Raw genomic sequence first — 72,089 nt, 5'->3', positions numbered from 1 at the left:
GGACTCCACCATGGAAAACTCATCCTCCTGTTTTTGTAGAGGAGGAATGGGGCAGATGAATGCGGGGCTGACCTAAAGTTGCCAAATTATCTTCCAAAGGAAGGTCTACGGACACAGTCCTATGGCAACATGCTCGTCTTCTCCCTAAGAATCAGGATAAATGCTTATGGGTTTGAGCAATTAAATTAATACACGTCCTTTCTGGCCTCTGCATGCCTCTTGGTGGCTTTGCTTGGAGGATATAACAAATGCAGTTAGCTTGTGACGTAACATTCTTACAGCAAAACATGTGACCTCATCTCAGTAGCACCCTGAAAGGGATGCTGTTACACCGAGTGACTTACAGTTTGCCCCATTTCACTTTAAAGATTTTATTTATTTATTTATTTATTTATTTATTTATTTATTTATCTGAGACAGAGAGCAGGGGGAGGGGCAGAGGGAGCAGGAGAGAATCTTAAGCGGACTTACCACTGAGTGCAGAGCCCAACATGGGGCTCCATCTCATGGTCCCGAAATCATGACTTGAGTCGAAATAAAGAGTCTGACACTTAACCAACAGAGCCACCCCGGCATCTCTGCATTTCACTTTAAACATGCAATGATTTGTCAGAAATACAGGCAATAACTTCTAGTCCTGCTCCCACCACTTCCTTCTTATTTAGAGATAATGTGGCAGTTAAGGCCCTACTTATTTTGTACCGTCCTACTATGTCTCTGGGACTCCTGGCCTGCAGGAGTTTCAGGAGTAAGACCTGAGTTTCTCAAGTACCCTTATATCCTCTGAGGCTACTGTGATTACTCATCTCCCTTCCCCTCCCTCAGAAAGTCTGGGGCACCTGGGTGGCACAGTTGGTTAAGCATCCAACTCTTGAGTTTGGCCCAGGTCATGACCTCAGGGTTATGATATTGAGCCTTGCTTTGGGCCCCACCCTGGGCATGGAGTCTGCCTAAGATTCTCTCTGTCTTTCTCCTTCTGCCCCTCTCCCTACAAAAATGGATGGAAAATTCTATTTGATGAACTAACTCTGAACAATTGGTAATGCCTCTCCAGAATGCTGTGTTGAGAAGGATCCTGAAACCTAGACGGGAAGGTGGGAGATGTGGCTTGGTGATTAATGATGACTACCTTTGTATGGATGGGAGAAGCATCAACTGTGTGGAGTTGTCTCAATATCTGTGCTTCCTGGGCTGCCCACCTTTCCCCCTTTTTTCCCCTCCAAGTCCTACTGTCCTCCTGGATCCAAGCAGAGTCCCACTTCTTCCTTGTAGTCTTCAATACCAATGACCACCCTCCTCTTTCTTCGCTGAGCATGTTTGTGGTCCCGGTCTTCACTGGGAACTGGATCATTGCCTCAAATGACTACTGAGCTTTCCCCCAGGTGCCTGGCTTGATATCCAAGTGAGATGAGCCTCTCTCCAGATCGGGACCTACATTCTTTTCCCTTATGAAAGAGCCCGACACAGGACTCATTGACACTGCTCAGTAACCACACAGGAAGTGAGTTACAGAGTTCCCATAATTCCATAGTAGGACATAAAATGGGCTGTGGGAGGGGTGCCTGGGTGGCTCAGTGGCTGAAGCATCAGATTCTTGATTTCAGCTTAGGTCATGATCTCACGGGTGATGAGATGGAGTCCTGGGTTGGGGTCTGCACTCAGCATGGAGTATGCGTGAGATTCTCTCTCTCCCTCGGCCCCTCTCCCCATTCGTGCACATGCTCAATCTCTCTCTCTCTCAAATAAATAAGTAAATATTTTTTAAAAATGAGCTGTATTTCCTCTGTCAGTCCCCACTGTGTTCTCAGTTCAGTCTCTCGAGGTGCACAACTTCCTGAGATACCCCTACTGGCTACGTTTCAAAAGCTGAAAACACAACACTCCAGGTAGATGCTCAGGATCTCACCAGGAAAAGAAGTGTAATTGCCCAAACCCACAAGTGTGCATCCTGATCCCTAAGGAGAAGACAGCGTGCTGCCACTTTACTGTGACTACCGCTAATTTAAAGTATGACGTGTCACTTCCCTCTATTTAGTCTACTATTAAAAAGGGAGTCTTCTCCAGCTTCCTAACTTCTAGTACAAGAGGTAGTGCCAAGCCTCGATGCTTTCTCCCCCTTTCATTTCCCTAAGGTTGGTGAAAATTTGGCAAATTGGTGATGAGTTCTGTCTTGATCATAGTTGTGGTATGACAGCGCTTCATGTCTCTTAACCAAAGGAGAGAAGAATAGAGATCTCTAGAGTTAAGAATATGATAAGAATCATACAGAAACCACCATTGGCCAAAGGGAAAGAGAGAGAGAGAAGCTCAGGGCTTAGGGTCCAGGAAAGGGGCCATTCTTAGGAGTTTCCTTCTAGGACCCTAAAATGATTAATGGTGTGTTTCCCAAATGGCCTACATGAAGGATGCTTCTTGTTGTCCCGAGAAAACATGGTCTGAATCTCCTAACACAGCTCAGAAAGCTAACTTGAGAGACGCTTGTCAGTTTATACAGCTTCCTGTCGAGGAAGCTTATCCTAGCATCAGTGATGGAGAGACTTCTTTTGCAGGTCATCTAGCGGCAGTTAGGAAGTCACCGAGAATCTCTGTGCCCTGCCTCTTGCCAGGCACTCTGGAACCCAGAGGAAGCCTCAGGGCTGGCCCTTCTTGGAGAGAACCTGCGGAGAGGTGAAGATGCCAAAGGATAGTAAGAGAGTGGGACGCCTGGGTGGCTCAGGGGTTGAGCATCTGCCTTCAGCTCAGGGAGTGGTCCCGGGGTCCCAGGATCGAGTCCCGCATCGGGCTCCCTGCGAGGAGCCTTCTTCTCCCTCTGCCTGTGTCTCTGCCTCTCTCTCTGTGTCTCTCATGAATAAATAAATAAAATCTTAAAAAAAAAAAAAAAAAAGGAAAGGAAGAGAGTGGTCAAAGTGGTCAGATGCTCCTACTGCTGTAAATAATCCTAGTAACAATGACTCACACTTGCAGGATTGTCTATGCACCAGACACTGCCCTAAGTCCTTTAGGGACATCTCATAAGGTGGAGTCTGCTCACTGTCCCCTTTCCTTACAGACGAGGAAACAGGCCGCAGGAGGTGAAGAGCAGATAGACTCTTCGAGACTAGGAAGGGTTAGCAGTAAGAATGATGGGCCGCATCACTGGAGATCTCTTGCCTTTGGCTCTTGGCAGAACGGACTCTCAAAATTTGCTCTGCTCTTTTGTCTTCTTTAGCAAGGGTAATAGTGATCGACTATTTAAATCTAAAAGAAAAAGGTAAGGTCAGAATAATTTTCTTTTCCCTTGCAATCTGAGAGAGCGAGAGAGGTGGAATGCCCCTGTGCGAGCCGGGCAGGGGCAGTGTTCCCAAGTGTGAACGGCCTTCCAGAGCTGGGCTGGCCTCCTGCGGCTGGGATGTCCCCCACCCCCGTGTCCCCCGCCCGGCCCCACAGCCCAGCTGACACGTGATGGAAGCTCACAAAAGGGAAGAATTCCGCAGGCTCGGCTCTGAGCTTGTTCATAATTTGTCACATTGTTCCCCCACTTTGCTGCACATATGAGATATATAAGACCCCCGACGGCTCTGAGACCACTGCTGTGGCCGGGCACAATGCAGGAGAGCGGAGCCTGAATTGTGGCCGTAACCTGGAGTTCCTTTGCCTTTGTGGCTGCCAATGGGATGCTTCAAGTCGTTGGGGTGGGCCTTTTGTGAGCACAATCGAACACCGGGAGAGGGAGGGTGAGGAAGCAAAGGCCGTGTGTGCGCACACATGCAACAGTTGCTGCACAAGGGGGGGCGGTTTCTGGGGAGGCGGGAAGAGGAGCAGGGTATGCATGACAGAATCATGCTCATTTGTAGAACCCTCCGTAAGCAACGCTGACAACCTGCTCCGGGCAGGGCTTTGTTTCACAGACTTGCACAGGGCCCGGCTCTCCACCTGCTCACACCGCTGGAGGTAGGCTCCCAGGATCACGGGCAGGCTCAGGGGATTCGGTCTTATGTCCAGAGAACAAGCAGAAATGGAGTTGTCCCACTTGGGGACAGCACTCCCATAGGAGGCTGCAGTTGCCACGCGTCCTGACAGCCTTGGTCAATGTGGCATAGGCCATGCATGTTCCAAAGGACCCTTTTCTGAGACCACTCTGTGCCCCAAGGCTGGAGCTCTGGTTCCTGGGCCCCTGCCCCTCCCTGCTTTTCTTCACCTCCCATCTGTGCTCTTGACCCTTTGATAGGTGCCTGCAGCTATGCTGCATTAGGCGTGTGGCCATTCTGAGACTCGGTCTTCTAGTCTACAGAATGGGTGGAGAGGACCTATAGCTGTCTAAAGTTCAAGAGGAGAGGGCTGAGCCAATCATCTCACCCTAATTCACCTGTCCTGCCCCGGAGTAGCCGTCCCCCAAAGTTGTTAGAATCCTACCTACCCAGCAAGGCCCTGTTCACATGGCTTCCTCCTTCCAGCAGACTCTTCCTGACACTGGGTGGAATAAATCTCTTCCTGAGTAAATCCTGACGGACTATTGTCACAGTCAAAGTAATCAGCATTTGCCAATAAGCATGCACTTGGTTCTAGATGATGTTTTATGCAGGCTATAAAAGAAAAAAAAAGCAGAAGCTTGAAACTGTAGATTAATATTCTTAGTTCCACCACCTACTTTGTTTAGATTCTCCTCAAATGTCTATTTGGGAACTTTCCTGGGTTTGATCATATGTGTGACCATAGACTTGCTTACTATCTGTTTCCTCGACCGTGGTAGCTGAAACCATGTCGGTCTGTGGAGGCCTGGATCTGTCCACCTGGGTGTGTGCTGTTCAAGTAAACTTGTCATTAGCTTGACTTGACAAATGGCCTGATGACTAGTTACAAATTATCTAGTCCTTTTTGTGTTATTGTTGCAGGCTGATTTAACTTGATGGGTTCCGGAGATGCCAGGCAAGAGGCATGACATCTCCTCCTTGCCTAGATCCCAAACGGGCATTGAACAGCTTGGATGCCAGCCTTTGCAGAGCTATGGCTGCTGGCTGCTATACCCGGATGGTCTAAGATGCCACAGAAAATGGTACACGTCCTTCTTTTCCTCTCTGTATGGGTCACTGGGGGTCGTAGAATGTCTTTCTTAAGTTCAGTATTTCTTGGGCATCTGCTTGGCACTGCCTTTCTTAGAGACACAAGCTATGATCTCTGCCCTCAGGAGCTTCCAAGATTGAGGGTATTGGCCCTGTGCCCAGAAAACTCAGAGCCCAACTTGGCAAGTGCTACAGGAGACATGTACCCAGAATGCTGAATCAACACACACAGCTCTGCGGGTCTTAAAGGATGGGTAGATGTTGGTCAAATGGAAAGTGCATTCCAAGGAAGTAGAAATGTATATATAAACATGGGCACATGAAGGACGTTTCATACGAAGCAGTTCAGTGAGCCTAAAGTGCGAGGTGTGTTTAAGATGGAAAGGTGTCTAGAAGTGAGGGGTGATGCTTAGATTTGAATCCTAACCAGTGGGCAGAAGAAGCCAAGCCAAGATTTCCAGGCAGAGGTCGAGGGCTGACTTCTGAGAGATGCTGGGTAGGGTGGCCCCCAAGGAGGCCTCCTGGGAAAGTTTAGATCAGAAAAGACTAGCACATTGGGGATAAAATGAAAGGGAACAATTTGAGAGATATTTAAGGGAGAAAGTAAACAAGGTTCTGTGACCACCCAGACGAAGAGAGAGGGCCCTAGGTTTCTAGGTTGGGCAACTGGGTGACTAGGGGATGCCAGCTAAGACAGTGATCCTGCTGAAAACCTCCAGTGGCTTCCCACAGGCCTGTGACCAAAGCCACATCCCTCGCTGTGGCCGGCAAGTTCCAGCCTGATGTGGCCCTGCTTTCAGATCTCATCTCCTGCCACTGGCTCCTTATTCATTATTTCCAACCACAAGGCTCTCCATTCTGTTTCTCGAATGCCTGGGCTTGTTGCCACTTTCTGGGTATTGCACTTGTTGATCTCTGTGTGCAAAACGCCCTGCCCCAGTGTCTCATGGTTTCCTCCTTGCCATAATCCGATCTCCTCATTTCCACAAGGATGTCTTCCTGGTACCCCTTCCTGTGTGTCCCAGTGCAACCCAGCTCTTTCATTCATGATCTTTTGGTGATATCACCAAAACAGGCAGGACGGTATAGATGGGGATCAAAAGGAAACATTGTGCTATTAGGAACTACAGATCCATAACACCACCACTCTTCTGTCCTCTGTCCAGGCAGATACCACTAATAAATCCCAGGATTGTTTGTTTGTTTGTTTGTTTGTTTGTTTGTTTTAAAAAAGAGCTAATTACAATAGCCAGATTATGGAAATAGCCCAGTGTCCATCAATAGACAAATGGATAAAAAAACAGGTGGTATATATCTATGCAATGGAATATTATTCGGCCATAAAAAGGAATGAAATCTTGCCATTTGCAACAGCATTGATGGAGCTGGAGAGTACCATCCTTAGTGAATTAAGTCAGAGGAAGACAAATGTCATATGATTTTACTCATATGAGGAACTTCAGAAACAAAGCAAATGAACAAAGGGAAGAAAAGAGAAAGAGACAAACCAAGAAGGAGACTCTTAACTCTATAGAACAAATTGCTGGTGACCAGAGGGGATGGGGTGAGGGGATGCGTGCAAGAGGCAATGGGGATTAAGGACAGCACTTGTCGTGATGAGCACTGAGTGATGTACAGAACTGTTGAATCACTGTATTGTGAACCTGAAACTAATATAATACTGTAGATCAGCTATCCTGGAATTAGTTTTTTTTTTAAAAAAAAAGAGCTCATAACAAACTAAAATTCCACAGCACAGCTCTTCTAGAAGACACCAGTAACCTGGACTTGAAACCTACTTGTTGTACTTGCCATAGAATAAGACTTTCTTCTGGTTTCTAGTGTGCAAAGCAGAGAAATATGAAGTTCAGAAATTAAACTTCCTGTCTGGCATCTGGTGGGTCTGGTACCACTCGGTACCTATATCAACAAACATTTAAAAGGGGGGGGGGCTCTCCATCAGAAATGACTCAGGTAGAGTGGGGTCTACAGGCAGGAAAATGGACCCCTTAGAGTCTTTCCCAGTCCTGGGATTTGTTGCTACTTTATTAGAAGAATGGGGGGCACTAGAGCAGCAAATGAAGAAATCAGGTAAGAAGGGCTACTGCTCTTACTTAGTAAGTATTTTCTGAGAACTTGCTATGGGCCAGACACTGCGCCAGGCAACGGGGGTACAGTGGCGAACAAAGCAAGAATCAGGGCACCACATATATGAAATTGGATGTTTAGTCTGGGCAAAAAATACACATAGATACATGTATGTGTACATATGTGTGTGTATCCATGTAAATCTATGCCGGTGCTCCTAATCATTAAACATATTGCCTCGATAAAAATGTCAGAATCCTGGTTCTTCTTTTCATTATGCCTCTAACTAGCTACAAGCCTAGGGAGGACCTTGATTCTGAAATCTCTCAAGTGGGAACGATACCTCCGGTCCTGTCTTTCAGGGGTTCCCCAAGTGCAGAGCAACTTGGTCAGAGAGAAAGCCCTTTGAAAAGGTATCAACTTATGCGTGTTTAAAGGCATTGTTATTAGTAACCCTTCTGGAATGAGCTACACCCATGCTTCCTATGAGCCTCCGCAGAAGCCCAGGCTTCAGAAAAGTGAGAAATTACAATATTTGGTAGAACCATCACTTTGGTCTCCAGCTTTCCTGCTCCAGGTATCTAGATAAAAAGCATGAAACTGTAATGTTCAGTCAAGGAGCCCATCATATAAAATGTATAGATACATTTCAAATGTTTTGGAGAAGTGGGTATGGGCAGAGGATTGAATGGTGTCTAGATGCTGGGCAGGCAGGATATACCAGCTAAAGTGAAGTTAGGAGACTTCTAGATACTTCAGTTATTGGAGTAAATAGCTTTGGGTTGTTTTTTTTTTTTTAAGCCAGTTTGAGGACCCAGGTAGTCCTCTGCAATGAAAGCAAGTCTTCTTAAGTCTGCTGGTGTCCACTACTGGGTTCTAGCAACGCCTCTCCTCCTCCTTGGACAACGGTCCCAAGACTTGTCTCTTCCCCTGTCCTCTCCAAAGGATAGCTATTCACCACCTGGCTTCAGCCATTGCCTCATCTGGAAACTTCAAAACCAGAGCCAAAAGAAATGGTAACTTCGGGATCAGTGGGTGGCTTTCCCCAAGCTTGACTTTACCAACTCCCCTTGGTCTCTGCCCATGGTCACTAACCCTTGCCTCCTTCGTGTATGCAGATGAGACTGTGTGATGCATGCCGGAGCCCGGCACGCATGCAGCTCTGTGTGGCTTCTCTCCTTCAGCCCCCTACCCCCACCCTGCCCCCAACCACGTTCGTCCACGTTCCTTTCTTCCTCTCTGCTGCTCCTTTTATTGGTGATTTTTGAAAACTACCAAAATTGTGGTTAAGAAATGAAAAAAACACCCATCACGCAGTCCAGACGTGGCACATATTAAGCGTTGGTGTATATCCTTCTAGATCTTTTTCTATGGACATACACATGCATGCTTATGGGCATCATTTCACATAACCAGCCACTTAGTCATTTCCCAGTCTTTCTTTACTTTTATTTCCTCCTGTCTTTATTCTTCCTTCAGTCCTTATACCTAAGTTCTCCTGAATACATCCATAAAGACAACACTTTCATCTAACACTGGATCCACTGGACGCCATCGTACACTGCACAACTCCTGGAGGGTATCACACACTTAGATTCCTTGTGACTGCCTCTTCTTGGAGTTATTCCAAAATAACATGCTGCAGTATTAGTCAGTCTTGCATAGGGCCTTTTACAGATTTCATTGTACAAAACGTTTTTATTTTCCCTCTACAGGCCTCGGGGATGGCAGATCAAGAAAAAAAATGACTTATTTTCTCACAAACCAGTGAGCCAAGCAGAAAGCCAATCTCTTCCTAGACTACTCCCCAATGGGGAGAAAGGTATCTATCTATGTGGGTGGAGGGTGTTCGGTCTAAAGCTAGTCTGGAAAGAGGCTAAAAAGACATGACCAGAGACGGGGGAGCAAAAAGAAGATGTAAGCTAAAAAGCCACAGAGCCTCCAGGAATGTGAAAACTTTAAACTGCAGGTAAGGGAGGTGGGTTTATAAAGGATGGGAAGTGGCTTATAAAGGGGAAATTCATTAATGTAGCACATTTGGGGGACAGTCCAATGCCCAGGACTCATCTTGCTTAGTCCAGGTAGACTCTGACCCTTAGGCAGAAGCTGTTGGTCAAAGAATGCTACTGGCTGATGTTTCCGTTTTTCTAACTCTCCAAACTCAGTTCCTCCCAGCCAGCCCTCTTGGTAATCTTGCGTGATTCAAACAAATGGGAATCTCTGCCTCTTTCTGCCAACCATGGAGTGCATTTGGTTCTCAAGGGCAGGGGATCATGTTATATTTTGAAATAAAAATTGTAATTGGATTATGCTCAATTGGAGCTGTAATAGGATTGGCTCTTGCTATGGAATATGAATGAAGTCAACCTAAAGGAAGTAATTCATTCCTCAAATGACAACATCTTGGTCTATGAAATGAAGAAGAGATCAAAGCTCATTCAAAAATCAGTGTATTTAATGGAACAGTAGTTAAAGAAGTCTGGAGAATTCATTTTATTTTCATTATATAATATCTGTTTCACATAGAGTTGGCTTGTTCTTCGGTACTTTTTATTCTTACGGCTGTGCATGGGTTTGATTAGCTTAATTAGAGTTAATGTCTTGGGAGCAGAATGTGGGACTGTGAAAGTTTGGGTTCTGGAAGACTTTGAAAAAAGAGAACTGTTGGCCTCACTCTACATAAATTCGGAATCAAAAAAGTCTGATGATTATCATCATCTTAAAATAATTGAAGCACTGCTAAAAATAAAAACCAGAAGGAGAAAAACTCAACCAGAAGAAAAGGAATGGAGTTATCCCAGATTTGGATACAATTCTTGCAGCAAATTGAGCTTAAATCTGAAGTCTTAGGTAATTTAAGATGAATGCCCCAAAATTATTTTTTTTAGCCTCCGAGCTGTTAACAAGGGTGGCCTCCCTGGTTTCACAATATTCCCTTCTATTTTTCTCCTGTTATCTGTGGCTCCACTTAAGATTGAGGGGAGCCTGCGAGGGGAAAATGCCACTTCAGATTAAAGTATTGTCAGATCTCATTTATTAGCTGGCACAGGGTCTCACGTCAGGGAGCTAGGAGGTCTCTGAGAACCCAAATGCTTCGGGCCCAGCTCAGAGGCTCTAAAGGGACCAGGCTGCCCTCCCTTCCCCCTTCCCGTGTCCCCCCATCCTCCCCCTTTGTCCCCCCCCACCCCAGTTAAACCATGGTCTAGCCTTAGGCTGAGTTTGGGGCTCCAGACATCCTGGGCATCCTCCCCTGTTAGGGAAGGGGGAGGTTCCACAAAACTAGGACCCCGCAGAGGATCCTAAGTATTTTGTTCTTAGAAAAGTGTTGAGGGAGGGGATGGGGAGGGGAGCATTTATAAGTTTTGCTTTGAGGACCTTAAATTCTTTGCATTAAGTAAAAACAGACTTTAATCAATTGGCCATCTGTCAGATATCAATTCAATCATTCAACAAATATATTTGTTTGTATAGCCACAGTGTGGTGGGCCTGTACTCAGGGCTAGAGAAAAGTGGGGCATAAAACCAATCACATTGTTGCCCTTATGGGTTTACATTCAGTATGGTGTGTGTTTGTGTGTGTGTGTGTGCTTGTGTGTATGTGTGTATATATGTATGTCTGTGTGTTTATGTGTATACATGTGTGTACCTGTATGTATGTACACATATGTCTGCGTGCACTTTTGTATGTTGTTCATATGTATGTTTATGTGTTTGTGTATACACGTGTATGCCCGTGTTTGTGTGTACATATGTGTTTTTATATGTGCACATATGTGTTTTTGTGTATGTGTGCATGTATGCCTTGTGTATACATATGTATTTTGTGTGTGCATATGTGTTTGAGTGTACAAATGTGTGTTTACATGTTTGTGTGTATGTGTGTACATGTGTGTTTATGTGTACATGTGTATATCTGTATCTGTGCTTGTGTGTACATATGTATGTGTGTTTACATGTGCGCACATGTGTGTATGTGTGCACATATGTGTATTTGTGTGTATGTGTAATTATACATGTACAAATGTGTGTGTGTATGGTGGGGTGACAGAAATGAACAATGAAATAAACAACAAAACGGTCTCACTAGTGGTCGACACTAGAAAAGAAGCAGGGTAATGACATATAGTAGGAGGTAGCAGCACTGTGCTCCGCTGAGTGCTAGGTACTGGGTGCTGTCCCCAGGTACCTGTGTGAGAGCCACTCCTATGGTAATCCTGATGTATTCCAGAATTGTGTAGTTTTACCAAGACTGTAGATAACAAAGAATCTACTCATTTACACTATTTGCCTACCAAATTCTTTTCCAAGACCAGATTTAAAATTAGCATTCAGCTCAGTCCAGTGACTGCCAATTATTTTTAATGAAACTTTTTACCATTTGACTTCGGCTCCAGACAAGTCAGGGCCACCTGGGGGAAGGCATGGATGAGGAGAGTCCCCCAGAATTGCCAGGAGCTCTACTGTCTCCTCATCCCTGGAGTGGGCCACTTAGGAGAGTAAAACATTCTCTCTAAAGCAAAAGGAAAAAAAAATAAAGCAAAAGGGAAGATGAAGGATGATAAACTCTGGGGGAGAGAGCTAGGGTTAAGGGTGACTTTAAACACATGGTTGGGGACAATTCTAAATCTTTTAGTGCAATCAAGAAAATCCTTCCAGCCATAAAGGAGAAATGTAACAGAAAAGCTCAGAGGGCGCCCCATCCCTGCCTGGGACTCTGTAAACCTTTTCTGGGGATGGAAGGGGGAGCCACAACCAACTGCACGGGGGCTGCTCTGGGTACTTGGATGGAGACCCAGGAGAGTGATGACACATAGACTCTAGCTCTTCCCCCTTGAAGATGGGCATATGTAGAATTTTATGAGGATCCTAAAGTGTCTAATTTATCCCAAAGGGTAAATTCATGCACATTCTTATTGGTCAGTTTCTCCTTTGCAGCATATGTTAAGAGTCTGTATTCATTATCTACTGGCGCCTAACAAATGACCCCCACATTTAGTGGCTTCAAATGATAAACATTTATAATCTCACAATTTTGTAGGAGCTGTAGAGGGTCAAGAATCTGGGCACAGCTTAGCTAGGCCCCTCTGATTCAGGGTGTCTCACAAGGCTGCAATGGAGGAATCAGCTGGGGCTGCTATCATTCCCAAAGTTGGCTTGGGGGAGATTCCATGTTAGCAGGCTGTGAGTCTTCACTGATGGTTGGACACTGGGACTTGGGTCTGTTGATTGAGCTCCTTACAACATGGCGGCCGTTTTCTTCAGGAAGAGGGAGATATATCTATATACACCCACCCACTACCCCCTTCCCACTCACATATACGCAGATAAGTGGCAGCCAGAGTTGATGGGAAGAGATACACAGTATCAGTGATCACTGGAAAATCAGTTAAGAGCTGATGCATAACACAGCCCGTTGCTCAAGACTCTGTCAGGTCAGCGGCTCCTCTTTTGAGGGAAAACACAGAGAAGCCTTCATCCATTTCCACAGTCTAGAGAACTGGTTTGAAATGTATTGGGGATTTCCTTAAAAGTTCCTAAAGATGGTGTTTAAAAATGCACAGACTAGGGGCACCTGGGTGGCTCAGTCTTTTAGGCATCTGCCTTTGGCTCCGGTCATGATCTTGGGGTCCTGGGATCGAGCGCCAAGTTGGGCTCCCTGCTCGGTGAGGAGTCTGCTTCTCCCTCTGCCCACCCCCCCCCCACCTCATGTGTGCTCTCTCTCTCTCTCCCTCTCAAATAAATAAATAAAAATCTTGGGGGGAAAAATGCACAGGTTAAACTTCTGACTGGTGGAGAGCATGGGAATGGGAGGGTGGTCTTTGTCCAGACAACAATATCAACAGACAACAGGATGGTGAATGGTAGAAACCTTGGGAAATTTGCAATAATTTTCAGAGAAATGTGTAGCATCAGATGCTTCAAGGGGTATCAAAAGTGTTGCATCAGAATAAATTTATAAAGCCAATATATGTGGATCGGTCTTAATTGTGAGGATTTAAATTTCTTTCTTTTTTTTTTTTTTTAATATTCCTTGGTTTATAGGAAGCACATTGGTGATGGTAACAATAGTGATGGAGAAGGATCATCTTTCCAGGGTTTTGCCTCTTCTTGGATAAGTTGCATACTTTCATAGAATTCACCTGGCAGTGTCCATTTTTTGTTGTTGTTGTTGTTGTTTCCTTGTAAGTTTCCTGCATCACACTGTGGAGGGTTGTATGGTGCCTTACATACTCTGTTTTTCCAGTACGTTCCACTCTCCTGGGCACATAGTGTTCAACTACAATTTGCAGAATTGAATGCCAGGGGAATGAATTATTAAATATGTAAAGAAGAGATGGCAGTATCAACCTTTTGAGATCCTGGTGTGACCCTCCACCAGAATTGTCCTGGTGGGCAGAAAGGGTGTCTACATTTCTCCACCAGAATGAAAGCTCCACCAAGAGGGTTTTCAGAGTGTTTGTGTGTTTTGTGTTAGGAAAGCCAAACTGCTCTCCTGCCCCCATAGACAATTGCAACGATGAATATTCTTTTAAACACCCACTTCTCCAGGTTCTGATTTGCAGCCCTCTTCCCCTCCCCCTGATTTGAGAATTACAGCTCTGGTTAATCTCTGAACCCTTTTACAACTCAAAATTCTGTGAGCCCATTCGTTGCCAACATTTGGTCAGGAGATGAGTAGGAGACGAGAGGGATTTAAAAAATATATTGGGCAGCTTTGTTCTTAAGCTGGTATTGGTGCCATTGTGTATCTGGAGAGGTTTTGTGGTCAGATTTTGATTATTTGCTAGTTTTGGCAACTGTTGAGATGTTAGATCTCATATTGTTTCTATCATTTTTTACAGTTTCTTGTTTAACTCTTTGGTGCCAGAATGTTTTAGAGACACATCAAGATCAGACGTGATATAAAACAGAAATGGCAGTCCTGCCTCCTGCGGACTTCAGGCTCACCTGGTAGGACCTGACTTTAGGTTGTTATATGACGTTCAACCTCCATGGTGTGTTAGTGGCCAGTAGTGGGCTGGTGTGATCTCATCAACACAAAGAAGGGCTTCATTGCATCTAAAGAAGATAGAAAATTAAAATGCCTGCAGGTAGGACCAATGAGCACACAATTATTCTCTCTCTCTCTCTCTTTCTCTCTCTCTCTCTCTTTCAAGATTTCATCTATTTATTTGACACACAGAGCACAAGCAAGAAGAGCAGCAGGGAGAGGGAGAAGCAGGCTCCCCACTGAGCAGGGATCCCAATGAGGGGCTCGATTCCAGGACCCCAAATTCACGACCTGAGCCAAAGGCAGACACTTACCAACTAAGCCACCCAGGTGCCCTTATAAATGTATTCTCACTCAACATTTTTGATACTTCTTCTTGAAACACTTGACCCTCCACATTTCTCTCCAAGATTTCCCAAGATTTTTTTTTCCTACTGTTCAGCATCCTGTTGTCTGTTGATGCTGTCCTCTGGCCAAAGATAGTCCCTCACCCCCACATCCCCACCTACTAGGAGTTTAATTTATACATGTGTAAACACCATCTTTATAAATTTCTGAGGAAACCCTCATTCCATACTATCCTCTCCCCCCATATATTTCACCTCTGGTCATTGGGACTGTGGAAATGGCTGAAGGCTTCTCTGTCTTTGCCCTAAAAAAGAAGAGCTGCTGACCCGACAGAGTCTTGAGCAACAGGCTTGTTACCTATCAGCTCTTAACTGTGGGCCAACACTGACATTTTTATAGCCACTTATTACACTATTGGTTTTTCAGTGTATAGCTTAAAATCATATCAATAAGAATATGACATCCAGGCATTGGAAAATCAATCCCAGGTCCTGGAGTCTTTGCATGACAGTACCATAAGTCACATGGCCAAAGTGCTGTGTTCGGCACATTACAAAAACCACGCAGGTTCTAAGTTGAATTGATCTGTATTTTGTAATGCATAAAAATGTGTGATGACACAGCCGGGAATTTGGGCAGCAGTGCCACATGACTTTTGTAGCTGTTTGCCTCAGAGATGTTTGGAGGTGTGGTAGGTGTTTGTCAGCTGTGATACCAGCAAACATTCTCTATCCCCCTTCCCATCAGCCCTTGTGTGAGTCACGTCAGTACTGTTTGCCATGTCAGAGAAAGAGCAACATCCCAGAGGCTTACCATAAGAGAAGTACATTTCTCACTCACGTAAAGTCCAATGAGAGGTGGAATTTGGAGAGAGGTTCCGTTCCATGTAGGCAGTCAGGGGCTGAAGTTTAGTCCTTCCGTGATCCTCTCCTCTAGGGCTTTAGAATGCCCTCCATTGGATCAGTGAATGGGAGAAGAGAGCCCAAAGATTGCATGGGAAGCATTTATGGGTCAAATCTCCAAGTAGCTTACATTTGCTGGCCATAAGTCAATAAAATGGCCCAAAGAGGCTGGGAAATGTGGTCTAACTATATGTATGCACAGAAAGAAAAGGACCAGGGCACAAAGCACTTAGACTCAGGCACAAAGGGCTCCTCTCCAAAGCCCCGAGCTGTAGAGTTCTACATATCACAAACAGACACACAGGATACCCCTCTTAAAGAATATGTAGTTGCCTCTGCAGCCCTGCAGAGGGTTGGGTGGGTTGGGTGCTTAGCCCTGGCAGAGCTTGACTTCCAACCCTAACTAACATCTGCTATGGTGACTAAGTCATTCAGGCCCCAGGGAAATGCTTCTCCACCTGTCCAGCCTTTTCCCTCCAAACAGAAGGCAGCTGGGGCTTGAATGCCACCAAGGGATGTGGATTGACTGCTGAGGTCGGACATGGAAGGAAGAAAAGTGAAAAGAACTTCATGTTGGAGGTGTTGGGTAAGAAAAGAAGGCTAATTGGTATATCGACAGCTTCTTCTCAAAGAGGGAGTCAATTAAAATGTTTTCCTTCCATTCCCACTTCTCTTTATGTTCTCATCTGTGACATGAAGTGACTCACAAGGGTAACTTCACACACGTTCTTCAGTTTTGTCATTATCGAAGGTACATTAGTCAAGGTAGAAGTGGGGTTGCCAGGCTTAGCAAATAAAAATTAGGACTTTTTTATTGAAGCCGGTGACTCCTGGGAGGAGTGAACATATTTTTATTTAGCAGTTTGTTAGCTCAATTTATGGCTCCTAAATATTTATACATAGGGATTGTAGGGCTCCATTTATACTCTTGCCCTTGGGGCCTGTGAATTTAGGGCTGAGCCCAACCCCAGTTTTGTTTGGGATCTCTTCTGGGGTTTGGATAGTATTAATCCCTATCCTGACCCAGGACTGGACCATGTGACTTATGCTTAACTAACCAATAACTTGCCAACTTCCTGGTCCAGAAGTTAGCGTGAGACCAGGCTGGTCTAATCAGAGTGCTTCTTTGGATTTCTTCTGGGACATCGGAACAAAGTCAATTTTGATTTTTCTGCTGGATTCAGACAAGGAACACATGGACCAAAGAGCTATTAGCAATCACCTTAAACCAGCAGAAGAGCTACTGACAAATACAGTTTCTTTGACCAAAGTTTAGACAGGTCCTCATGAAGCCTCTTTTCAGCTAGCACCTCTTCCCACCTTCTGGTCTTTGGTCTGCCCAGCTCAGTTTTGGCAAGAATCCTGCTATGCCATCCCTCCCATTCTATGTGATATGTAATCATACTTGATATCTGATCAAGTACCTCATCTCCTTTGTCTTACCCTTAGAAGGATCCTGTTAGATCAGTTATAGAGAACCCCACACCCCTTGGTGTCTCCTCTTGGTAATTTCTATTCACAGCCGCCTTATCCCACTCCTTGGCTATAAATCCCCACTTGTCTTTGCTGTATTTGGAGTTAAGCTCATTCTGTCTCCCATATTGCAATACTTCAATTGCAATAGTCTTCCTTACTGTTTTAACAAGGGTCTGAATACTTTTTCCCCCCTTTAACAGGACCCTTAAGGTTAAATTGACAACATGGAAGAGAGAGCAGAAAAAAAAACAAAACAAAAAAACCTATTTTGGGACTTAAGGTTGACTGGTGGATCAAATCTCCTGTGAAACCAGTCTCAGATATTGATGCTTCAGTTACAAAGCCAGTAACTACCAATATTGATTGAGCAAATTTGAATTATGTATTATAATACTGGCCATCAAAATATTCTTGACAATGGGAATGATTCGTGAGGGATACATGTGAGGATCCATATACACAGAACCCTGCAGAATGCAAAAAGGGTTTTAAAAAAAGAAAGAAGAGGGATCTCATCCTTCAGGGAGTCTGCTTCTCCCTCTGCCTGTGTCTCTGCCTCTCTCTGTGTCTTTCATGAATAAATAAATCAATCTTTAAAAAAAAAAAAAAAAAAGAGGAGGGATCCTGAGACTTACTCTCACTAAGGAGACTGTTTGCTCACAAAACAACAGTAAACAAGGCATATTACCTGTCCTGGGTAACCTCAGCATAAAGGAGCCACGGATGTGGGAGGGGAGCAGTAATTGCTAACTAATGTCTGTTGAGAGCTGATTTTGCATCTGGAACTTTTCAAAACATGTTCCATACCTTATTTTACATATCTTCTCAGTAACCCTATGTGGTACATATTATCATTCCTGTTTTAGAGAGAAGACATCTGAGACACAGAGGGGTTAGGCAACTTGCCCAAACAGCTAGTCACAATGGAGTTGAGCTTTGAACCCAAATCTCAGATGCTAGAGAGTGTGTTTTTAATTATCCTATCCTATCCTATCCTATCCTATCCTATCCTATCCTATCCTATTCTACAAGAGGTGAGCCTGAATGAGTCTCAAAAATAGGACATGGAACATAGAAAAGATGGAGGACATTTCTTCTGAAAACCAGACATCTTGAAAGGCAAATTAAAGTAATTTTCAGAAAATGTACCCATACGACACCATCCCCCCAGGGGTTGTCTTCCCAACCTCTTTCTGTTTCTAGTAGCTTCACTCTCTCATGCATGTGGGCAGGATTAATTACCTCTATGTATATATTTCTCTGTCTCACCAGATTTGAGATGTTCCAGAGGATGGAGTCTGTCTCCTGCACTTTCCCGACAGCAAAGAGCCAAGGGGATGTCAGTATTCTGACACTATTCAATAGATTGATAGGCTATGATGAGTATCTGCTCACCTGCACGGGAAAGGGGCTGACAAACAAGATGGGCTGGGGGAAGTAGGCAGGAGTCCTGAAAGCTAGGCACTGTCTCCTGTGGCTATCCCCTTTGGAAAGACAAGAACCAGAGTTGGAGCAAGGTGGGTTTAGGGAACTATGAGCTGATGGACAATGGTGATCTCACCAGTAAAAACACAGAAAACAAAAGGCATTCTTGACTTTTCCCAAGTTTATGCTCATATTCGTGACACTGTGTTGACTTCGTTGACTCTTCTAAGACTGGTGGGATGGAAGTAGCAAAGGGTAATGAAGTTTATAGTTGAGCAGGTCTGGGTTCAAACTCTCTCACTCAATGTGTAGTATTGACAATTTGCTTCACTCTGGCTCTGGGTTTCCTCTTCTATAAAATAAAGTCAATAACATCAAATTGTACAGGCTAATTGTGAAGATTATATGAAAATGCATATATCAACTGCCTCTGATAATGCTTGGTTCATACAGTTACCAAATGAAACTTGGTTCCTTATGGCTTGATCTCAGGTTTTCTCTTTGGGCAGAACTCTTTAGGTTTTAAGTGAGAGATATCCAGAGTAAACAAGCTTTAAAAAACATAATTCATGCTGTTGAAAAGTCTAGGGTTATGTGGCATCAGGTATGGCTGGATCTAGGGGTTTACATGCTCTCTCTCTTCTCTTTCTCTGATTCTTGGGTCTATTTTTTTTTCTTTTTTTGTATTAGATTTATCCTTGTTTTGGCTTTAACTGTAGAAGGAAATGTATAGTAATAAATGTCTATTTTAGAAAAGAAAAATGGTCTCAAATCAATGACTTTGGTTTTTACCCTAAGACACCAGAAAAAGAAAATCAAATTAGATCTAGTTCCTTGGCAAGACCAATAAAATTGATAAATATTTAGCCTAACTAACCAGGAAAAAGAGAGCTAAGACACAAATTACCAATATCAAGAATAAGAGTGCTGGCATCACTAGTGATTCTACAGAAGATAAACTAATAACAAGGAAATATCATGGAGACCTTGATTCCAATATATTTGACAACTTAGCTACAATGGACAAAGTTCTTGAAACATATAGACTATCAGTGCTCAGTCAATGAGAAATAAAAAAGCTGAAAAATTTTGTTTTTTTCAAGCTGTTTAAAAATTTGAATCTTTAGTTACAATTCTTCCCGCAAAGAAAACAACAAGGGCAGCCCCAGTGGCCCAGTGGTTTAGCCTGCCTTCAGCCCAAGGCGTGATCCAGGAGACCTGGGATTGAGTCCCACATCGGGCTCCCTGCATGGAGCCTATTTCTCCCTCTGCCTGGGTCTCTGTCTCTTTCTCTCCCCCTACCCCCTCTCTCTCTGTGTCTCTTATGAATAAATAAACAACATCTCTAAAAAAAAAAACAAAGAAAACAACAAGCTAAATAGGTTTCTTTGGTGAATTATACCAAATATTTAAGGAAAAAATAATACTAGCTCTACACAAACTTCTGGACAGTTGAAAAAGTAGAAAGCCTATATCTAGATTTTATAAATAACTCTCAAAATTCTAGAATAGAAAAACAATCTAAAAAAATGGATAAAAGATTTGAGTAGATACTTTACACACATACACACAATGAGTGTGATATTACACCCACTAGAATGGCTAAAACTTTAAAAATTAATGACTCCAAGTGTTGGTAAGAATGTTGAATAAGAGGCATCTGGTGGGCTCAGTCAGTGGAACATGCAACTCTGGATCTCAGGGTTCTGAGCTGGAGCCCCACGTTGGGTAGAGAGATTACTTACAAATAAAATCTTAGAAAAAAAAAAGAATGTTGAACAACTGGAACTTTCCTATGATATTACTGGGTATGTGAAATGGTACAACTACTTTGGAAAATCATTTATAGTTCCTTAAAAAGTGAAATGTACACCCATCTTATGATTCAGCCACCTTCTGGATACTGGATCTATCTGTCTGTACAAACTCTTTCTCATATGTTTGCATAATAATTTTTTTATGATAGGCAAAAAGCTGGAAACAACTCAAATGTTTATCAACAGGTGAATTGATGAATCAGTTGTTATGAATCCATACAGTGGAATACGGCTCAGTCATTTAAAAAAAAAACCAGGAAAACTATTGATATACATGAGCACATTAATGCATTTTGAAATATCTATGCTGAGTGATAGAAGCCAGGTCCATAAGAGTACATAATCTATAAAATTCTGAGAAATGCAAATTTCTCTACAGTAGCAGAATGCAGAAATGTGGCTGCTCGGGATCCAGAGGAGTGGCAAGGGCTAGGAGGATGTGACTACAAGGGATCAGAAGAAATCTTTCTTAAAAGATTTTATGTATTTATTTTAGAAAGCTTAGGGGAGGAGCAGAGGGAGAGGGACAAGCAGACACTGTGCTGAGTGCAGAGCCTGACATGGGGCTCAATTCAGATCATGACCTCAGACAAAACCAAGAATTGGACACGTAAACCACTGAGCCATCCAGGGACCCCTAGAAAAAATTTTTTTTAAAAAAATGATTTTTTTAATTTATTTATTTTGAGAGAGAGAGTGAATAAGGAGGGGAGGAGCAGAGGGAGAGGGAAAGAGAAACTCAAGCAGACTTTTCAAGGAGCCCAATACTGGACTCAATCACATGACCCTGAGATCATGACCTGAGTAGAAGCTAAGAGTCAGATGCTTAACCAACTGAGCCACCCAGGCACCCTAGATCAAAAGAAATTTTGATGATTATACTGATTCATGGTTTCATGGGTGCAAACTCATATCATAACTTACCCAGTTGTATACTTTGAACACATGCAGTTAATCATATGTCATTTATACCAAAACATAGCTGAGGGAACAAAGACCATTCTGTAGTAGCTTAGAACATGGATGGGCAAGACTCAAAAGTACCTACAAAGAAATAACTCAGGAGAAGAGTATAGGATACAAGAGCTAATGAAAGCTTAGACCTGAATGGAAAGAAGTAGATGTGAGAGAATTTTAGAAGGGAGAATCAACAGAAGACATTTAAAATGGCCTCAAGAGTTTTGGCTCAAGGGAGTGAGTAGGTGGTGTGCCATCCGGGGAGAGGTCAGAGAAGCAGGTTGAAGGAGTGGGGAGGTAATAAATTCACATTTAAATGGGCTGTGTTGAGGAGCCACAAACAAGCAATTCAATTTGATACCACACTAAAATATTCTTTGAGGTCAGGGCCCACCTCTCTGTGTTATGCCCGTGTACTAAGCCCATGTGAAACAATGTGCCTGCAGTGTAATCTTTAAAAATTCCCAATATGGGCAGCCCGGGTGGCTTAGCGGTTTAGTGCCGCCTTCAGTCCATGGGGTGATCTTGGAGACCCAGGATCAAGTCCCACATCAGGCTCCCTGAACAGAGCCTGCTTCTCCCTCTGCCTGTGTCTCTGCCTTTCTCTCTCTCTGTGTCTCTCATGAGTAAATAAATAAAAATCTTAAAAAAAAATTCCCAATAAATGGGTAAGAAGCTAGAAGATGAGGTTCTGAAGTTTCCTGATCCTTGTTGTATTTAATCCAAGAGTTCGTTTCTTTGATTTTCTCTGAAGCTGCTCTATTCTGAGTAGCACAGACACAGACATAGATCCACACCCTTTGTTTGCTCCAATTCCCCTGGAATCTCCCCCTGACTACCCACAAAGCTAAAGGAATACCACCTAGGATTCATTTTCCAGCAGAGTCCCCATGTAGATGTGTCAGAATGAGGATCTGCTGTTAGGAAATCTTAGAGAATCTGAGTATTTTAAGATTGGAAGATATATCATTCAGCCTGACTCCCCACTTGATGCTTGGAGTCCTTTGTGCCATATTTCAGCAGGAAGACCTGCCTTGCTCACTGGGAGTGGGGGCACAGGCCCCATTCTGCAAGCCAGTGGGTTCCTAAATGCTTTTGCTTTTGACTTCCTAGAGCTCTCAGCCTTGCTTGTGGTAGAGACAACAGGCTCACCTTGCCTTCCACAGGTCTAGAAGATTTCAATTTCAAAGTTTTATTCTGTAAAAATGAATGTCCTTCCCTCTACACAACAGTATAGAGAGGCTTCAGCTTTTAAAGTTAAGACTCAAAAAAAAAAAAAAAATTAAAGTTAAGACTCATGAAAAAAAAAAAGACTTATGGCACATATCAACCCTAGAAGGCAGGTAAATACTAAGGTACATACCATGTGATCCCCCATAGTTGATCAGACCAGGGAAAACACTTACACTTACTTTAGGTGGCCCCAAGCCATTGGCCTGTCAAAGCTCTGTGACTTGTATGTTACAACAGAGGAGCCTGTGACCAGGGAAGGGAGAGATTTGAAAACAACCAACCCAGAATTTCCATCCCTTATACATGCTTCTATCTTTATGCTACTTCTTTCTCACTCACCGTCTTCAGCCTGTCATGCTTACATTTCCTAAGATAGCCCAGAGAGAGGCTCTTATCCTGCTCGAACGTCTTGATTGGCCGCACTTAGGTGGAACACCCATCCCTGTATTATGTAAGCATGGCACGGCCTGGAGTTCTTGTAGGAAATCTGCGAACCAGGCACAGGTGACTCAGAAATAGACAATACAAGGATCAATGGAGGACACTGGGCTTAAGTGGAGTAATCATGGGGAAAGTGTCCAGATGTGGGCAAAAAATGACAGCAGAATGGCAAGGATGAGATGAGGAAGAACTGAGGCAGGAAATGAGTTGAAAGGAAAGAGTGAATTATTCAGGGTGTGAATGGAATAGGAATGCAGTTGGCAGGGGAGGGCAAGGCATGCCCAAGGCAAGCTTGAGATCCGGGGGCTTATGTTTATGGGCAGCGGGTGTATGTATAAGAATGGAGCACTGGGGCTCCTGGGTGGCTCAGCGGTTGAGCGTCTTCCTTGGGCCCAAGGCATGATCCCAGGGTCCTGGGATCCCCGCAGGGAGCCTGCTTCTCCCTCTGCCTGTGTCTCTGCCTCTCTCTGTGTGTCTCTCATGAATAAATGAATAAAATCTTAAAAAAAAAAAAAAAAAAGAACAGATCACTATCAGGACAGAAAACTGGAAAGGTATGATTGCAGAAAGCTTTCCATGCTGAGATAAGGGGTCTGGATTTTATCCAGCAACTGAGGGAGTCATTGAGAGGTTTTGGACAGACTTGCCGTTAATGGAAGAAACCTTGCTTTCTTAGGTCTGTCAAAGAGTGGTCTGTTGGATTCCAGTCAGAAGAGCCTAGAAAAAGCCCTAAAGGAGGAATCTACAGTTCTGGGCTTGAATTCTAGCTCTGCTGGTTATGGACAAGCCACTGTGGGCAAACTATCTGAACTTGTGTCATCTTTTGTCAAATGAGATCCTAATATCTGTTCTTCCTACTTGACAAAGTAGTTTTGAGGGTCACATGATAGGATAGGGTACATGAAAGGACTTAGCACAGCCCCAAGCTCTATGTAAACCATGATTTGTACTATTGTGCTACTTTTGCATCCAGCTGGCCTGCCAACCCCATGGCACTTGGTGAAATGCAGATGTTCTCCTGTCATGAAAAGGAGTGCCATAAAACATCCAGACAGAGGGAAGAGGACATTATTTACCCGAGGCCGAGATGCCCCTTGTTTGAGAAAGCTCATTTTAGATTTCTACGCTATAGAAAATAAAATTTCAGTGGTGGATTTGTTCACTCACCTCCGAAGTGAGTGGCCAGGGAATAAAAAAGCTAACTACGACAAGTTTCCCGCAATCTAGGAGCTTGGCATCTCCTAGTAGAAGCAGACTGATAGATAAGCATATAAGTGCCCTAGAATGTTATGGGGTCTGTGAAGGGTCTCCGTAAGGTGGCCTCAGGTACCAGCAAGAAAGTGGTCGGGGCTCAGAGGGTGCTTCAGGGCGGGGATGCCTACCTGGGCTCCCTGCCCTCCTTCACACAATCGAGAAATAGTGAGCACTTATCTTGTACTCAGCCCTGGGTAATAGAAATAAGACAGCAGATTAGCAGGCAGAGCTCTGTCCCCAGGGACCTTACATTCCGGTAGAAAAAACAGAAACGTGGGCTCCCACAAATATGTAAATAAGAGAATTGCAAATGGTGTGACAAGTGCCAAGGAGAGAGGAACAGGAGATGATGAATCAGAGCAAGATTGAGACAAATAGGAAAGCCTTTGAGGGAAGCCACATTCACATAAGCAAAAAGAAATACACAGCTGGGATGATTTTCTTTAAAAGTTATTTATTTGAGAGAGAGAGAGAAAGAGAGACAGCACGCGTGTGCATGTGCATGAGTGGTGGGTGGAGGGGCAGAGGAAGAGGGAAGAGGAGACTCATTGCTGAGCAGAGAACCCGAGGTGGGGCTTGATCCCAGGACCTTGTAAGGGGGACCATGTAAGGGGAACCTTGTAAGGGGACCATGTAAGGATCCTTACATGAGCCAAAGGCAGACATTACGCACCTGAGCCACCCAGGTGCCACTGAAGCCTATCATTACTAATCATCCCACCTGTGGGGGCCCCTGGGCGGCTCAGCCACTGAAGCATCTGCCTTTGGCTCAGGTCGTGATCTCGGGGTCCTGGGATGAACCCTGTGCCCAGTTCCTGCTCAGTGGGGTGCCTGCTTCTCCCTCTTCCTCTGCCCTTCCCTCCACTCCTACTCGGGCTCTCTTTCAAGTAAATAAATATGATTATTTAAAAAAATAATAGTAATAGGCTTCATTTAAGCTAATACATCCCAAATACTATCATTTCAGCATATAATCAATATAGAAAATAGTAATGAGACATTTGAACTTGTTTTTTTTTTTTTTCATACTCAGTCTTTGAAATCTGGTGTGTATTTTACACTTAGAGCTTCTCACCGTGTGCCCCTGCCATGTTACAAGTGCTCAGCAGCCACAGGTATTTAGGAGCCCCTGTACCCAATAGCACAGCTCTCTAGGCTTCTCCTTCTTTTATTGAATGTGTGTGTTGATTCTCTTCTTAAACCCCCAGAAAAGAGATTTTTATTTTATTTTTTATTTTTTAAAATATTTATTTATTTATTTATTTATTTATTTATGATAGAGACAGAGAGAGGCAGAGACACAAGCAGAGGGAGAAGCAGGCCCCATGCCGGGAGCCCGACGTGGGACTCGATCCCGGGACTCCAGGATCGCACCCTGGGCCAAAGGCAGGCGCCAAACCTCTGAGCCACCCAGGGATCCCCCAGAAAAGAGATTTTTAAACTTCAGTGTAATCTCGAATGCTGAAATTGCCAGCATGGTGCTCTCATTCATTCCTGTAAGGAATGTCCTAGCACTGACCCGGGCATGTTGGGAAGGGCTGAGTCATGGTGCTGATAAGCCATCCCTCACGGACTGGTCAGCGGGGCTGGCCTGGCCAGGATGGGACGAGACTTTGGAACAGGCCCTGGGGGCCAGCTGCAGTGATGGGCTTGGTGGTTTCTCTGCGAAGAGCTCTCCTGGGCTGAGACAGGAAACAAGAGGAGCTCATTTTTGTCCTGCAGTGGTTCTCACCCTGGCAAAGGGGGAAATGAAAATGAACACTTTGAAATGCTAATTATTTAATCTCTGCCAACTGTCGGCTGCTTCCAGGGGAGCCTGTGTTCATTTGTAAAATGAAACCATTTTAGAAAATGATCCAGGTTGTGAAAGTGTGGCCCGGAAGGAGGGCTAAGGGGGCTCTCCTGGAACCCATCAGCCCTCCAGAAGGTTCCAAAGTCCTCTTAGCTGTGAGGGTCCACCGTTCCCCAGGATCCTTCTAGGAAGCTCCCATAGAGCCCCTTGAGTTTAGAAACTTCTACCAGCAGACTACCACGGAGGTTGAGAACACTGGTTTTAGAGGCAGAAAGACCTGAACTCAGTACATTTTCTGCACTTGCCTCCTGAGGGCCCTTGGCAGATCATCAGCAATTTTCTGATCTCCAGAATTTTCTTTCTGGATTTGTCCTGTGGATTGAGTGATATCATTCACATGATGTGTGTGGCCCTGACGGTGTCCAGCCCACTTGGGACTCGGTACATTTTAGCCATTCTGGATTGTGTAATTATCGCTGATGCACACTTCTTTCTCTCTACTTTTTTCTAAAGTTCATATTCTCTAAATATAGAAAGAAGGCCCTTGCTCTTCCCTTCCCCCATGTGAGCCTATGAGTCAGCTCAGGCCTCCATAACAGGAGACCACAGAAATTTAGCTGATAGCCCTGGAAGCTGGAAATCCAAGAGCCAGGGACCCAAGTTTGGTTTCTCCTGTGGTGTCTTCCCTATGGTCTGCAGATGACCACATTTTCTCTGTGTCCTCACCTGAACCTTTTTCTCTGTGCTTCTCTACCTTTTCTTATAAAGTCTTATTGAGTTAGGGCTACACTTGGCTAACCTCACTCAACCTTAATTACCTCCTTAAAGACTCTGTTTCCAAATACAGTCATACTGCGGGGGTTTGGGCTTCAACATCTGGATGAGGGGGCGGTGCTAATGAAGAACTCAAGCATCCTATGGTCTTTAGAATAGACATCTGAGAATGTGCCCCAAATCTAATCACTTACAAAAGTGTTTTTCAAACTCTAGTCATTTCTTTCTTTTTTTTTTTTTTTTAAGATTTTATTTATTTATTCATGAGACACACAAAAAGAGACAGAGACACAGGCAGAAGGAGAAGCAGGCTCCCCTGCAGGGAGCCCAATATGGGACTCCATCCCGAGACCCCACGCCCTAAGCCAAAGGCAGATGCTCAACTACTGAGCCACCCAGGTGCCCCACTTTAGTCATTTCTTTACCATCTTTTTGTTTTTACCACATGCGCCTTCCCCATGTACTATATTTAGTATCTTTTTAAAACTTGTAGTAATTTTAATCTTATTTAAATTCAGTTAATTAAAATATCTATCTTGAAGTTGACTCCATATATTACTTAAATAAATAGGTTTTGAAAGAAAATCTGAGATCACTACCAAGAGATTTCAACTGCCTGCTTAGAAATAAGAAGTGATCAGGAAATAAGTCAATGAATAAATTCAAAGGGATGTTACTGAATTCTTTCCGGATGGTGCTTGATTTGACAAACACACAGCACCTACCATATATGCCAGACGCTATCAGCACTTAATGAACATAATCTTGTGTATCCTTCATGACCTAGGAGTGAATAGGTAACTTTATCATTTTTATTTTGAAGAGGAAGAAATACAGGCCCAGAGAGGTTAAATAAGTTGCCAAAGGTCACACCGCTAGGAATGCTGGCAGTCTGATCCTACAGCCTTTAATGATTAAACTGTATTTGCTGAAAGGCTAAGTTTTACAAATTTCATGGTGAAAACTCCTGTAGGGTAGCTCCCCCCATTCTCAAGATGAAAGTTTTAAAAGTCACAGCAAATAAACTAAAAATGACATTTTTAAAAGATTGTATGTATTTATTTGAAAGAGAGAGAGAGAGAGAGAGAGAGAGCAAGCACGTGAGAGAAAGCATGAAAAGGGAAAGGCAAATGGAGAGGAAGAAGCAGGCTCCCCTCTGAGCAGTGAGCCCCATGCAGGGCTCTATCCCAGGACCCTGGGATCATGACCTGAGCCAAAGGCAGACACTTCACTGACTGAGTCGGAGTCACCCAGGTGCCCCTAAACATGACTTCTGATTCCAAGAACAGGTCTCAGACTTTGGCTAACAGCTAGGTGTCCAGGCTTCAAGAACACCTTTCTGCGCAGGCCCTTCTGAGTAGGAAACCCCACACTGATCACAAGGCAGCAGTTTGCTTGTGAGGAAAGCCTCTATGAGCCCTGACAGCGTGGCCAGGCCGCCTCACCAGGCCTCCTGGAGGACCCTTCATGCTCCGGTGTCCTCCCTTTGCAGGGGCGGGTGGGTGGGGAGGCTCAGTCCCAGCCTTGTCCTGGCCGGCCACAACGCATAACCTGCTGGCTTCCAGGTACCAGGAAGAGACGGTGACTGAAGGGTGCCACTACAGGGTACAGCCTGGTAAGTGCATCATCAGGATCCTCCTGGGCGCTCCCCTAACCTTCCCAAGGCTGCCAGCAGAACTTGGCTTCCAGAACGGGGTTAGCACCACACAGCTAATATTGCTGATTAGCAGAATCGGATGGAGATGCGTACAGGCAGATACGGTATTGAATTATTTTATAGAGGGGGTCGAATTAGATCTGGACATGCCAGTTCTCCTCCCCAGAGTGCGGAGAGATTGTCTACACCTGTGTATCGACCTGTACCCAGGTACAGAGGTAATCCCTTGGCTTGGGCACCGTGTGCACCTTGGTATTGGTGGTTACTGCAGGGTCGGGGTCACACAGCCGGTGCGAGGACCCCGAGGCATTGCTGCCCGTCTCCTCCGGACCTCTGACTCCCTTCCAGCAGACACAGGGGGACCCGGGCCCCCTCCTCCTTCCTTCTCGGAGCCCCAGCCCCCAGGTGGGAGGGGGCAGGGCCCGGAAGGTGAAGGGAAGAGGCAGGCCCTGCAGGGCCGCAGCAGCCGGGCCTCCACCTGCCCCGGGAGGGCGCCCAGGCCCCGTCCCGCCCACAGGCAGCCCCGCTAGCAAGAGATCGCGGGTGCCTGACCCCTGGGCAAAGCGGACTCCTTCGAACCCCGGGTTCCACTTTGCCATTGTGTCCCCGAGGGCCGCCCTGGGGGCCGCCTGGCGTGCACTGGGCCGCCCCGGGCCCAGCCGGCGGTGGAGGGGTGGGGGGTGGGGGATGGGGGGCAGGGCCTGGCCGGTTCAGGCCTTAAAAGTAGTTTTGTGCAAATCCCCTCCTCCAGCCCCCTCCCCCTTTGCTTTGGAGCCCCCGTGGCCCGCAGGATTTCCAGGGCCCGGAGAAAAGGAGCTCGTTTGATTTAAGCACACAGAGGGGCTGGGAGCTGGGGGGGGGGGGGGGGTGTTTATATTTTCTCGGCCTCCATTAGGGCGGGTGGCTGAAGGGTGAGGGGGGCGGAGGGGAGCGGAGGAGGGAGAAACTTCATTTATATGTTAATAGTTGCCAGCACCCGGGCTAAACTGACAGAACTATTTCATGGGAAACTGACAAATTTTGTCAGCCAGGCTGTGCCTCCACATCTCAATGGGGCAATAATCTTGATTAGCAAAACAATTGGGGGCCTCCGGGTTCCTGCTCAGGTTACACTGGGCCAGTGTGGGGAAGGCTGGGGCCTGCGGGCCGCAGCGCAGTTTCAAAAGCCCCCGAGTTTAGGCAACGGCCGGGAGCCGTGGGGGTGGGGGTGGGGGTGGGGGTGGGGGTGGGGAGGCGAGGGACAAAAGGGGTTAATATGATTGACCGAATCTTCCTAGTCTTAGAACAATCATTTACTTAGCGAGTAATTCCGCCAGAAACCAGTGGTGCCGACAGGAAATTGGAGTGCAGGATCTGTTTGCCCCAGATGTGTGGGAATTCTAGCCGCCTCCTTCCACTTGCCAACCCCCGAGAAAGAAAGGAAAAAAAAAAAAATTTGCAACCCCCTTGGGGCCCTAATTACCACGTGCAGAATAAGTAGCTACCTAAAAATACACACCCGCTCACACCCACGAGCGGAGTCACTGCAAGCCACTGCTGCTACCTCATCTGGACTCCCCTTGGCTCCCATCGTTATTATTAGTTCGCTGCATCGTTAATTAAAGCTGCAAAATGATGTCCTGCCCCCGCCCCCCCACTTCCAGGGCCGCCTCAAGAAAGCTCCAGTCCCCAGCTTCCTTTTCAGTGTGACCAACTGGCCCTGTTTCTGTTTGTAAACATACTGGGGAAGGCCTGGGGTTCCCTCATCCCTTCTAGCACCTTCTTGGTGCCAGAAGAATCCACGCGGGGAGGATGTCCCCTCTCAGGGCTGAGGGACAGAGGGACGTGGAGACATTCCACACCTCCCCGGAGGGGAACCTTCTCAACCTGCTGGACCGTCCTTGCTCCCTTCCATTGCTCAGCCCTTGAGGGGAAAACAATTGTTTGATGCAATGGGTTCATTTATTCTAGGCTTTTTCTCTTGAAATCTTTATAGACTCACAAGAAGTTGCAAAAATGGTCCATGGAGGTCCTGCGTGCCCGTTACCCAGATTCTCCTAATGGTGACATCGATAGTTTATTATCAAAGCCGGGAAGTTCATTGTCACCACTATGCCATAGATCATACTCGGACTCCCCCCCCCCCTTTTTGAACTCATTTCTTTTGCTTGTCTCTGTACATTATTCTTTGATTCCTTTATTTTTTAATCTTAATCTTATTAGAATAAGGAAGGCAATCCTCTGATTTCAGATCCAGAAAGGCCATGATAATTCCTTCACCCATTATGCTCCCCAGTTTCACTCTACCCTCCTAGTGATGGTCTCTATACCCCGTCCTATCCTTGAATTCCCTCTGAAAACAAATCGTCTTTAGGTGATCATCAAGCCGCAATGCTTGCACACTTCACACGACAGGAGGCTCATTACCTACGGTCAGTGGTTAAGCGTCTGCCTTTGGCTCAGATCATGATCCCCGGGGTTCTGGGATCCAGTCCCACGTCGGGCTTCCCACAGGAAGCCTGCTTTTCCCTCTGCCTGTGTCTCTGCCTCTCTTTGTGTGTCTCTCATGAATAAATAAAGTCTTAAAAAATGTCTATTATTTGTATTAATGCACTGGGGTATCAAATTCCTTTTTGAGAGTGGTACTAGTGACTTGTCCCTTAATTCTGGACTCCTGTCCTAGCCCTTTATACTTGGAAACTGGTCTTAGACTTCTCTATTCAGTGTACTCCTCTGTGCTCTTCTTTCTTTGGTCTCAGCCTCAGGTCTTTCTGAGTTCCAAATATGGGAGAGCAAGAGTAGCTTGGATAGCCTCAGATGTGAGTTAAGCTCATCTGACCTTATTTTTTGGATAACCCTGCTATTAATTGATTATTGATTACTGTATTAATTCAACCTAATTCTCCCTAATCCACATCAGGGCACAAGTCCTAGTGTATGGCCACTCAAAGTGTGGTTCTTGGATAAGAAGCACTGGCATCATCTGGGAGCTTAGTGTAGCAGAGGAAAAATTTTTTTCTCTACCCTCTTAGGTTTAGTGAATGAGGTCCTGCAAATTAACCTGACAACACAGATTAAGAAAAGAAAAGCATCCAAGTCTTATTAACATGTACAGCGTGTACACATGGGGGAACCCAGTGATGAGTAACTCAAAGGGATAGTTAGAACTTGAGGTCTTTATACTAATAGGGGAAAGGCAGTGGGAGGGCTCTTAGGGGAAAAGAAAAAAACATTTTGGAAAGATAAGTGGGCCCTTAAGGGAACAGATGGGAGACTTGATAGTTTTCCACAGTATCTGTTTGGGTGTGGTGCTGATTTTTTTATCTCAGAGATTAGAGTTGCCCCAGGGGAGAGGATTTATAACAATGGGTTCTTTGGAGAGGCTCTGCTTTTAGGCAGATAAGGAATTTCAGGAACTCGAATGCCTTCAGCTCAGAATAATTTTTATGCAAAAGTGGCATAATTTGAGGTGGCATATCATGATCCTCTCCTTTAGGAATCCCAGAACCCACCCCAGATCCCATGAATCATAATCCGCATTTTAGTTAGATCTTCAGACAATTCCCAGGCATTCATTTTTAAGAAGCACTGACCTAACTGCAGCTCCTTTAAAATAGCTTCTAACGCATAATAAATCCTATTGTTTATAGAGTCTCTATCTTAATACATGAGTGTCTTAAAAACAGGGGTGTCAGTGTGGTTGTTATACAGACCCTGTGGGCTTCTTAAAGAGGTGGATTTTCTCACTGCCACTCATCCAGGGAGATCCCAGGACAGAAAAGAGAAATCCAAGACAGAAGAGGAGGATAGAGAATGGGCAAGAGCAGGAGTGCCAGTCTACCTCTGGCTTTGCCTGGTCGGTGTGGACTATTTTGGAGAGCTCTGACAAAGTGCTTGATGGTGCTTCTAGCAGGTAAGGAGCCGGGACAGTCCCTGGTACCTGGAAGCAGGTCAAAGGAGCTGCCTGTAGTTGAGAACTTGCCAAACTGTTATGGTTCTATGTTTATTCCTGGTCTTAATGTCATGATGGATTAATTCGTGCCTGCATTTGGAGGACAGCAATGTTAGGCACATTGCTGGGGCAACCCCGCCCAATGGTAGCAGCCCCTCTCACCTCACTCCGCGCCAGTGTGGACTTTATAAGTAGCACTCAGGGCTAAGAGTCACAGCTGCCAAGTGTCACCCTGCATCCATGCCGCGTGGTGATTCTTTCTTCACTAATAACTCAAAAAAGCCAAGTTATATTTTGTTAGGGAAGGTGGCAATTTCCATGAGTCTCTTGAAAACTTTCAAAGTGAACTAGGAAATAGAGATTTAAAGTCGCCTTTTATATTTCCCCAGAAGCCAAACTCAGTTCCTAGAAATAGGAAGGTCCCCGAAGGATACTTGCATGTGATTTGCATTTATATTCTCTATCTCCTCTAGCTTTAAGGTAAGGAAATAGCACACCATCCTTTCCAAAATATATGATTCATCTTTCTTAATTAGCAAAGGCCAACAAGGTTTACTGTTGAGTATTCAAGGCCAAATGCTATAAATGGCAAATTATCAGATACCAGATTAATGTGTTAATGCAACTGAAGGTGCTGTTTGGTGTTGCTTTGCTTTTTACTTTATCAGATCAGATTCCACCATGTTGGAAGAGGTCTGAGGAGTGATCAAACTCAGGGATGACATAAAAGGCCCATCTTTTGGTCCAACCTGGTAGATCAAGAATTGCGTTACAAGAGATTTTCTGCTGTGTCTCAGCAGTAAAGGGCGAAACTCTGTGATTGATTACTGATGTCTGCCAGGGCCAGTGGTGAAGCAATGAGTGTACTATATCAGGTGTTGGCCAGTGCAGAGGACCCAGCCCTCATTTCATGGCCAAGGAACCTAGAAAGCGTGAATGATTTAAGATCAGACAGCAAGTCTTTGCCACAGCCAGGATGCTGATACTTTGACTCAACCCAAGTTCTCTCACTGGTCTACAACTGAATTCCTCTAATCTATCTACATCATTTGAACTTACAGATTAATTGCTAAAACCCTGACTCCCTTGGTACCTTAGCGTCACAATCTTATTTTACCCATCCAAATACAGGCAGGGGTAACTTACAACTGTCAATCCACTAAGTACACATCGTAGTGCTCAAAACCTTTTGAACAAATTAGGAAAATGGTATTGGTGCACATATTGATATTATACATCAAAAAAGGGTGTTACAGGTTAGATTTCCATTAACACAGTTATAAGGATGCTAATTATTTTAAAGTCATAAATTAATAATGATTTCTAATTATTTTGTTTAACATGTGAAAGGACACTCTGTATCTCAAGCGACTGACTTGAAATTGCATGCCAGGTGAAGAAACAGAAATAAAACAGTACAAATTTATCTCCGTTTTTAGGAAAAGAGCTCAAAAAGCAGGCATTGAGAGAAGTGAGTGAACAATCTGCTTGTTTAAAAATTAAAAATTTTAATTAATAATAATATAAAAACCCCACAAATTGGTTATTTGAATGTGGCACAGAGCTAGGATTGTGCCAAGAATTATCCACATATGGTGATGTCTCAACTACTTAGCCATTTTTTTTGTTAATTATTTTTTTAAGATTTTATTTATTTATTTATTCATGAGAGACACAGAGAGAGGCGGAGACATAGGCAGAGGGAAAAGCAGGCTTCTCTCAGGGAGCCCGATGCAGGACTCGACCTGGGATCACAGCCTGAGCCAAAGACAGATGCTCACCCACAGATGCTCAGCCACCTAGGTGTCCCAATTTTTTTTTTTTTAAGAGAGACACAGGGACGGGAAGGGGGCAGATGTAGAGGGAGGGAGGGAATCTTAAGCAGGCTCTATGCCCAACATGGGAGCCTGATGTGCGGCTTGATCTCACAACCTGAGATCATGAACTGAGCTGAAAGCAAGAGTTAGTGACTTAACCAATGGAGCCACCCAGGCACTCTATTGTTATTATTATTATTATTATTTTAAATTTTATTTATTTATTCATGATAGAGAGAGAGAGAGAGGCAGAGACACAGGCAGAGGGAGAAGCAGGCTCCATGCCCGGAGCCCGATGCGGGACTTGATCCCAGGACTCCAGGGTCACGCCCTGGGCCAAAGGCAGGTGCTGAACCGCTGAGCCACCCAGGGATCCCCTGTTATTATTTTTTTAAGTAAATTCTCCCCTCAAGGAGAGATTCGAAGTCATGACCCTGAGATCAAGAATCACATGCTTTACTGACTGAACCAGCCAGGTGCCCCTATTTTTTGTTAATTATTATTTAATTATTTATGATTATTATTTTGTTTTACTTATTAGTCCTCTGAGAATAGAACTTCTAACAAGGTTGGTTTTCCAAAGGCTGATGGCAATTCCAGCTGCTTTTGCCCTGGGTGGAAGTTACCGTAGAAACCAGAATTATCCCTCTTTTTTACCATATGGAAAGTTTTATCTTGGCACAGGTTTGCACAACCAAAAACAACATTTCCCAGCTTCCTGTAGATGTAAGTGTGGCCATGCAAGTAGGTCCTGATCAATGGGGAATGAGAGGAAATGATATCTGTGACTTCCAGGTAGCGATCTTCAAAAGAGAGTGTACTCTCTCCTCTCCCCTTCCACCTTTTTTCTGGCTGATACTAGATGTGATGGCAGAAGCTAGAATGCAGCTCTCACCATCACTGAGAAGGAAGCTGCAGGTTGGGGCTGGCAGGACAAGAGAGAAACAGAGTGTCTGTCCCCGACATCACTGAGGCGCTATATTAGTTCTGGACCATCAGAGACATAAACTTCCATCTTGTTTAAGTCACTGCACTGGGGGAGCTTTTATTGCAGGAGCTTAACATGTGCCAGTTACTACCACTGAGGGCATCCCATGCGTCATGTTGGTCTCTACACACACCCCACTTGCAACTTCCAGTAATTTGGATCATGATCCGCTTACTTTTTAGGATCCTATGCCATATGAGCTACAGGTCAAAAATTTCCACTGACACAGAGAATTGAGAGGCAGCCTTTTCATTATCATTAATCAGATTGCTCCCCCCACCCCCCACCCCCCGAAGCTTGGTAGTGATTTCTCATTGCACTTAGACTAAAGTCCAAATTCCTTACATGGCCTTCAAAGTCGTTTTGATTTGGACTCATGTACCTTTCCATTATCACGTCCTACCATCTCCCTCCTATTCACCATCCCTGCTTCAGTGCTCCGGCCTTTATCTTTTCATGAATGGGACTTGGCAGTTTCTTCTATGTGGTCTTCTGTCCCCTAGATCTTTCTGTGGCTAATTCTTTCTTCTCATCAATGGCTGGATTCAAATGTCAACTTTTCAAAGAGCAAACCTATCTGAAGACTTATCTAAAATTTATCTGAATCCTCTCTCTACTTATCTTCCCATGATTTTGTTTCATTTTTACCATAGAGTTATTAGACAATTAAGACAATTGTTATAAGACAATTCTGGAATTGTCTTACTGATTCATTCAATCATTGTCTCTGTCTCCCATGAGAATGTTAGCTCCATGACGGTGTGGACCTAGTATCTTAGTGTCTATGAAAGTTCCTGCCATAGGTAGGTACTCAATAACTAAATATTCACTGGCTGATTACGGAATGAGTCCTCATGAGGTCCATACCATTGTTATCTAAATTGGACAGAGGACAAAATGGAGAGGCAGGTGCACATAGCTCCCAAGAGGTGATACAGTGTTTTCTGGCATGAGAGTGCTTACCCACCGTGCTGCTCTGCTGCGTAGACACTCAGCTTTTGTCCTCTAGGAACTAATCTTCCAGATTCCCTCAAGTTGTATGTCCATAGCTTATCTCTGTTACGGTCTCCATAAATATCCATTAATTTACAACATGAATCCACTTAAAGGGGTTGCTAGACATTATAATATATTTATGTATGCAAATATAAAGTCAGAAAGCTGTGTCCAACAATTTTATTCTTTTGGCTTTTTTTGCATCTAAGTGTGGAAAAAAAATATGTTTTTGAACTCTGGTCAGACTTGATTACTGCTGATGAATGACAAAGCAGTTCTGATCTTATCTGGAGAATTTTCCATGAAATACAAGGGGAGAGAGAAGCCAGAATAAAGGTTTGAAATAAATATATTGACACAATTCAAAGAAAAGATAATACATTTGGTCATGTTCCTGGCACCATTAGTAGGGGGCCGGGGGGGGTTTGCCCAGCCAGACCTGTGTTTGGTTATAGATTAATAATCCAAGGTACAAATGGTTCGGGACAAATCAGAGAAAACATAAACTACAATATTCAACAAACTGGAGTTCAAAGGTTTCTGGAATTTGCTAAGTGTTCTCGGTCATACATTTTTTAAAAGTGATGACACAATACAAAGTTTTTGAACTTTGTCACACAAATAACAAGTAGAGTTTTGCTTGAATCGCATTAAAAAATTGTGCAACTATTATTAAAAAAATGAGGGAGGGGAACCAAGTGGAAAAGTTAGAAAGTACCAACTGTCCAGTTGCTGGTAGAAGAATAATCTAATCATTCTCCTGTAGAAAATGTGTGTTTAGTTTATGTTCCATGTCACACGGCGATTAAGAACGTGATTCTGGGCTCACTCTACAACCAGCCATTCGGTTCTGACGCTTACTGTCTCTGTGATATGGGGGAAGTGACTGAACTCAGTCTATAGAAATATTGTTTAAGCCCCATATAGTACACCGGGCACGTTTACCTTCTACCCAAGTTCACTCTTACTTCTTCAGTACATCCTCTGCATTGCCGGTATTGTAGAGTGTTATCTTTATAATACAAATAAAGTCATGACACACCCTTTCTTGAAAACCCTAAAATGTCTTTGCAAGAAGATGAAGAGCAAAATTCATAACGTGGCCCACAGGCTGTGTGTCCTTGTTCTCCCTGCCTCCTTGTCTATTTGCTTGACTCCTCTATGGTCTTTGCCCCAGCCATGCTGGACATCCCCTGTTCCTTCAATACACCATACTTGCTCCTGCCTCAGCATCTTTGCATCTGCTTTGCCATCTACATAGAATTCTTCTCCCCTTTCTCTTCCCTAACTCATCTTTTCAAGATCATTTTGATTAGCTGTCTTCAGGAATGTCCTTTGCCCCTCTAGACTGTTCTGTACTGCTCCTTTTTTTTTTTTTTTTTTCAAGATTTACTTATTTATTTCAGAGAGAGAGTGTGTGAGCACAGGGCAAAGGGGCAGAGGGGCAGAGAGAGAGGGAGAGAAAGTCTTAAGCAGACTCCATGCTGAATGTGTAACCCTAAGCGGGGCTTAATCTCACAACCCTGAGACCAGGGCCTGAGCTGAAACTGAGAGTTGGATACTTAAACGATTGAGCCACCCAGGTGCCCCTGTACTGCTCCTTTGTTGCATGTACCCAGGTGGACTCTGACAGAGTGTTTAATTCGTGGTTATTGTCTGCTCTCATACTAGCCTGAAGTGCCCTGAATACAGGGGTGGCATCTGATTTGTTCACTGCACCCCCAGCACTTAGCACAGGGCCTTGTACCCACCAAACACTCAATAATCACTCAGAGTAAATAGAATGAAAACATCAGGGTCTCAACATGTCCTCCCCTGTGAACACTGGGATAACACCACCTCCTTTACAGGTGCACAGTGCAGATTAAAAGAGAGAAAAAGTATGTGAGCGCTTTGTCAGTCATAAAGGACCATAAATAAGTAAGGTGTGATTAAAATTTTTAGATATTCTTTCATTTAATTTCAACTGCAAATGATCAGAATCTCAACTCAAATTGGCTTACACTAAAATAAAATAAGATAAAATAATGATAATAATAATAATGGAATTTTTTGGTATATATAACTGAATAGAGCTGGCAATAAAGATGCTGAAATGGATCATCAGAATTATCTCTCTCTGTGTGTCTCTCCCCTTTCTGCTTTTCCTCCTTTGTTTTTCTGTGTTCTGTCCTCAGCTAGGCCCTCCCACTGTGATGGTCAGTAGAAGAAGATGCAGGTTCTATTACATTGCACCCAGTCTAGTTTTCCAGGGGGAAGAAAAGGCATGTTTTTCCTATGGTTTTAGCAAAGATCCATGGGAAATTCTCTTTACTTCATCTTAATAATATGACTTCGGTTTTGCACTGAATGTGTTTCCCCAGAATTCACATGCTGAAACCCAACCCCTCAGTGTGATGGTATAAGAGGTGGAGCCTTTGGGAGGTAATTAGGATCAGATTATGTCACGAAGGTGGAACCCCCAGGAATGGGGTTAGTGCCCTGATCAGAGTCCTGGGACAGTCTCCTTCCTCTCCCTGTTCTCAGCAACGTGGAGATACAAGAAATGGACAGTCTGCAACTCCAGAAGAGAACTCTCATGCGAATCAACCATACTGGCACTTTGACATCGGGTGGGCAGGTAAGATCTGTTATTGTAATCTTCTCAAACATCTGAATGCTCACAAAAGATAAAGGAAACCCCGTAGAAGAGAAGTGCCCAGGTCTCCAACCTTGGGACTTCCAGAAAAGAAGCATATGTCAGTGTTCGTAAAAGCATCAAGCATCACTTGAGTGCAAACTGTCACTCGCTAGCAGTATAATCCTGGGCAGGTGTGGCAGATATAGTTCAACAATGGAACCACTCCCTGTTCCACCTCTTTTTTCCCTTGCTGGGGACTTTCCAGTGATGGTCTGTGGTGTCCTTAGGGGAGGAGGAAGTTCTGACAAATGAGATGTAAGAAAAAGTCCGTGGATGGGGTTTCTGGAGCTTCTGGGGTGCAGCAGCTATCTTGTCATCCTGAAGATGAAAAACATCCACAAAGCCCTTCTCTTAAAATCAGAGGATTTTTGTTTGTCGCTTTAAGTATTTCCAATCTGGCTTAATTAGCTTTCTAGCTAAAATCCGTAGATAATGGCCACTAGTGTGACATATAATAAAACTGATTCACAAACCACCTTCAGGCTCCTCTCCATTTTCTTAAATTGGTAGGAGCCTTTTTTTTTTTTTTTAAAGACTATAGAGTAATCATCTAAAAAATATATATATCTTTGCCCCAACTAAGTTTCTGTCTAATTTTGTAATGCATTTAAAAACTTTTCATTACTGCTATTTGGATCCTGAATCTTCTAAAAATGTTCTATGCTAATTTGAGGAAACTTTTCTATGGAATTGTGCTAACTTTCTTTGAAGTGTCTGATTGGGGCTCACACGTCATTGAGGCAGATGGAGGTTATGGAGGAGGACAACACATCGATCTTCTGTTTTTTTTTTTTTTGTGAAATTCTAAGACTTAATTTCACCGAAAGGACATTTTGAAGTAGAGGTATTTCCTACCTTGAATTAGCTACTCATATATTAGTTTCTGGAATAGAATCATAGAACACTGATAGGAGACACATCATCCTAGAAAAAAAAAAATTGATGGTAAAGAACAATATAAAGACGATCTAATCCAATGCCCTCATTTTGCAATGGCCTTGAAGCCCAGAACGGGACATAGCCTGCCCAAGGTCACACAGCTATTTAGCGACAGAGTCAGGAGTGATCCCTTTGGGTTTCTGAGATTTGCTGTTATTTAATCCCATCTGAATGGCTGTGATCAAAGGACATAGTTTCTCTCACACATAAAGAAATAACTTGCCTTAAAAAAAAAGTTGGTTAGGTGACTAGTGAACTATGTCTACCACAAAGCGGGTATCCTTAGTCAACCGCTAAGGTCTGTTCATGCGCCTGCTTTTATTTCTGCGTGACAAGCCCTCATTTGAATGCACAAGTGAACACACATACCCTGTGGAAAGATCATTAACTGAGCTGTGGTGGGGCCCATAGGTAGTAAACCACACGTCTGTGTGTATACTGCTGGAAATTATGTTGGTGATTATGAATGTGTTGACTGCTCAGCTTTGGGTGATGGGTTCCAAACATACTAGTTCTCTCCCTAGTGGTCCCCACCATGGCCATTCAAAAACAGATCTATACCTGTGGCTCAATCAATCAATATCTGTCAATTCATCGATCTAATCTCTCATCTGCTTTTCACTGATAAATGTGTTTGTGTGACAGTGTATGTGTCGCAAAGATATACACATGCAAAAGATATATATATATGTGCAAAAGAGGGTTTTATTTATCAGAAACCTTACAAAAACAGGCACAGGGTTTTATTTTTCCCCACTTGTGATCTCCCACATCAAATTTGGGTTTTGTAGGGTCTGGCAAAGCACATTGCAAACTACTGCTTATTCTGACATTTAAACTTGGAGTGAGATTAAATTAAAGGCAACATTGTGAACAACTTTAAAGAGGACAAGGAACCATTTAAAGAGAGTCTGGTGGACAATGCAGAAAAAGGAACAAGGACTGATCTTGTCCAAGTACTTGGGCCTCAAGTGTGTTTAGTTTTGATTTGTTTCTGTGCTGTGTGAATTTCCTTCCCCAGCTCCTCCTGGAGTAGCGCAGACAGGCCTTGCCCCTGTGGGTCCCCCTCCAACTTGACACCCTTCTGACTCATGGTGCCCAGAAGGCAGTGCTGCTGCTGTAGGGAAGTCGGGTCTAAGCCACAGAATTTTAGGACCTACTTTAAAATCAAAGCCCGGGCTGAGAATTTCTCTCCAAGTGCCAAAAATTAAGAAGTGAACTTGTTTGTTAAAAACAACACCGTCAACAAACAACCCAAAGCCAATGTCTTCTCTTTGACCTAATTTTGCCCCAATATCAAACTCTTAACCTTCTGAATGTACAAAGAGGTTTTTATTTTAAATCCAAGGAACAAATGACCTCTTCAAATTCATAATGAGGTATGCATTGAACGGAACACAGCCCAAGGTGAGTCATTCATTAATCATAAACAAAACAGCCCCTGATCAAGGACACATCAGAACACACTGTAAAAAGAGGCGAGGTTGCCCAATGCCTTTATTTAATATTAACTACATTATGTTTTTCATGTGAGTTCTGAGAAGGTGATTTTCTCACTTTCTTTGTAGCCAGCTCAGTGTGAATGGATAATTACTTCCCTTAATGCTGTTTCCCCTGAAGGTTAACCCTGTTCAACAAGACGCGACCCAATCTCTCCTCTCTAAAGGGGGCGGGGGGGGGGGTGGGGGTGAGGGGGTGTGCGTCCATCACCCAAGACTTTCAGCCAGAATCCTTCAAGCATAAAAACATCCGCCAACAGGAATATTCCAAATGACATGAATAATATTTGTGATTAATAACAGCTAACCAGAGAAGCACAATCCAAGAAATACATTATTAGCTTCTTACAGATATCTGATATGCTAATTATCTTCAAAAATTTCATTGCTGATGACTGTTTTGGCAGAAATTTGAGCAGGGGAAGAGGAAATTCAAACTTTTATATAAGTTGGAGACAAAGCATTGGGGCAATTGGACCTGAGAGGACCTGGGGATGGGATTTGGTATTTAAGTCTGACTGATGAGAAGGAAATTAAATAATGAGAATAGAAATCAGTGTGAGGATTGAAACTTGAGTTGAGGGGGAACTTGGCGGACTTCCTCAGGAGCTTTTCCTTACCTTCAGTGACAAAAGACTCCTGGCGCTGAAGTGGGTCGGGAACACAATGTGGTTTGACTAGATTCACCTGGGGGCCTTTCGGGGTGTGTGTGTGTGTGTGTGTGTGTGTGTGTGTGTGTGTGTGTCCCTGCATTCCTAAGGGATGTGCTCCTGGATCTCCACTTTCCCAGGAGGACACTGAGCTGCCAGCTTCATTTCCTTTCTGCTCTGGCCTCACCCATGTCCTAGCCAGATTCAAGGCGAAGGTGTCCAATGGGCAGAGTCCACTTAGGCACCATCACAGAAGCACCACAGAACACATGTGGTACCCGGAAGGTCATACAGCTTTTTAGTGGAGGAGCCAGGAGTAAACCTTCTTCTTCTGATGGAAAAGTTGAGTTCCAGAAAGTGGCAGTATATGACCTACCATCCCAAAAGGATGAGAGGATTCTGGCAAAAGAAAGTAGGCTGTCTGCTGTGGGAACAGTGAACTCATCTCACCCTGGACCGTTTTCTTAACCACAAATGTTCTGAGTGTCCCCTTCCAGAAGTTTACAACAAAGAGAGACATTTTGATGTTGATGGCAAGCAAAATAGGTTGAAAGCATTCCTCATTTAGACTGTAAATCAGGAGAGGTGGACACTCTAGCAGGGAGATACTCCATCCCCCGCCTACCCGTCTGTAGTCAAAATACCAGAATGATACTTCTCTCTGTTTATCTCTGTATCATCTCCTGGATCAGGTTGGGCTATCTTTGAATCTCAGATTCTGGAAGAAAATAAATCAGGCCACCTGCAGGGCAATTGCTCAGTGCTGCAAACAAGATGCCCTTAGAGCCCCAGAGGCACTGAACATAGGTAGTCTGAGGTTCATGATGTCGCCTCCTAGAAACCCAAAGAATCCACTGTAAGCACTATCACAGCAAGTCACGGGAAACCAAATATTGAAGCAGAGACCTTTACCTATTGCCTCAAACCCCATGATGACTGAGACGTTCTCCACCTTATTCTCTTATCCTTGCGATCTACATCTAGTCTGGCCCCAGTTAGACACAGTTATGGAAAGAACTGCTGATTTGAACATTTTTGAGCACCTACCCTGTGCCAGACTTGTAGGCAACTATAAAGGAAACAAAAACTGTCTCTTTCCATGAGTTCTTGGTCTGATAGAGACAGAAGACAGATCCCATGAATTCATGTGTGACCTCCTGGGTCAGGATGCCTGGATTACTTCCTTGGCCATTTACTGGCTGTGTGAACTTCAACAAGCTCCTTGACACCTCTAGGCTCCATTTGCTCAATGGCAATAGGGGGAAAATAATTCTCCATATACACATAGAGGGTTGAGTGAAGGCTATGCCATCAGACAGATTCAGCCCAGAGTCGGCCGCATAGTGAGTGGGAGACATAGGTTAGCTATTATTAATTATTATCATCATCATTATTATTATCATCACTCTTGTTTCCCTCCACTTCTCCTTTAGCATTTCTGGGTAAGCATTCTGAGTGATATCTCGTACATACAAAAAAAAAAAAAAAAAAAAAAAAACCGTCTCTGTATCTCTATCCATCTATATAGTACAGGATTGTGATTATATTAAAGGTATACTAATCAACTCTCAAAAGAGTAGGGGAAAAAGAGAAAAAATGCTATTGTTCTTTCTTTTTTCCTCCTTTCAAATGTGCAGCTTCCTCCAGCCTCAGATCTGCACATAGTAGGTATGTTCCAGAAATTTCAGGGAACCCAGATGCATGTAAGAAACTTAGGGGCAGTGGCAGGGTTTTCCGTCAGCAGTCACTCTGAGCAAGGAAATTGAGGCCAACCCTGAACTGCTCACTGCTTTAAGAGGGGCAGCTAGAAGCGCCGAGGAAGTCAGCTGCATCATTACTTTAGCTCTCGCCCAAATTGCAATCTTTGTTGCCTGCACCAGCGTGCGTGTTGTAGGCAGCTTTGATTGAAAAGTTAATCAGCAGGCTTGAGTTTCTATCAATAAAGAGGAGCGAGATTGATTTAAATACTTGATGAAATTTTTTTTAAAGCCCTAAACCCCAAACACCTTAAAATGTAGAGATATGGAATTAAGAGACAGTGAAAGATGCGTTGTGGCAGGTTTTCATCAGAACAATAAAGTTTTCAAGAAGAAAGTGGTCTTGGGAGAGGGGATCCAGGCTTGACAGGGAAGTCAAGCGGGAAGATGAGTAAGGAAAGGATGAGGGGTTGTCGACTGGTTGGGTGTTTACGGATACAGGGTGAACCAGTGCACTGCCAGAAGCTTCCTGACACCCCACGCCTACCCCCACTTCCACCCCACAACTACCTGAGGGCCCAGAGGATGGAGACATGCTGCCTTCTCTTGTATCACCTCATGTAAGAGTGAACAGCCAAGGATGAACAACAGGTGGGCGGTCAGTGGAGGGGATGAGCTTTGTGGGTTGAAGTCGTCCATCAAGGTGTCCTGGAGGAGGGTTACTTGAGTAAGGCATTGATAAATGGGCATTTTGGAGTTGAGGTACCATTCAAGGCATCAGGCACAGCCCTTCCACTGATGATTTGGAGAAAGGGTGAATGTGCCAGGTGGTAGAAGGCAAACCCAGGAAATGGAGTGTCTTTTCTCGACCTCAGGATGTCCATACAGCCTTCAGTGAACCGGTGGTAGAGTCTTAATACTAATAAACATTTCTGAAGTGATTAGCATGGCCAGGCCCCATACTAAGTGCTTCTCGGGTAGTCTTTCATTTACTCTTCCCAGTCACCTGGTGAGGGCATTGATTCAACTGCATCTTATCTTATAGATGAGAAAACTGGATTTCAGCAGAAGAGAGTAACTTGCCTAGGGTCATAGCCCAGCCCATTGTGCAACTGGAACTGAGAGCTCATGTATTCACACACTGTGCTGCATGGAGAATGGATCGGCATATTATAAATCTCTGCTCAGAGGCCGAGCGGGAAAACAAAAGTCTCTAGCAGATAACAGGGCTGATTTATCTAGTGATGTAAACTCATGTGAAGTGTTTAGCCCAGATAGTCCCCAACACATACTAACAGATATGCTTTTATTAATAAAGTATCTACTGTAGAGTCTAGAAAAAAATAGGTACTCAATAAATGCTGGGTGTTATTATAATGGCTGATATGATCGATGCATTAGTGTTATTCCCCACTGCCTTCACCCATAAAATCAATATCCTTGCCACACTTGTCTATTTTCCCTCATTCCTTGTACCTGATGTATTTGGCCTTGCCCATGATCACAGTTTCCCTAACCAAGGATGCCATTTCTCCTCCTCATCCTCCTCCTCCTCCCCCTTCCTCCTCCTCCCTCCTTCTCCCCCTCCTCTTCCCCCTCCTCCTCCCCCTCCTCCTCCTTCTTCTTCTTTTTCTTCTTCTTCTTCTTCTTCTTCTTCTTCTTCTTCTTCTTCTTCTTCTTCTTCTTCTCCCCACTGAGAAACTTCTTAAAAAAAAAAAAAAAAAAAGAAACTTCTTATTCTGCAACGTCCCACTCAAGAACTTCTCCTACCAACGTGGTGTTGGGCCTGACCCCCAGTTTACTTCCTCACCTGCCCCTATAATCAGAATGCCTCTTCCTCAGTGAAGGCTCCAGACTCTGATCACACCTTGATCAGCCTTTATTAATGTTCCTGCATCATCTTGAAACATAAATATGGTCACGTCCCCCACCTCAACTCTGAGCTCTCTAAAGTCTGGATGGTACTTGCTGATATTTACACCTACTCATTCCTCTCTGTTCATCCTGCTCATTCTGTAGAACTGTGCTTGGCCCCCAGTAGGCACTCAGGGATCAATCTGAATTGCAGACTGCTTTGGGAGACTCCTATTTTATAATCTGCATGTTTCTATAGAGAAGTTGCTCAATAAACTGTTGTTGGGTGTTGAGTCCTTATGTGGAGCATGCTGAGCAGACAACTAGATCTGCCTTCTTTTAGAGGACAGAGCTTTGGCAGCACGAGGTAGGGATACGTTTTGAACAGAAATGATTGGCAGAAGAAGGACAAGGGAGAGCAGCGCAGTGGGCGATTGAGAGCAATGCTGTGGGTATCAAAAACAGGATTGTTGAGATATTGGTCACACAACAACCATTACCATAGAAACTAGTGTCTACCCAGCTTGCTAGATGGTTATCCCGGCTAGGTTGGGGTCGGGGCACCTGTTTGGCACCCCCTGGGAACATCCCATGGTAAATGCATCAAATCTCACTCCCCACCTCCCTAGGGAGCTGTCAGTGTCACACATTCCATCAGGCACTTCAGCAACCCCCAAATCACTGCATCACAAAAGCATCTTTTGATTGATTCATCAACTACCAAACAGGAAAGGCTGTCACAGCTCCTGGAGTAGCAATTAGAAATGGGAGGAAACTCAGAGGTTGGGAGTTTTGAAAGAGAGGATAAAGCCAAAGAAGAGCTCTTCATCCAAACACCCCAAACATCCTGGCCCACAACCTGGCTCACAGCTTAGAATGAGACAGAGCGTGAGAGCAATCTCTTAGAATAGTAATATTAAGACTATAATTAACAGATACTTACTGAGCACGAATTAGCATTAGGTATTGCACATATACTTTGAGTCCAGTTTAATTGGATTTGATTTAATCTTTTAAACAGCGCAGGAATGAGGAATATTATTTCCATTTTACAGATGAGGAGATGGAGGTTTGGACAAGGTACGCATCTTGTTCAAAGTCCGACGGCAAGGAAGAGGTGAAGCAGGGATTTGAAAACACATCTTTGTGACCTCAGTGAGTGAGCATCTGAACATTGAGATTTGCTCTGTGAGCAGACCCGTAGTCCAGAATCTGGTTGTGCTATGAAGGTAGATGAAAACTGACCTAGTGAATCCTTGCTTTCAAAGTACAATCTTTTCCTTTCCTCCCCTCACAGACCAAGTACCTGCTTCTCTTCCCTATAGTTAAGCACGGAAATGACCATCTGTATAACATTCTGTTTCAAACTGTTAGGCGCTAGGTAATTACAGCTTACCCACTGGCCATATTTAATGTTTCCAATGTGTTTTTATTTATTTCTCCCCCTTTTTGGGACCTTCCTGAGAGTATTTTTTTCCAAAATAGGAAAATTCTTAGTCATTAATCTAGCACTGAAGTATTTATTTAATTATTATTATAGATGTTATTTTTTTAACCAAAAAGAAGTTTTAGAGGCATCAGAGATGATTTTGGCTAAAATGTGAACAGGGCATGCACTCAACCACTCTAATATAATTCTATTCATTTCTTGCATTTTATCTTGGACAGTTTGATCAGAGAGCTTGGTTTTTCATACAGGCATTATACATGTAAACATTTTTTGTATCTTCCGTAGATTTATGTAATTTTAATTTCTTAATGTCAAAAAAGAATTTCATTGCATTGATTTTCTCAATTTTCCAAATGATTCCCCATTTCTTTAGATGTTTAGGTTAGGTCTACTTTTCAGATATCGGCACTAACACAGTGATAAACATCTTTCACAAAACACCTCATTTCAAATTCCTAAAGCAGCCATCAATTTGGCCAGATTACTTTGTGTCCCTCCCACCTAATTTTATCTTATTTAAAATTAAAAAAAAAAAATCACTATACTCTATGTGGGGCTTGAACTCACAACCCTGAAAGATCAAGAGTCTTATGTTCTACTGACTAAGCCAGGCAGACACCCACTCCCCACCTAATTTCAAAGAGTTGGTGAAGCACATTTTAATTGGCTGATAAACTATTTTAACCCATGCTTTGTTTCTTTTGTTTCACTGGGTTCCAAGATGGCATGATTCTCAACACACCATTTCTCTCTCAAATGGTAACAGTGGAGTCCAAAAGCCAGGAATCGCTGATTGGGACTTCATGAACTCAACTTGACAGAAGAGGGTCAACACTGTGGCTGGTCCCAAGTTTTCTATGCCGGGCACTGTACCAAGTGGCTTACACTCATTAATGTTTAGTACGGGGCTCTACACACAGTAGGCCCACAGTCAATATTTGTTGAAAGGTTGTGTGGTTTCCTTTCTCAAAAGAGAAAGAAAAGTTTTCTCAAAGCTTCCCAGTTTGTTCCAATGACTAGTCCCATTTTAAATCTTTTTAAAAAGGTTTTATTTATTTATTTAAGAGAGAAAGAGTGGAGGTGTGGAGAGAGAGAGTTGAGGAGAGGAGCAAAGGGAGCAGGTCAAGCAGACTCCATGCTGAGCACGGAGCCTGATGCAGGGCTTGATCCCATGACCCTGAGATCATGACTTGAGCCAAAATCAAGAGTCAGGTGCCCAACTGACTGAGCCACCCAGGTGCCCTGGTCCCATTTTAAAGATGAAAACACTAAAGCTTTGAGCAGATGGATAACTTATTAAAGTCACATGGTTAGTAAATGGTGATGCTACTTTGGATTCAGTTCTGCCTGACTCTAGAGTCCATCAGCTTTCCTCCTTTCTTAAAAATAAAAGTACAAAAACCTGCTGTCTCCACCATGTTACTGGGTGGGCTACTCAGGTAGGAGTGCATCTGTATATATATTTTTTCTTTTATCTCATCTCATTTCTGGGAATCCTTATGAGATTCCAAAATAACTCAAACTCAATTTTTATTCTATTTTTGTCTAAGTCTTTAAAAAGGGACAGAGAAACCAGGAGAACAGGCATATGACACTGTCCAGTATATTTTACTGTTATCTACAAGGCAAGCCTGCATAACTATACTCATGGAGCAGGAATACTGCAGTAGCTCCATCTGTGCCAGGCGAGGGGTGAGGGATCCGAGATTCAGGCAGACAAAAGCTCTCCTCCCCAGACCTCCAGGGAAGGCAGAGTAGAATCAAGCAAACCATAAGCAAACAATAATTCATGAACACGAAGGGTATTCCAAAGAAAAGAAACAAGGTGATGAGATACGAGTGACGGGACGAGGTGGGAGGGGTCCTAATATTGGTAGATTGATCAGTAACTGCTTGCTACTGTCCTACTGGTGAAATCTCTGTAGAAACCTAACTCAGATTTTTGACATGTTTGAAGGTGGCAATTCTTTTTTGCTTTTCAATTTAAAAGCTAAAGTGACAAGTCACCTCTCAAGTGCTTGTAGAATCCTAATTCTGTCTTAGCACCTTACCAAGTCAATTTCTTATCCCTTCCTTTTAAATCAGAATTTTTCAATCTCAGAGCTATTGAGATTTTTGCATCCAATAATACTTTTCGTAAGGGATTGCCCTGTCCACTGTTGGATGTTTAGCAATATCCCTGGTCTCTACCTACTCATGCCAGTAACCCCTCCTGCAAGGTCAAGACAATCAAAAATGTCTCTGGACATTGCCAGATTTCCTCTGGGGATGGAGGCAAAATTGTCCCTGGCTGAGAACATAGATCAAAACATATTTGATATCACGAATGGTTTCCAGAATCTGACAAAAATCCAGGAAATACTGTCATTACGTGATTTCTATGGGCCACGTGTTCTGTTAATGCTTTCCACATACTATTTCATTCAATTTTCAGAACTCTTACATAAGGAAGATACTGTTACCACTTCCTTATGGGCTAAGATCACATAGTCAGTGGCAGAGCCCAGGATAGACCCTGAGCCTGTGTGGATGGAGAAACATAGCTCTGGCTCTCCAGCACCACACATGAGCATGGATTGTCGTCATCATCTAAATTGGCACGTCTCAAAGTGCACCTGGAGCGCCTGGGGATCTTGCTTAAGTGCCATTCCGTAGGTCCGAGGTGGGACCCAAGATTCTGCAAGTCCAGGAAGCTCCCGGTGCTGGTCCATGCACCAAACATCGACTGCCAAGGGCCTAGAACAGTAGTTCTTAAATCTTTCTGGATTACAGATTCAGCCAACAGTCTGGTAAGTTATGAATCTCTGCCCGGAAAACTGCAGTGATGCTCATAACATTAAAAACCCAGGTTAGGATCTCTGCTTCTCTTTAGAAATACACCTTAACCTGCTTCAATCAGATGGAGCTCGCTTGTTTCAGCAGATCACTGATAAAGCAAACTCCACTCTGGATGATCCCTCCCGTTCCATCATGTTAAAATGCCAACAGTGTGAAAGTCCTTGTGATGCCTACACTGAGTCTTTCTTACTGTAGCTCAAACCCATCATCGCCATCCTTGCCCTTTGTAGAAACCGGGAACAGCCAGTTATCCTCATCAGAGCATGGGTCTCAAATCCAACCCATCACTTTCTTCTTTTGCCTCATCTTAGAAAATCCCTCAAGTCCTGCATGGCATCTTTCCATAATAATGCTTGCTTGCCACCCACTCCCCACTTCCATTAACAATTGTCTACGTAATGCATATGCCATGTGATACAGTTATCAGAAAGTGCTGTTATCGGAACATACACATACAAAACAATATGAGAAGATACTTTTCTAAAAGAGCAGATAACCTTAAACATTAATAAGTAGAAAATCTGTGAAATCAAAGCATTTTTTTTCTTTTTTATATAATAGCCTTTCATTCTTCTTATGATTTTGTCTTTGAAAGCTCTTTCTGCAGATGACACACGACATTGTTCTTCCATCCTGCTTCAGACAGAATTAAGGGAGGAAGGGGGGAAAAAACTATTGTAGAGCCTCTCTGCTCTGCAGCACGATTTTTATAATTAATATATACAACTGAGCAGAGAAAGGTACGTTATAATGAAATGCAATTAAGAGGTGTTTGTTCTTTTCCCACACATGATGACTATAATTTCCTTGGCTGTTTAGAAGTCAACCATTATCATTACATTTTGCACATATCTTTTCTATTTTTTTTTTTTGCTCCTGAATTTGTTTATTTTCAATAAAAAAACAAACATAGATTTAGAGCGTTTGATATTCAGATAACATCATCTTTTAATTATAGTCCTTGGTGATCATTAAATCTAACACCTTTTATGGTATCTCTTGCATTGGCATGGCTTCCAATTTTTAATTAATGGACCTTTAAAAATAGCTCCAAATAAAACTGTAATTTCAATTTACAAAAAAGCTTGGGTTGGACGACAACATTATGTTTTCCTTCCATGTGGAAAGCAACCAATCTGATTTTATAGTTATCTGTCATCTTGGACTTTAATTATAACTCTCCTGTACAACCTGACATTTAGCCATGCACGCTGGGCTGCCCTCTCTCCATGCTCCCGATTTTCCTTCTCTTTTGTCCCAATCTTCTCTATCTGGAATGGAAAAACAAGGATTGGAGGGATCCAACAGTCACTTGTTGGGGCGGCGGTGCACACAGCGGTGGAAGCAGGCACCCATTTGGATCCTGCTCTGGCTTCTCCCTGGCTATTTCGCTGTTGCGAGTGTTGGGCAAGTCAGCACCGGAACTCCTTTGAAATAGCTGAGCCTGATGCTGAGAGACCCACCTTTGACGGTAGAGACCCGGTTAACACCAGAGCAGAGAACTACCATCTCACACAATAGATGCTTGATATAAATGTGTGGATTAAATGAAGCCAGAAGCTTTCCTGGGATGAACAGAAATAAATGCAATTATAGAGCAGGGCCTCTGACACTAAGTGTCAGGGCATAATTTTTACTCTACATCTTTTAAATGTCCCAGGATCTACAATTAAAAGAGGCAGTGCCATTTGCTCTTACTGACCATATTTCCATTTTGGGGGGATTGTTTAAAGCACACAAGACAGAGAGTGGATATTCCTCTCACTAGCCACGTTTGATATTTCAGAAGCTATTGGGGAAATGGCATTGCTGGTTAGCTCATGAATATGTTTGTTTTGTTTTTTTTTTTCTCCAGGCCTGGATAATCAGGAGACATAGAAAGAGTATACAATGATCAAATGTTTCTTTTCATTCTATATAGATATAATGTTTTATTAAAGTGACAGTAACAGTCACTTAAAAATCTCAAACAACTCTTTTCAGCCTACAAGTAGAAGTCAAAATAACATAGAGAGCAAGATTAAAAAAAAAAAAAAAAAAAAAGGAAATCGTTGGATCCCAAATAATCACCTTCTCCCACTACCCAACCTTTTCCAGTTCAACTTAAGGAGCCTCCTACATGGCAGGTAAAGCTCAAAAGGATACACAGATCAATAGAATAGTAACTCCTGCCTTGGAGAAGTTCTTTGACAGAAATATCCAAAGCAGACAGAAGTTCCCCCAAAGCAGTGGGGAAGACTTCCCACACCTGCTGAGGCCCTGAGCCCACAGGCTGATTTTCTTTTCAGACTGGCTCATATGTGCTCCTTCCAGCTCCTATGTTCACACTGAGCAGGCTTCTGCTTGGTTCTTATTCATTACTGATAAAACAGTTCCTTTCAAAACTTGAAAAAAAAAAAAAAAAAGCTAGGGATGGTTGGGGAGCTCAGTGGTTGAGTTTCTGCCTTCGGCTCAGGGCGTGATCCCAGAGTCCTGGGATCTAGTCCCACATCAGGCTCCCAGCAGGGAGTCTGCTTCTCTCTTTGCCTTTGTCTCTGCCTCTCTTGCCTCTCTCTCAGTGTCTCTATGAATAAATAAAATCTTTAAAAAATTTTTTAAAAAGCCAAACTGTTACAGAGAGTAGGAAAGTGACTGCAAAGGAGTAAAAGGTAAAACTTGCAGCAACAAGATACACAGTCTTGAGGATCTAATGTATAACCCAGTGACTCAGTTGATAACGTTGTACTGTCTAATTGAAATTTGCTAACGGAGTAGAACTTTGATGTTCTCATCAAGATAGGTTTTTTCTTTTTTTTTTTTTAAGATTATTTATTTATTTATTTATTTATTTATTTATTCATGATAGACATCGAGAGAGAGAGAGAGAGAGGCAGAGACACTGGAGGAGGGAGAAGCAGGCTCCATGCCAGGAGCCTGACGCGGGACTAGATCCTGGGACTCCAGGATCGCGCCCTGGGCCAAAGGCAGGCACCAAACCGCTGAGCCACTCGGGGATCCCCCAAAATAGGTTTTTTTAAAAAAAGATTTTATTTATTTATTTGAGAGAGAGCGAGCGAGCGCGACGAGCAGGGAGGAGGGGCAGAGGGAGAAGCAGGCTCCCCGCTGAATGTGGAACCTGACATGGGGCTTGATCCCAGGACTCCGAGATCACAACCTGAGCCCGTCAGACACTTAACTCACTGATCCACCTAGGTGCCCCCTCACCAAAATGGTTTTTAAAAGGGTGACTATGTGAGGTGATGGATTTGTCATTGCCTCAGTGATACTTTTAAAGTTGTTGTACACCTTAGATATCTTACAACAGTATTTGTCAACCTGACTGCAAGAAAGCAAAAACAAACAAACAACAACAACAAAAAAACCCAAATCAGTTCCTTTCATGAGAGTAAGCTACTTGCGAGTCTCAGACACTTTTCCTTTCTATTCCTTATTCCCTGATCTTTCTAACCAATGTTGAAAAGGAAAAGATGTAAAAATGAGCCACATCATGTTCCCCGGCTTAGGCTTCCAACCCAGTGTAATTTCCTTCCCACGAGAAGCAAAGTTTTCTCTGCAACTCAGTTATGACTTAATTAACTTTCCCTCTATGCTTTTCTGCTTTTTATGAAAAGCTAGCTTGAAACCACTTCTCTGCTCAGCTCTGAACTTTTACAATCTGCCGGGCTGGGGTCCCCAACCCCCCCCTCTGAATTCTGGCTCTTGCAAAACATAGTTTGAACCTAAAGGATTTTACAGGTATTCATGTGGTGGTCTCTTCCCTGTAGGCTTTGCAATTTGTTTCTTTTGGTCTTTCTGCCTGGCTTCGATCCTACCCTGCCAGAGGGTGTGGGTCATGTGACACGGGGAGGTCCCTGCTAGCTCTGGGTCCTCGGGTAGCTGCATGAACAGTCAAGAGTATTTTTGGTGGCCATGCCCCTTTATCTTCCTCTTTGTTCAATGATGGAGCTCTGAGCTCAGGTACTGACTGGCCTGCTAACTTTTAGAGTGAGTCTCCCCCTTGATTGTCAATTGACGTCTCTATATAGTTGGCATGAGAAGAAAATGAGCCAGTGCTTTCCATAGAAGGGAGCATTGCCCAGAGGTTAAGAATTTAGATCAAGGGGTGCCTGAGTGGCTCAGTCGGTTAACCATCTGCCAGAGTCCTGGGATTGAGCCCCCACATCGGGCTCCCTGCTCAGTGTGGAGTTTGCTTCTCCCTCTCCCTCTGCCCTTCCCCTAGCTTGTGTGCTCCCCACCCCTCTCAAATGAAAATATTAAATCTTTTTTTTTTTTTAAAGAATCCAGATCAAAATTCAGTAGCTACCCACTCTGTTTACAGATCTTTGAAGTAGAGCCACACATTTCACCCCTCGAAGCCTCAGCCCCTTCATCTTTAAAATACAGGTAATACTGGTTCCTTCTTTATAGAGCTGTTGTGAAGATGAAATAAGAACTTTTAGGGGTGGCTGGGTGGCTCAGCGGTTGAGCATCTGCCTTTGGCTCAGGGTGTGATCCCGGGGTCCAGATCGAGTCCCACATTGGGCTCCTTGCGGGAAGACTGCTTCTCCCTTTGCCTGTGTCTCTGCCTCTCTCTCTCTCTCTCTCTCTCTCTCTTTCTCTGTCTCTCATGAATAAATTAAAAAACAAACAAACAACTAAAAACTTTTAGTATCAAACCTATGATATAGATCCTTCCTACATCAGTAAATGTGGGGAAGTATTAGCTTCTACATGCACACATGGGGTGTGTGTGTGCGAAATCTGAAGCTTTATTAGGATCAGGGGATTTCTGGATTAAATGCCATGTATTAAAAATTGAACCTTGGGAGGCAACATACACTTTTAGAAGCATAACCATCGGCCTCATATACCCAGATTCAGAGCCCCCTGCCTCGATGTTTTGTTTTTTTTTTTTTCTCTTCTTGATATTATAACATATATTGATGTTATATATCATAGTATATATAGTATACTTGATAGTATAACATATTATTACTTAAAAGTCCATTTTGACTTTTCCTTACCAGTTACCCAGCAACAGCTGAAGAGTCTCTTCATGATTTGAATTGGGCCTTGCATCTCCTACTGCTCCTGATCTCTGTGACCATGGGGCAGGGGTCTGCCCTCTAATCCGAGTGGGCTTCCTGAGCGGGTGGCTGCACTTGCTCTCAGAAGGGCCCTGCCCTGGATTGACTGCCCTACTGTTGCCCTTCCCAAAATCTCAACCATTTCTGAACTCGGGGTCCGACGTTTCTGTTTGGCCCTGAGCCCTGTCAGTAGCATAACTGGTCCTATTTCCAGTCTATGTAAACTGGACTTGGGCTGCACGTGGCTGCGGGGCCCTTGGGGGAAACCTTCACGCGGGGTGCTCTGCTTGTCACCTTAGTCTCCGGAAAGCCCCCATCCTGGAGCAGGTTCTTTCCTTTTCCTTCAAGCTAAGTTTAGAAAATTGACCATTGGTGATCTCCTTTCTGGACCTTGTGGGCAAATGTCTTGCTATTTTTCTCCTGTGAAAAGGCTCATCATCTATTTAAACCAACTTCACATCCACCCTTCCCCGTTGCCACCTGCACCGTGGCCAGTCTGCTGTCTGGATCCGCCGGTGGCAGGGATGACTATAACCTTGTCGGAGGTGATTTGATTACTGCTGCTTCCCACGGACATGTGAGCTGTAGGGACCTAATGCCCTCTCAGACCTTTGGGATGACTTGCCCTACAGGTAGAAGGTCAGACCGTGAGCCGGTTCTTCTTGAGCTCCCAGGAGGCATAGCCCCTAGGTCCCTTTTGTCTATGTGCCCCGGGACGAAATGGTAACCAGGCCCCCAGGCCCCCTTGGGGATGCAACCCTCCCTTCTCCCAGCTCCTTTGCACTAGCAGAACGTTCGCCTCTTGCCAATTGCACGGATCTGCCCTGCATCATTGTGGTTTCTCCTTTTAATGTCAGGCTATGCCCAGTGATTGACAATTATAATTATTCCTCAGAGAGCCTCATATTAATAACAGCCATTGATCTAACTCAGATGATTCCAAGCATCTTTATTTCCTAACCTCAAATGTGAGACATTAGCTCCTCCAAGCTTGAATTCTACAGCTTGCAAGAGAGAACTAAGACCAGATTTCAAAATAATAGGTAACCTTGCTCTCCATATCAGTCCAAATGCAGAACCCCCTCTCCTCAATAGGTTTTTTTTTTTCTCTTCTTGATCAACATATTATTATTTTAAAAAATCCATTTTGACTTTCCCTTGCCAGAAAAGGCACAGCAGGAAGCTCTTTTCGACTCACTCAGATTGGTGGGTGGAGGAGACCACAATTATACCCCATTTCAATGACATGTCTGGGGTTGCAGTGACTCCAGACAAAGAAGCTGAAATGTATGAAAGTTTCTGTGTCTTCAAGACAGAACCTAAAAATACCTGCCTGAGATGCAGGTTGGGAGCTATTTCCAACAACAGGGCTCCAAGGTTTTCCCGCTGGGAGCTCGAGAGTGTCTGAATTCTTTTCAGCAGGCTGTCTAAGATACCTGGTGATCAGGGGGTAATGCACAAAGACCAATGTTGAGGGGTAGAAGGCTCCCCAAGGGGCACCTTAGCCTCCTATTCCCACCCTGCTGTGCCAGGTGACAGGCTTTGATGGGTCTGTTCCAAGCTATTCCAAATAACCAAGGACACAGCCCATCAGAGAGCAGGCTCTTGGGACCAATGTTATCGTCCTTGGTTTCTGTTCTGGGGAGATGAAAGAAGAGAGAAATGTGCCCGGGGAGAAGGGGATCTTAAGATTTTCCAGTTACTCCTTCTCCTGATGCTTCCATTATTTCAGAGATAGCGTCTCACCCAATGGTTGTGTGGCCTCCTTTCTCCATAATTCATTTGGTGGGGCCCTCACTTCCTGCAGAGGCATCACACCATTCCATCTTTGGCCACTTCCCTTTAAAAACACTCATCCTTGTTCTTGACTCAAAATTGACCTGTCTCTAATGTCTAGGTATTGGGGCCCCAGGGAATTCATCTGGCTCATATTCTATGTTTTGGTATCATGGATACTTGGAAACAGTGCTCATGTGTTCCATAAAGCTTATCTTCCTTAGGTCAAAGACTCTGTTTCCTTTGACCTTTCCTCTGGTGACCCTCAGTCCAACCCAGCTGGTCTTACCCCTCTGAGAAATCTATCTAAGGAGTTTCTCCACTGTGGCACAGAGGTCTTCCTATGTGAGCATCCAAACGGACATTCTGGGAACATTTTCACAGTGTGAGGTTATCTCACGGAAGTCAGTGATCACCCCTTTCAACTTGAATCCTTTGAGCCACCCAGAGACTGGCTCTGCTAACTTAATTCATGGTTTTGAAACAATGAATTCAAAATCTGTGCCTAGACCCAGCTCAGGAGCATTTCTTAACTCATAATGTGCAAGGTCAACCTCTTGCTTCCAGAAAAACTCAATCTGGTAGAGCTCTCAGAAGGTAAGGACGAGAGTCTCTGAATTCATTGAGTTATTTGAGAGAAGGGAAACATTTATTGCGAGACAGCAGAAGTACTCACCCGTTAGATCCTTTTTTTATTTTGTAAAAAAAGACATAAAATACCTGCATGAACCACAATGTAAAGAAGGAGAGATAATTTTACCAGGAAACCTGGCCTAAGGAAAGCTATACTGTTTTTTTCACATGAATGATTTCCTCATTTCTTTTTCTTTTTGTGAATTTCTTTTTAAAAAGTATTTTTTAATTTAAAAGTTTTAAAATTCACACGAAAATTGAAAACATGGCAGAAATGAACAACTGTATCTCTTCATCTAGATCCAACTGTTCCCATCTTGTAACCTTCACAGCCTCTCCGTCTCTCCACACCCCCCCCCCACACACACTCTTATAAACACACCCCTACATATTTCCAGACATCACAATATACACCCCTCACCACATTAATCTGTCTGGCATCACCCAAGAATAAGGACATTCTTTCCCTCATCCAGAACACCCTTATCATATCTAAGAAATTTATTAATTCAGTAACAATTACCCAACTTGCAGTCCATACTCATGTTTTCTGAAAAATTTTTTAAAAAAAAGTTTTTTAAAAAGTCCTTCTGAGTTATTGAAAAAAAATTTAATCCAGAATTCAATCAAATTCCTTGCATTTCATTGGTTCTTACGTGTTTGTATCTTTCTTAATTCAGACAATTCCATCACTTCCCTCTCTTCTTCATCTCACTGTGTCCTTTGAAGGGTCAAAGACTCTGTTTCCTTTGAAGGATTCTGCAGAATGGCCCACATTCTGGATTTGTCTGACCATTTTCTCACAATTATATTCAGGTTAAATATTTCTTACAAGAGCACAGGTCCCTTCCATAGCATCACACCCGGATTGTTTTTGTTTTTGTTTTTTAGACATCTCTTAATGCCTACTTTCTGTCCCGCCAGAATGACAGCATCAATGACCATGACACCCACAACACAGCACTCATTTAGGTTGAGAGGACAAGAAAACATGGCTAGTCATGGACAATTGCAATAGAATTAAGAGAATTTGGGAAAGAGGGTATATGAAGTGATTCTAAAGGGGTTGCACAAAGCATGTATTTACAGAGTAACTCCAAATTATCTAGTCTGATTTTAGTCATGCTTGAGGGTAAAAAAAGATTGGATTGGGATATTTTACATATGAAGTCAAAATGTCTTCTAAAAAAAGTCTGATAAGTCTTAGAGATTACAAGCAAAACTAAAATGTCCTTGTGACTGAGCAACTCTCTTTATAGAACCCTGACAATTGGTTGTCATTGAGATATTCAGCTTCCTTCAGCCACTCTGCAGTTCTTTTGGGGAGCTTCAGGGCTGGTGGTGTTGACCATAGGCTCTGGAATAAGCCTACTTATGGGCTTCTCCTCTGATCTCCTTCTCAAGCCTTGGCCCCAGCTGCCCACGAGGACATTGCTCTCCTGAGCTTCCTACTCTCAGCCCTGTGCTCTGTCACCTGGACACTGAGTCAACAAATCAAAGGCTGGACCTCAGAGAGTTGCTCAGGAAGACAGCTTCTGGTTTTAACCATCTTTACCTCAGGGTTCAAAGCCAACCCTTTGGGAGGCATGTAAGTATTGGCAGTGTTTGTGGGGGGTGGGGAGCTGGTGGTGGTTACTCAAGATGCCTTGACATTTTTCTTCACTCCCATAACATAGCCACTTTTGCCCAAGGTTCTCCTCTTTGCACTAGCACATGACCTTCTCGCCAGCCAAAGCCTCCCACAGGCATCAAATCATGCACATAGCTACTTGGAGAGCAGAGTCTCACTCACCTGTGACCCAGAGTTCAATCCAACCAAATCAATCCAACCAAGACCAGCATTTTATCCTATATGTTTCATTAGAGACCACTTCTTCAGGGGAGACAGCTATCTCTCTACAGATGCACACCTAGGGAAGATAGAGAGGTATATTCAAATATATATTTAATGTATAAATATATGTTTTAAAATTCTATGGCCAAACATGTTTGGAAATCATGCATCAAATGCAGTTGAATAAATTTTTATTGTTGTGGATCCTTTAACATAATGACACGCATTGGGAATCTCCAAGGAAAGATTATTGTTGTAACAGTTCTCCACTTACTGAAACAAGCACGCCAATATCTTGGAGGAGTTTGTGAAATTACCCCCATCCCAAACCTGCTTGGGAGACTTCACTTAGACGTGTAGAGGACCCCAGTAATGAGCCCTAGCTGGGAATACGTTATGTTTTAGCATCTTGTGCCAACCGATTGCTTTATTTCTGAAGCTGAGAGGAGAATCAGCAGGAGGGTGAATTGCCTTGTATTTAGAGCTCTAAGCAACCTCAAAGAGTGTTTACCCAATAGGTTCTGCTCTGCTTCCAAGTCATTAGTAAAGAAAACTGTTTGTATTTCATAAGTATGTTGTTATTTTGGGATCCTTCACCAAAAAGTCAAGAGAGAACTTTGTTGTTATATCAAAGATAATGACAAAATCCCACTCTGTCTCATTCCTGGGGTCACCATTGCTCCACGGGAGTCAACTGTGTAAAAGCCATGAAGCCAAGTTCTGTGGAGTCCACGAAGGGACGCAAGGCTTGCTCTCTTCCTGTGAGAGCGGAGCTTTAGATTTCAATGGCATAACTGAAGTGTAAATAGAAGCATAATTTGAGAACCTCTACGTGTCTTTTCTCATCAGTCAACATCCTTCAAGTGTGCCACTACGATAATTTCAAAAGTGCTAAGTCCTTCCCCTCAACTGTCTCCCTGATCGATATCCGGAAGGATTTCAGGAAGGACAGTAATACCCACGTTTTGTGCAGAATTCCATCTCCAGGAAAACATGGAGACGGTGGCTGGGGTATCGGTTGCACACAGTCTAAACATTCCCTGCAGTCTTAATTAACCACACTTGCTTTCCTCTTGGCTTCAGGCTGAGTCAGACCAGCCATGACCGAAGCACGGTCACGTGATCTGTGACTACATCTTAGGCTGTGATAAACGATCATGTCTCCTGACCCATAAGAGTTTGTGGCTTTTTTTTTTTTTTTTAAGTGTATATTGAGTCATTACTATTGCATCAAACCCAAATAAATGAGCGTCTGTGCCATTGTTATAATAAGAGAGAGTAGAAAGGAGGGAGAGGGGGAAAAGAAGGGAGGGAGAGAGGAAGGGGGGAAGGGAAAGAGAGAGAAAAAAAGATCACTTCATGTGAGCTTTCCAACCTCCCAGGCAGGACAGACGGGTGTGCGTTTTCACAGCCATCTCCTCAGACCTCTGGGTGTTTGCCATATTGGATCCGTCACTAGGGTGAGCAGCAGAGAGCACGCCTGGGTTTAAAGCATGATTCAGCTCTAATCAATTATATGAATTTCGGCAAGCTGTTTAAGTTTTGTAAGGCTCCTTTTGCTGAGTCCTTACTTTGGGATGGCCTGGGCCTAGTCACTCTCTATGCGTGTTAACCCAGGATCCCAGGATCATGACATTAGCCAAAGGCAGATGCTTAACCAACTGGGCCACCCAAGCACCCTTCAAACTGTCACTCTTATTGTTGTGTGTTTAAGTGTCTTTTGTAACCCATTTGCCTATGGGTTTCTCAAGGACAGGGATCAGTTCATAAATTACGGTGGTCCACCTCCCCCCCCCCACCCCATCACTACAACCACTTCCCAGAATTGGGAGGTTCTGGGTGGATTTGTTGCTGAATAAATGTGCATGCTAACAGGTCATGTATGATTTAATGAAGAAATTGTTCAAAAAGACATAGAGGTGTGATAAGTGGCTGCACTTGAAATGTGAAAGGAAGTCAAGGAAGTACTGTTAAGCACACTTTCAGTGAAATGAAAACACTTCTAGCTCTACTTTGAAGATGCCCTGCATGCAGGGGTTCTTTGTCAAGAAAGTTGCATTCTCCCACTGAATCTTGGATAGAATGTTTTCCTCCGATGAGTAGGGGCTACTGGGTAGCTTGACTGTGTATGCCAACAAACACTTATTGAGCTCTTACCATTAGCCGGTCACTATGGTAAGCGCCTCAGGGGTGTTACCTAATTGAGTCTTTCTGATAACCACAAGAAGGAGGTTCTACAGTATCCCCACTTTACGGGTATGCAAACTGAGTCTTGGGGTCAATAGGTACCATGCTAGTGAGGATCTGAATCCACACCTCTAGAACTAGAGCTCATTTCCAGGGAAATGCCCTTGTTTCCATGGGAGTCCCCTGGAGCATTAGTGAAGTAAGGGTCTGCTCTGTGATGGCTTTGGTTAGCCCTCAGGCTCTTGCCTGTCCCTGTCTCTTGGCATTTCTTATGAGTTAGAGATGTCCAAGCCTCTGGTCCACAGAGTGCAGCCAAGAAAAGGAATGAAGGAATGTAGGGTGATGAGATAACCCTGTTGGCCAGGTATTATTTCTCCCTTGAAGCTGTTTCTAACTATAATACTGGTTGATTGCACAAAGCAAACTTAGCACAAGTACTGACATCAGCCAAGAGAGTTGAACACTTAGTCTATGTTTCTAATACCCAGATTCGATGTCTGACTTTATTCTAAAGTTCTGAAATCTTAAAATATTATGGTGTTTCCTGGTTTCTCCTTGGTTGTTAATGCTGAAATATTTACCATTGTGTTGAGATAGTGGTACCTGTCGTGCCATAAAAATTATCTTTGATGCCAACAGCAGACTAATATTGTTGGAGGTTTTTTGTTGTTGTTGTTTTTATTGGAGAGGGAGGGAAAACTGGCATCTGCTTGGAAGTCACTGTACATTTAATATCAGTGATTGAAGTTTCCTCTGGTTGGCTACTTCACAAATCCCCAAACTCCATGAAACAGCATTAGAGACAATAAAAAAAAAAAAAAAGCACAAAACAATAAAAAGTCATCCAGAAAGATTTTCATAAATGCAACAGTACTTAAAAAAAAAAAAGCAATTTTGTGTCTACTCTAGGTAGACGCATAAAATCTTATGAACAAGTTCAAAGTCTCATTCATGAGGTTTTCATGAAGATTCTTTTAGAAATTTTAAAAGAAAAGAATCGGATGGGAGGAAAGGGAGAGAAAATGAGTATTTGGGCCCCGTGAGTCAGGAAAGGAATTCCTTATGCTTTCTCTTGCTGGAAGTGTCACGAGTCTCGAAGCCCCCGACGTTAGTGGAGTCTAGCCTTGTCACAGGGCTCATTAGTATTCATCATTAATTCATATTTTCCAAGCAACAAAGGAGAAAACAGCAGTAGGAAGAATAAGGAAATGTCAAATCCTGGGAGTAACATTTCAGTGCAGTGTTGCGACTAAGGTTAGTGGAGGTTGTGCTGTTTTAAAAGCCAATCCAAACAGAGAGAAGAAAGCACACCCTCTTGCCTCTGAACATCAAATTCCCTCTGACACATCCCAGCCTATCTCTTCGGATCTGGAAAGTTCCATTCACCCGGGGCCCCACCAACCGCGCCTCCAACGTCCCCTCTGAGATGCCTCCTTTGAGAATAATGAAGTGGGTATTTTGTGCGGTGCTTAGGGATTTACTGGGGATTATCTCATTTCACTTCACGGCCACCTCGGGAGGCCATGCCACGTTATCCCTATTCTATAGACAAGGTAACTGAAGACAAAAAGGTTTAGTGACTTGCCCACGGTTTCCTGGCTGATCAGCTTTGTGGCTGGGATGCAAACCCAGAGCCTGTGCTTTAACGGGGGGCTTACCCCACACACAGGACTGCCGCTCCTCTGTCCACCCTGAGCCCTGCCCTTCTCAAGACTCCCTTGCACCCATGCTCTCCCCTGGCTTGACAGGGGGTGGTTTAGATTTCTGGCAATCCAAGTATTGATTGATTAAAACAAAAACAACAAACAACAAACAAACAGGGATGCCTGGGTGGCTCAGTGGTTGAGCTTCTGCCCTTGGCTCAGGTCATGATCTCGGGGTCCTGGGATCGATCCCGCATCAGGTTCCCCACAAGAAGCCTGCTTCTCCCTCTGCCTGTGTCTCTGCCTCTCTCTGTGTGTCTCTCATGTCTAAATAAATAAAATCTTTAAAAAAAAAAAAAAAAGCCCATACATTTAGCATCAGGTTTCACTGAATCTCTTATCCTCACTGTAGGGGGTAAAAATTAAACCCAGGGAGGGTTTTTTTCCCTACACAAATCATCATTCTATGCTTAGCATTGATGAATGACCATGTATGTAAGGCTCACGTTTAAGAAGCTGTATTTTCAGCAGCCTTTTAAAATATATGAGTATGAAGAGGATGCATGGGTCTCCATGTTGCAACCCTTCCAAGACTTTCCTCTTTTTTCTCACCTTCTCCATTCTCTTATTCTTTATGTAACCAGTCACTCAGCAAACCTTGGCTGGTGCCCACAGCATGTCAGGCTCCAGGCTAAGGAACTGGGGGTCCAAGGAGGAGCAGAGGAAAGTCCCATACTCTGTGGAGGAGGTTTGCAGACATGGAAATGGAATATTATGTTAGAAAATTAAAGTTAGCATTCATTGACACGATTTGCCATTCTAAGCACCTTGCCTGTGTTTGCTGTCTTAGTCTTCTGTTAGTTGCTATTATCCCCACTTTACAGATGGGAAAACCAGGGCACAAAGAGATTAGATGACTCGCCAACAGACTCACAGTAAGTGCACGGCAAGGCTCGCCAACTCAGGAGTCTTGATCCAGGGCCTGGACTCACCCTCACTCTGCTTCCTGGCTCAATCACACAAGTCATACCTGGGGAAGAGAGCAATAGACTCGGGCACAGATGAGGCTAACGTTCAAACTGGGGCTTGAGGGATAAGTGGAAGTTAGAACACAGCATAAGCCAGGCCTGGAATACTGTCAACGCTAGGACATAGGAACATAGAAAATAGCGCAGAGCAATAATTTACGGAGGCTGAATAATCGGGTAGAAGAGGGTGTGGAGACACAAGACTGCATGAGATAAAAATCGAGAAACATATTGTCATTTTCACAGATAAGTGCCCGGGCTACCTGTTTTGTGTGTAACAGGGAGCTATTGAAGGTCCTATGTCAGGGTTGTGCCCTCCCAGAACACTGTGTAGAGCATTATCTCCATGGTCCAAAATGCTAATACAGTTCAAGGATGTGAAACCCCTAAGATACCATTCTTCTACTTTTAGTTTTTAATTCTTGTAGTGTGTTTTTTCTTTATTCTTTCTGAAATGTCTGAGTCTCCTGGGCCTGGGGTATAGTTGAGAGAAACAAATCTGGGTTAGGTCATCAGTTGTCAGACTACATATTTGGCACAGTCCAGGCCTGGGGTAGGGGGAGTGCAGGTGGAGTAGAGGTTAATTGTGACCTCATCATAGGAAATAGCCTAGAAGGTTATAGGTCCTGATAATTCCTCCATAGGTGCTGTTTTGCTGGTTTTTTTGTTTGTTTGTTTGTTTGTTTTTTGTTTTTTGCTTTTTTTGGGAGGGGGGCCTTCCATGTATCTCTTTCTCCCACAGATAGAGAACAGCCAAAAAGAAAAATGAACCCACTCAATTGAAGGGGTCGGTCATGTAGGATACAGTTTATGGAGGCCACAGTGGGCAGAGTGAGAACAGAGGCCTTGATTTAGTCTCCACGTGGATCTCTTAGTTTCAGTTAACAGATTTCATTTGTTGAGCCAATTCTGATCGATTTGTAGCCCGGGTGTAGAGAAGCCTTCTGAGGATCACGAGGACCACCTCTGTAATCCACTCGCCATGTCTGCCACCAACATAGACTGGGCTGTGCTGGCACATTTGCTAAGTAGCTTCCAAGGTCCTGATGGAGAGGAACGCTGATGCAAGACAACGGCTGTAACCACTTTAATAGTATAGAGCTCAGACTGGAGCTAGGGGAGAGGGAAGATGATTTGAGGTCGCATCGATGGTTCCCCAGCCCTGACTCGCTAACAGGGAAGCAAACCAAGGTCCTCGCTTACCCCCTTATAGCACGAGATGGCAACACTCGGATAATTGCACCACAGATATCAATGTTGGGAGTTAATAGATATAAATGACACAACCCTCTGTGTATAAATCCAGAGGGACATGCCTAAAACAATTCCGGCTTCCTGGTAAGTGAGGTTTGCTGAACCAGCTGTTTTTTTCTTCTTCTTCTTCTTTTTTCTTAATCTAATTTTAAACAGACCCGTGATATATTCTGTTTGTACTGTGTGGCTTAAAGTTCTTAAAATTTGTTTGCATCTGAAACCAGTGAAGTTGCTACAGGAGATTTCCTTACGTCTGCAAGACAGCCAGGATTCTACGTAAAGAGGCAGCAAGGCTGGCCCCTGCTTCGCTGAGTTGAAATCAAACATCGTCATCACTATTATTATTGCATCCTTACAAGGAAGGCAGACACTCGGACTGCGAGCTCTTGTGTTATGGGGACTGATTGTTTTCCTGGTTCATTTTGTAATCCTGAGGCCATTCTGAGCTTGGGGTCTAAGTGAATGGAGGACACATTCTCCAAGTATCACATTTGCAGGCATTGTTGCTGGGATTATGGCGCTAATTTCTCTCTAGCTCTAACTTTTCCCCCTAAAAGGTTGCGATTTATACCTCCGCCTGAAGTGCACGTCACCCGGTTGCTACTATGTCTCTTTCTTAGGGTTTCTTTGGGGGGTGATGGTAAGGAAATCATACCTACAGAGGAACGGAATAGCCTTTGCCTCCTGAGGGGTTTCAGATGCGGGCAGTGGAGAGGAGAGAGCTACTGGGGGAAATTAAGCTAGCAAAATGCATTTCAAAATCTGATACGAATGGGGTAAATGTATCAATTCATTTGTTCATCAAATATATCAAAGGGGTAAATGTATCAATGTATGAATTGATACATACATACATACAATGACTGAGCCTCACTGTGTTTGCAAAAATCCTGCCTATGGTAAAATAAGAAAGAGAGAGAGAGAGAGAGAGAGAGAGAGGATAGTAAGTTTAAATGGGAGACGTTATGTTGAAAGACCCGAAGCTGTCACTATTTGACCAATTTTGATATACAAAGGAGACAATTGCACGTGGTTCAGCCTAGGAGCTGAGTGCCCGCGACAGGCGACACGGGGGTCAGGACGTGTGCATGACCATCGGCCGGAGCTGGCCCCAAGGCCAGACTCTGTGACATCTACTCTTCCACGGTGGCCTCACAATTATCGCGGGGAGCACCCCTGAAAGCAGCTCCAGCTTCCCAAGGGGCATCCTGGTGCCTGTGACCTCGACAGAGAAAAACAAAAATCACAGGCAGAGAAGTAGCTGTTTAAACATCCTTTGATTCTCCCTCGACACTTAGTAAATGCCTTAAATGAAGCTGCAGATGTTTTGCTGTCAACACAACGCTGTATTATGGTGTGTTATTTTCCTGATAGAAACATTTTCTATACTGTAAATAAACACAGTTCTGTTAATTAGTTAATGAATTATTTTTTAATGCTCCATTAGGCTTTAGAAAAAAAAAATAGCGCGAGCTATTCAAAGTTCTCATTTTTAATAAACAGACCTTGTAGTAAATACAGAATGCCTACTATCTGCTGAAATGGTAGCTCTTGCAGGAGTAATTATGGCTTCAGCTCTCCGTTTTAAGTTTTTATGCGCTGCTCAGAGGATCTGAGGCTCGGAGATGAAGGTTTATGAGAAAGCCCCAGGATTTGGGATGGAATATTGGGATATTGGAATACAGCATCTTGCAGGAAGGGACAGATATTAGGGACCCGCTCATTTATTTTATATTTTATTTTCTCCTGCGGGGGTGGTGGGGGTGGTGTTGGGGGTGGTGTTGGGGGTGGGGGGGGCGCTTTAAACAAGTAGCAAAGGCACAGAGAATTCGGTGCCCAAGATCCCAGTCACCCTGAGAAAAGCCAGAGCTTTAGCAGCGAAACAACCCCGCGAGCCTCCTTCTTCATTCTGGAGTCACGCGGTTTTCCTCCAAACAAGGACGGAGCCTCTTTGCTTGTGAAGTGTCTCAGTCCAGCAGTAGATTGGAAAAATGTCCAAGCAGGGGACGCGAGTTCTCTCCCGGATGAGTTCATTTCAATAGTCACTGTGTTTCATCGGATGCAGCTGGTTACATTTTTAATAGGCAGATGGCTAATTTTACAGTTCCAAGCCAATCTCTCATTGGACACCATCCAGAAAGCCCGTGGTGGGGTAATGCCCGGCAGAAAGTTCAACAGGACACTTGGGGGGAACATATGCTAATGTCAGCCCTTTTACTTAAACGTCTTTAAAAAGAATATTCAGTGCTAAGCTGAGGGATTTTCACGGACTCCAGCCTAACACCAGATGGGTGGCCAGCTATGAAGCCCTTAGGGCCTCAGCAAATGCTCTTAATCAGGCTTGGATGGTCAGAGAATCAAATAGTATCAAACCAGTAATCACTGAGTGATTTTTTTTTTTTTTTTTAAACGACAAAGGTGTGTGCACTCGCAGGAATGACCTGGCTCACTACAGATGCGATTTTCTCTTAAGCGAAGGCCCTGGCGTTCTTAAAGCTCTGGAGCGCGGTGATTGCCTCTGCAGGCCGGCCTCCGGCTTGGACACGCCTCCCTCTGACTCTTCTGGAGTTAACTGAGGTCCCTCACCTCCCCCAGGTGACAGCCGCCTCCCCCCAGGGTCGGGGAGAGGTCGGGGTATCTGTTGCAGTTCTAAATGTTTCCTTATTTTTAAACTGTTTGGAAATCTCTCTCTCCAAAGCACTGGCTATTTAGACATCTTAATTAAAAGGGAATTTGGGAATATCTCCCATTTTGCAGTGCATGTAATCAAGCATTTCTTATTCTCCGCAGAAGGACTTTGGTGTCTTCACAAAAGGCTTTGAAACGTCCTAAAACAATCCCCCGCAGCTCGGGGTGGAGGTAGGGGTGGGAGGGAGTAAAGAAAAAAAAAAAAAAAAGAAAAGAAAGAAAAAAAAACCCAAAGCAAAAAACAACAAACATTTTCTGGGAGGTGATAAAAGTCTTGGATGCAAAGTATCCTTATTTTATCCCTTGTGATGAATTGCCATAGGGTGACTGGAAAACTATTTAAGAACCACAATGGCAAATGCCTTTGTTTAAATGAGGCAAATGTTGTTTACCTCTAAGCAAAATAAAAGATGAGGATCAGAAGAAAGAGGGGATCAAAAGAGCTTTCTCCAAACAGATTTATAAAAGAGAGTGATTTTTAAGTGATTTCAACTCCTACTTTATAAAAATATTTTATAAGGCACTTTTCCGAAAATAATATGGTTCTGAAGAGTTTTCCTCCCCAAATCGCTTCCTGAAAATGGTGACATTACTTTTATCCAGTGCAATTGGCTACACTGGACTTTATTTAAAACAATGCAGAGAAATCCAACAAAGCCAGTAACTCCACACAAGGAAACCGGGCTTTATTATTTTTTTTTCCTCCCTCTCTTTCTTTTTTTTCTTCTTTTGGCCAGGAAAATAACCTTCAAACCTCAAATTGAATCTATAAATGCTTCTATCAAATTTTTCTTTCAAGAACCTGGAAAGCGGTTCGTTTTGTTTTACAGAACAGGTTTGAAAAGAGTTTTCTTGCAGAGTTTTTGTTTTATAATCAAAATAATTCAAGGGAAGTGACATGACTTCTCTTTTGAGTTTTTTTTTTCCCCCTGGACAAAGTCTAGTAGAGAGAGAGAGAGAGAAGAGGGTGGGGTGGGGGGGACTCTAACCAATTCCAAGACTAGCAGACAAAAGTTACACACAAAGGGAAAACCCTCAAAGATAGTTATAAATTATTCTGTCACTAAGTTAAAGTATTGGTAGAAGAAAAGTCTTCAAAATGTAAAATGAGTACTAGTCACATACCTTCACAGTTAATGGCATTACGGAAACTTCTCTCTGGTGTGAATAACCCCCTCACCACCACCACCGATACGTTTTAGCCTTTTCTTTCTTTCTTTTCTTTTCTTTTCTTTTTTTTTTTTTAATGTAGTTTAGAGAAACTTTATGCCATTTACCAAATAAATAAATAAATAAATAAATAACTTTGAAGGGGGGGGAAGCCAAAGGAAAAGCAGAAATTAGGGCAGTTTTTAAACTACAAGCCAACTGTTTGCTCTACTTTGCTTTATTTATTAGTTCTTAAGGTATTTAAAAGTTGAGCATTAAAACTGCAGAATAATTTGCAAATGAATGCCGTTGGAGTTGTGAAATATAACTCAGAGCTGAATGTGGGTTATTCAGACAAATGGCTGCTTTGTTCGAGGAGGGGAAGTAAAGTTCTGTGTTAATTTATTACAAACTGCAGCATTTCATCCGTGATGTCCAGGCAACAATGTTTTTTATTTCGAGTAATTTATAAGCACTTCCCAGAGCACTTAGCAGTGATGTCCTGGGCTATTTTGCTCCCAGAAACCGAGTGGATATGTATTTACTGTGGGAATTTGTTTTTAATAAAACTGTTGTGAAGCATTTTTATTCCTTTGCTTTGTTACATTAAAAACATTCGCTGCATAAGTAATGTATTTTATTCCAACTTGAAAGGCAGCAGATCACAGCCGGCAACTGTATTGGGGGGTGGAAGATAATGACAAGAGGGATGTTGAGAGCAAACCAGGCTATTTTCCCTGAAGCTCTAGGTGACTCCTCTGCCTAGGTGTCTCAGCCGGGCAGCTGGTGGATGATGACCAAGGGCCCCACGCGTGTCCGGGAGGTCCCAGGACACGAGCACCCCAGACTGCAACACACTCTCGAGAACTGAGTGGAAGAAGGGACAATAATGTATACTGAATGCGTGTATGTGTTACTGCCCCTGCGTGTGCACACTCACGGGCACACACACGTGTGATCAACACCACAAATCCTTAAATTTTCATATGGTTCTCCGTTATCTCCTAGAATCAATCCACAACCCTAGAGATTCCAAAATTGGCCTTTAAAAAATTTAATTCCTAAGAAAAACCCACAGAAGGAAGGAGTCTGGCTCCTATATACACAATTAAAAAAAAAAAAAAATCAGAATTACCGGGATGCCCTTTGCTGGGTTAAAATTGTGGCAAAAACCCCAGAACCGTATTAGGGGTCCCGCTTTTCAGCTTTGGTGAGAGAACTATGGAGAATTCTAAAAGTCACAAAAGTCTTGCCCCAGAGGCTAGTGGTAACTTCTCTGATGGCAAGAGGCCTTCTGGAGATTCTGGTTCTCCCCATGCACCTTGAATCATTTCACTTTCTCAAGAAGGGATGTGTTAGTTGGAGTCATAGCCCGTCTATCTATTATCTATCTATCCATCCATCTATCATCTATTATCTATTTATCCATCCATCCATCCATCCATCCATCATCTTTTATCTATCTATTATCTATCTATCTATCTATCTATCTATCTATCTATCTATCTATCTATCATCATCTATCATGCAGTATCATCCTTGGTACCTCGCCTGTGGGAAAATACTTTGTGCTAGTCCTACCAGATGGTATTATGGGTAGGGGTTACTTAATTTCCATAGGTATGTATAGGTATGTATCTGTGACCACAGAATTGCTGTGTATTTAACATGCATCACGTGGTGCTTTACACGTGAACACAGTTGATGCAATCTTGCACTCCAAAGGCAAAGATTATACCAGGCCTTGCAGCCTACTGAGGTACAGGAGCTATATAAAATGCAGCCTCATAATTATCTAGACACATTTGAGAAGTTCTTTATAATTTGAAAATTGCTTTGACTTTTAAAAAAGAAATTTGATGAGCAATTACTCTATAATAATAGATTTTAAAACTTATTATTAAAAAAAATAATGAGGGAAGTGTTTGAACAAATTACCTTTAAGAGAATCTAGGGAGGTTTTTTTTTTTTGTTGTTTTTTTCCCCCTCCCTCTGGTCACTCACTTTTCCAGAAGTGAGGAGTAAATGAAAATAGAGATTGCTGTGTTAATTACCCATAACAGTCATATTCATTATTGGTAAAGGAGTTATGGAAATAAGCACTGGCCTGTAAGCCAGGGGATTGGAAGAAAAATGGGAAAGGGGTCTATGTGCTTAAGGCAAACAGAAGATTTCTCTTTTTTTTGCAGTCATTATCTCTTTTGGAGAAGAATTGGTCAATGCTTTCTCCTATTCCCTCTGTTTCTTGATAAAAAATTATCTTAATTTTTTAAAGACCAGCTCCAGGAAGCTTTTCTGACTTAACCTGTATTCATCTCTATCATCTTTTGACTCCGAGATCCCCAAGGCTGGGGCACGTAGAGGGTATATTTATATATATTTTCAGAGCATCACAGAGCATCCTTCCCTCTCACCCAGATCCAGGCCAGCTGGGGAGGCAGGGGGAATGGGCGCTGGAAGTTTCTGCAGAACAGGGGTGTGGAACAGAGCTTAGCTAGCTGCAGATCCTCACATCCTCAAGTTCTTGTCCTGGAACTCCTTCCTCTGGGGTTTCTAACACCTTGGGTCCCTTGGAGATAAAAAGGGTATCGTGTATTTTTTTTTTTCTTCGTAAAAAAATCAATGTAAGAGCTGGTCATAAGAAAATCATGTTCAGGTTTGGGTTTTTTTCTCTTTCTTTTTCTTTCTTTCTTTTTTTTTTTTTTAACAGAAGTGAGAGAGAAAGAAAGAAAACAGCAAAAGGTAACAACACATCAATTTGTGATGTGGCGGCGACAGCTGAGAGTATTTAGCTGACGTTGGAAACAATTATCTATCAATCAAATGATCCTCGATTTAAAATTTGTCCAAACAAATATTTACCATGTATGATGAATCTCAGTGTTTCAAGGGGGAATATTAATCTCCTACATGAACAGATCTCAAATATTACTTTATGCTGAGATGATTTTTTTTTAACCCCATTTTAAGCATGTCCTCAACCAGCCAACCAGCCATGATGGCTACTCAACATACTAGAGATTCCTGGAGAAGGACACAACGTTATTCTGGTCCTCAGGAGTTGGAGCCCAGAGTGACGGAGACACCAGCACACTGCCTCCCAGCTGAATGGCCAGTTCACAGCACCAGGATGCCCACTGGATACCAGTCAGCAGGAAAAAAAAATCATGTGACACAGGTAAGGGAGCTTTCTCTCTCAGGATGGAAACCCTGACTCTCAACCACGTGGATCCTCTGCAGCTGGTGTGAAGTCTTTTTATGCAGAGTGGCAGGCTCTGGAGGCCCAGTACCTCCACTC

At 43.5% G+C, this 72,089-nt stretch overlaps 1 long non-coding RNA gene across 1 annotated transcript; it reads right to left on the bottom strand.

Moving 5' to 3' along the window:
• Positions 1-45,002: 45,002 nt before the first annotated feature.
• On the bottom strand, positions 45,003-68,905 carry LOC144313488 (uncharacterized). Its single transcript, XR_013379129.1, has 4 exons — positions 68,768-68,905; positions 63,607-63,702; positions 58,801-58,918; positions 45,003-45,095 (listed from the first exon to the last, which is right to left on the bottom strand). It is a non-coding gene; the product is annotated as an uncharacterized LOC144313488 (long non-coding RNA).
• Positions 68,906-72,089: the final 3,184 nt, after the last annotated feature.

The sequence above is a fragment of the Canis aureus genome, chromosome 5 (genome assembly GCF_053574225.1).
Source record: "Canis aureus isolate CA01 chromosome 5, VMU_Caureus_v.1.0, whole genome shotgun sequence".
Classification (NCBI taxonomy): Eukaryota; Metazoa; Chordata; class Mammalia; order Carnivora; family Canidae; genus Canis; species Canis aureus.
The sequence above is the reverse complement of the archived record's forward strand: the minus strand, read 5'-3'. Positions and strand labels throughout refer to the sequence as shown.